The following is a 72,089-nucleotide window of genomic DNA, read 5'->3' as shown; positions in this document are numbered from 1 at the left end:
AATCTATGGGCAATGTTAGTCTATGGGCAATGTTAGTCTATGGGCAATGTTAGTCTATGGGTAATGTTAGACTATGGGTAATGTTAGACTATGGGCAATGTTAGCCAATGGCCAATGTTAGACTTTGAGCAATGTTAGACTATGGGCAATGTTAGACTATGGGCAATGTTAGACTATGGGCAATGTTAGACTATGGGCAATGTTAGACTATGGGCAATGTTAGACTTTGGGCAATGTTAGACTATGGGCAATGTTAGACTATTGGCAATGTTAGACTATGGGTAATGTTAGACTTTGGGCAATGTTAGACTATGGGCAATGTTAGACTATGGGCAATGTTAGACTATTGGCAATGTTAGACTATTGGCAATGTTATACTATGGGTAATGTTAGACTATGGGTAATGTTAGACTTTGGGCAATGTTAGACTATGGGCAATGTTAGACTATGGGCAATGTTAGACTATTGGCAATGTTAGACTATTGGCAATGTTATACTATGGGTAATGTTAGACTATGGGTAATGTTAGACTATGGGCAATGTTAGACTATGGGTAATGTTAGACTTTGTGCAATGTTAGACTATGGGCAATGTTAGACTAAGGGTAATGTTAGACTTTGGGCAATGTTAGACTTTGGGCAATGTTAGTCTATAGGTAATCTTAGACTATGGGCAATGTTAGACTTTGGGCAATGTTAGACTATGGGCAATGTTAGTCTTTGGGCAATGTTAGACTATTGGCAATGTTAGACTATGGGCAATGTTAGACTATTGGCAATGTTAGACTATGGGAAATGTTAGACTATGGGCAATGTTAGACTATAGGCAATGTTAGTCTTTGGGCAATGTTAGAATATTTGCAATGTTAGACTATGGGCAATGTTAGACTATGGGCAATGTTAGACTAAGGGCAATGTTAGACTATGGGCAGTGTTAGTCTTTGGGCAATGTTAGACTTTGGGCAATGTTAGACTATGGGCAATGTTAGACTATTGGCAATGTTAGACTATGGGTAATGTTGGACTTTGGGCAATGTTAGACTATGGGCAATGTTAGACTATGGGCAATGTTAGACTATTGGCAATGTTAGACTATTGGCATAGTTATACTATGGGTAATGTTAGACTATGGGTAATGTTAGACTTTGGGCAATGTTAGACTATGGGTAATGTTAGACTTTGGGCAATGTTAGACTATGGGCAATGTTAGACTATGGGTAATGTTAGACTATGGGCAATTTTAGACTTTGGGCAATGTTAGACTATGGGCAATGTTAGTCTTTGGGCAATGTTAGACTATGGGCAATGTTAGACTATGGGCAATGTTAGACTATTGGCAATGTTAGACTATTGGCAATGTTATACTATGGGTAATGTTAGACTATGGGTAATGTTAGACTATGGGCAATGTTAGACTATGGGTAATGTTAGACTTTGGGCAATGTTAGACTATGGGCAATGTTAGACTATGGGCAATGTTAATCTATGGGCAATTTCAGTATATGGGCAATGTTAGTCTATGAGCAATGTTAGTCTATGGGTAATGTTAGTCTATGGGTAATGTTAGTCTATGGGTAATGTTAGACTATGGGCAATGTTAGACTATGGGCAATGTTAGACTATGGGCAATGTTAGACTATAGGCAATGTTAGACTATGGGCAATGTTAATCTATGGGCAATGTTAGTCTATGGGCAATGTTAGTCTATGGGCAATGTAAGTCTATGGGTAATGTTAGATTATGGGTAATGTTAGTCTATGGGTAACGTTAGTCTACGAGCAATGTTAGACTATGGGTAATGTTAGTCTATGGGTAATGTTAGTCTATGGGCAATGTTAGTATATGAGTAATGTTAGTCTATGGGCAATGTTTGTCTATGGGTAATGTCAGTCTATGGGTAATTTTAGACTATGGGCAATGCTAGACTATGGGTAATGTTAATCTATGGGCAATTTCAGTATACGGGCAATGTTAGTCTATGAGCAATGTTAGTCTATTGGCAATGTTAGTATATGGGTAATCTTAGTCTATGGGTAATGTTAGACTATGGGCAATGTTAGACTATGGGTAATGTTAATCTATGGGCAATTTCAGTATATGGGCAATGTTAGTCTATGAGCAATGTTATTCTATGGGTAATGTTAGTCTATGAATAATGTTAGTCTATGGGTACTGTTAGTCTATGGGCAATGTTAGACTATGGGCAATGTTAGACTATGGGTAATGTTAGACTATGGGCAATTTTAGACTTTGGGCAATGTTAGACTATGGGCAATGTTAGTCTTTGGGCAATGTTAGACTATGGGCAATGTTAGACTATGGGCAATGTTAGACTATTGGCAATGTTAGACTATTGGCAATGTTATACTATGGGTAATGTTAGACTATGGGTAATGTTAGACTATGGGCAATGTTAGACTATGGGTAATGTTAGACTTTGGGCAATGTTAGACTATGGGCAATGTTAGACTATGGGCAATGTTAATCTATGGGCAATTTCAGTATATGGGCAATGTTAGTCTATGAGCAATGTTAGTCTATGGGTAATGTTAGTCTATGGGTAATGTTAGTCTATGGGTAATGTTAGTCTATGGGCAATGTTAGACTATGGGCAATGTTAGACTATGGGCAATGTTAGACTATGGGCAATGTTAGACTATAGGCAATGTTAGACTATGGGCAATGTTAATCTATGGGCAATGTTAGTCTATGGGCAATGTTAGTCTATGGGCAATGTAAGTCTATGGGTAATGTTAGATTATGGGTAATGTTAGTCTATGGGTAACGTTAGTCTACGAGCAATGTTAGACTATGGGTAATGTTAGTCTATGGGTAATGTTAGTCTATGGGCAATGTTAGTATATGAGTAATGTTAGTCTATGGGCAATGTTTGTCTATGGGTAATGTCAGTCTATGGGTAATGTTAGACTATGGGCAATGCTAGACTATGGGTAATGTGAATCTAAGGGCAATTTCAGTATATGGGCAATGTTAGTCTATGAGCAATGTTAGTCTATTGGCAATGTTAGTATATGGGTAATCTTAGTCTATGGGTAATGTTAGACTATGGGCAATGTTAGACTATGGGTAATGTTAATCTATGGGCAATTTCAGTATATGGGCAATGTTAGTCTATGAGCAATGTTATTCTATGGGTAATGTTAGTCTATGAATAATGTTAGTCTATGGGTACTGTTAGTCTATGGGCAATGTTAGACTATGGGCAATGTTAGACTATAGGCAATGTTAGACTATGGGCAATGTAAATCTATGGGCAATGTTGTCTATGGGCAATGTTAGTCTATGGGCAATGTTAGTCTATGGGCAATGTTAGACTATGGGTAATGTTAGACTATGGGCAATGTTAGACAATGGGCAATGTTAGACTTTGGGCAATGTTAGACTATGGGCAATGTTAGACTATGGGCAATGTTAGACTATGGGCAATGTTAGACTATGGGCAATGTTAGACTATGGGCAATGTTAGACTTTGGGCAATGTTAGACTATGGGCAATGTTAGACTATTGGCAATGTTAGACTATGGGTAATGTTAGACTTTGGGCAATGTTAGACTATGGGCAATGTTAGACTATGGACAATGTTAGACTATGGGCAATGTTAGACTATGGGCAATGTTAGACTATGGGCAATGTTAGACTTTGGGCAATGTTAGACTATGGGCAATGTTAGACTATTGGCAATGTTAGACTATGGGTAATGTTAGACTTTGGGCAATGTTAGACTATGGGCAATGTTAGACTATGGGCAATGTTAGACTATTGGCAATGTTAGACTATTGGCAATGTTATACTATGGGTAATGTTAGACTATGGGTAATGTTAGACTTTGGGCAATGTTAGACTATGGGCAATGTTAGACTATGGGCAATGTTAGACTATTGGCAATGTTAGACTATTGGCAATGTTATACTATGGGTAATGTTAGACTATGGGTAATGTTAGACTATGGGCAATGTTAGACTATGGGTAATGTTAGACTTTGTGCAATGTTAGACTATGGGCAATGTTAGACTAAGGGTAATGTTAGACTTTGGGCAATGTTAGACTTTGGGCAATGTTAGTCTATGGGTAATCTTAGACTATGGGCAATGTTAGACTTTGGGCAATGTTAGACTATGGGCAATGTTAGTCTTTGGGCAATGTTAGACTATTGGAAATGTTAGACTATGGGCAATGTTAGACTATTGGCAATGTTAGACTATGGGAAATGTTAGACTATGGGCAATGTTAGACTATAGGCAATGTTAGTCTTTGGGCAATGTTAGAATATTTGCAATGTTAGACTATGGGCAATGTTAGACTATGGGCAATGTTAGACTAAGGGCAATGTTAGACTATGGGCAGTGTTAGTCTTTGGGCAATGTTAGACTTTGGGCAATGTTAGACTATGGGCAATGTTAGACTATTGGCAATGTTAGACTATGGGTAATGTTGGACTTTGGGCAATGTTAGACTATGGGCAATGTTAGACTATGGGCAATGTTAGACTATTGGCAATGTTAGACTATTGGCATAGTTATACTATGGGTAATGTTAGACTATGGGTAATGTTAGACTTTGGGCAATGTTAGACTATGGGTAATGTTAGACTTTGGGCAATGTTAGACTATGGGCAATGTTAGACTATGGGTAATGTTAGACTATGGGCAATTTTAGACTTTGGGCAATGTTAGACTATGGGCAATGTTAGTCTTTGGGCAATGTTAGACTATGGGCAATGTTAGACTATGGGCAATGTTAGACTATTGGCAATGTTAGACTATTGGCAATGTTATACTATGGGTAATGTTAGACTATGGGTAATGTTAGACTATGGGCAATGTTAGACTATGGGTAATGTTAGACTTTGGGCAATGTTAGACTATGGGCAATGTTAGACTATGGGCAATGTTAATCTATGGGCAATTTCAGTATATGGGCAATGTTAGTCTATGAGCAATGTTAGTCTATGGGTAATGTTAGTCTATGGGTAATGTTAGTCTATGGGTAATGTTAGACTATGGGCAATGTTAGACTATGGGCAATGTTAGACTATGGGCAATGTTAGACTATAGGCAATGTTAGACTATGGGCAATGTTAATCTATGGGCAATGTTAGTCTATGGGCAATGTTAGTCTATGGGCAATGTAAGTCTATGGGTAATGTTAGATTATGGGTAATGTTAGTCTATGGGTAACGTTAGTCTACGAGCAATGTTAGACTATGGGTAATGTTAGTCTATGGGTAATGTTAGTCTATGGGCAATGTTAGTCTATGGGTAATTTTAGACTATGGGCAATGCTAGACTATGGGTAATGTTAATCTATGGGCAATTTCAGTATACGGGCAATGTTAGTCTATGAGCAATGTTAGTCTATTGGCAATGTTAGTATATGGGTAATCTTAGTCTATGGGTAATGTTAGACTATGGGCAATGTTAGACTATGGGTAATGTTAATCTATGGGCAATTTCAGTATATGGGCAATGTTAGTCTATGAGCAATGTTATTCTATGGGTAATGTTAGTCTATGAATAATGTTAGTCTATGGGTACTGTTAGTCTATGGGCAATGTTAGACTATGGGCAATGTTAGACTATGGGTAATGTTAGACTATGGGCAATTTTAGACTTTGGGCAATGTTAGACTATGGGCAATGTTAGTCTTTGGGCAATGTTAGACTATGGGCAATGTTAGACTATGGGCAATGTTAGACTATTGGCAATGTTAGACTATTGGCAATGTTATACTATGGGTAATGTTAGACTATGGGTAATGTTAGACTATGGGCAATGTTAGACTATGGGTAATGTTAGACTTTGGGCAATGTTAGACTATGGGCAATGTTAGACTATGGGCAATGTTAATCTATGGGCAATTTCAGTATATGGGCAATGTTAGTCTATGAGCAATGTTAGTCTATGGGTAATGTTAGTCTATGGGTAATGTTAGTCTATGGGTAATGTTAGTCTATGGGCAATGTTAGACTATGGGCAATGTTAGACTATGGGCAATGTTAGACTATGGGCAATGTTAGACTATAGGCAATGTTAGACTATGGGCAATGTTAATCTATGGGCAATGTTAGTCTATGGGCAATGTTAGTCTATGGGCAATGTAAGTCTATGGGTAATGTTAGATTATGGGTAATGTTAGTCTATGGGTAACGTTAGTCTACGAGCAATGTTAGACTATGGGTAATGTTAGTCTATGGGTAATGTTAGTCTATGGGCAATGTTAGTATATGAGTAATGTTAGTCTATGGGCAATGTTTGTCTATGGGTAATGTCAGTCTATGGGTAATGTTAGACTATGGGCAATGCTAGACTATGGGTAATGTTAATCTAAGGGCAATTTCAGTATATGGGCAATGTTAGTCTATGAGCAATGTTAGTCTATTGGCAATGTTAGTATATGGGTAATCTTAGTCTATGGGTAATGTTAGACTATGGGCAATGTTAGACTATGGGTAATGTTAATCTATGGGCAATTTCAGTATATGGGCAATGTTAGTCTATGAGCAATGTTATTCTATGGGTAATGTTAGTCTATGAATAATGTTAGTCTATGGGTACTGTTAGTCTATGGGCAATGTTAGACTATGGGCAATGTTAGACTATAGGCAATGTTAGACTATGGGCAATGTAAATCTATGGGCAATGTTGTCTATGGGCAATGTTAGTCTATGGGCAATGTTAGTCTATGGGTAATGTTAGACTATGGGTAATGTTAGACTATGGGCAATGTTAGACAATGGGCAATGTTAGACTTTGGGCAATGTTAGACTATGGGCAATGTTAGACTATGGGCAATGTTAGACTATGGGCAATGTTAGACTATGGGCAATGTTAGACTATGGGCAATGTTAGACTTTGGGCAATGTTAGACTATGGGCAATGTTAGACTATTGGCAATGTTAGACTATGGGTAATGTTAGACTTTGGGCAATGTTAGACTATGGGCAATGTTAGACTATGGACAATGTTAGACTATTGGCAATGTTAGACTATTGGCAATCTTATACTATGGGTAATGTTAGACTATGGGTAATGTTAGACTATGGGCAATGTTAGACTATGGGTAATGTTAGACTTTGGGCAATGTTAGACTATGGGCAATGTTAGACTAAGGGCAATGTTAGACTTTGGGCAATGTTAGACTTTGGGCAATGTTAGTCTATGGGTAATCTTAAACTATGGGCAATGTTAGACTTTGGGCAATGTTAGACTATGGGCAATGTTAGTCTTTGGGCAATGTTAGACTATTGGCAATGTTAGACTATGGGCAATGTTAGACTATTGGCAATGTTAGACTATGGGTAATGTTAGTCTATGGGCAATGATAGTATATGAGTAATGTTAGTCTATGGGCAATGTTTGTCTATGGGTAATGTCAGTCTATGGGTAATGTTAGACTATGGGCAATGCTAGACTATGGGTAATGTTAATCTATGGGCAATTTCAGTATATGGGCAATGTTAGTCTATGAGCAATGTTAGTCTATTGGCAATGTTAGTATATGGGTAATGTTAGTCTATGGGTAATGTTAGACTATGGGCAATGTTAGACTATGGGTAATGTTAATCTATGGGCAATTTCAGTATATGGGCAATGTTAGTCTATGAGCAATGTTATTCTATGGGTAATGTTAGTCTATGAATAATGTTAGTCTATGGGTACTGTTAGTCTATGGGCAATGTTAGACTATGGGCAATGTTAGACTATAGGCAATGTTAGACTATGGGCAATGTTAATCTATGGGCAATGTTGTCTATGGGCAATGTTAGTCTATGGGCAATGTTAGTCTATGGGTAATGTTAGACTATGGGTAATGTTAGACTATGGGCAATGTTAGACAATGGGCAATGTTAGACTTTGGGCAATGTTAGACTATGGGCAATGTTATACTATGGGCAATGTTAGACTATGGGCAATGTTAGACTATGGGCAATGTTAGACTATGGGCAATGTTAGACTTTGGGCAATGTTAGACTATGGGCAATGTTATACTATTGGCAATGTTAGACTATGGGTAATGTTAGACTTTGGGCAATGTTAGACTATGGGCAATGTTAGACTATGGACAATGTTAGACTATTGGCAATGTTAGACTATTGGCAATCTTATACTATGGGTAATGTTAGACTATGGGTAATGTTAGACTATGGGCAATGTTAGACTATGGGTAATGTTAGACTTTGGGCAATGTTAGACTATGGGCAATCTTAGACTAAGGGTAATGTTAGACTTTGGGCAATGTTAGACTTTGGGCAATGTTAGTCTATGGGTAATGTCAGTCTATGGGTAATGTTAGACTATGGGCAATGCTAGACTATGGGTGATGTTAATCTGTGGGCAATTTCAGTATATGGGCAATGTTAGTCTATGAGCAATGTTAGTCTATTTGTAATGTTAGTCTATGGGTAATGTTAGTCTATGGGCAATGTTAGTCTATGGGCAATGTTAGACTATGGGCAATGGTAGACTATGGGCAATGTTAGACTATGGGCAATGTTAGACTATAGGCAATGTTAGACTATGGGCAATGTTAATCTATGGGCAATGTTAGTCTATGGGCAATGTTAGTATATGGGCAATGTAAGTCTATGGGTAATGTTAGATTATGGGTAATGTTAGTCTATGGGTAACGTTAGTCTACGAGCAATGTTAGAATATGGGTAATGTTAGTCTATGGGTAATGTTAGTCTATGGGCAATGTTAGTATATGAGTAATGTTAGTCTATGGGCAATGTTTGTCTATGGGTAATGTCAGTCTATGGGTAATGTTAGACTATGGGCAATGCTAGACTATGGGTAATGTTAATCTATGGGCAATTTCAGTATATGGGCAATGTTAGTCTATGAGCAATGTTAGTCTATTGGCAATGTTAGTATATGGGTAATGTTAGTCTATGGGTAATGTTAGACTATGGGCAATGTTAGACTATGGGTAATGTTAATCTATGGGCAATTTCAGTATATGGGCAATGTTAGTCTATGAGCAATGTTATTCTATGGGTAATGTTAGTCTATGAATAATGTTAGTCTATGGGTACTGTTAGTCTATGGGCAATGTTAGACTATGGGCAATGTTAGACTATAGGCAATGTTAGACTATGGGCAATGTTAATCTATGGGCAATGTTAGTCTATGGGCAATGTTAGTCTACGGGCAATGTTAGTCTATGGGTAATGTTAGACTATGGGTAATGTTAGACTATGGGCAATGTTAGACAATGGGCAATGTTAGACTATTGGCAATGTTAGACTATGGGCAATGTTAGACTATTGGCAATGTTAGACTATGGGTAATGTTAGACTATGGGCAATGTTAGACTATGGGCAATGTTAATCTATGGGCAATTTCAGTATATGGGCAATGTTAGTCTATGAGCAATGTTAGTCTATGGGTAATGTTAGTCTATGGGTAATGTTAGTCTATGGGTAATGTTAGTCTATGGGCAATGTTAGTATATGAGTAATGTTAGTCTATGGGCAATGTTTGTCTATGGGTAATGTCAGTCTATGGGTAATGTTAGACTATGGGCAATGCTAGACTATGGGTAATGTTAATCTATGGGCAATTTCAGTATATGGGCAATGTTAGTCTATGAGCAATGTTAGTCTATTGGCAATGTTAGTATATGGGTAATCTTAGTCTATGGGTAATGTTAGACTATGGGCAATGTTAGACTATGGGTAATGTTAATCTATGGGCAATTTCAGTATATGGGCAATGTTAGTCTATGAGCAATGTTATTCTATGGGTAATGTTAGTCTATGAATAATGTTAGTCTATGGGTACTGTTAGTCTATGGGCAATGTTAGACTATGGGCAATGTTAGACTATAGGCAATGTTAGACTATGGGCAATGTTAATCTATGGGCAATGTTGTCTATGGGCAATGTTAGTCTATGGGCAATGTTAGTCTATGGGTAATGTTAGACTATGGGTAATGTTAGACTATGGGCAATGTTAGACAATGGGCAATGTTAGACTTTGGGCAATGCTAGACTATGGGCAATGTTAGACTATGGGCAATGTTAGACTATGGGCAATGTTAGACTATGGGCAATGTTAGACTATGGGCAATGTTAGACTTTGGGCAATGTTAGACTATGGGCAATGTTAGACTATTGGCAATGTTAGACTATGGGTAATATTAGACTTTGGGCAATGTTAGACTATGGGCAATGTTAGACTAAGGGCAATGTTAGACTTTGGGCAATGTTAGACTTTGGGCAATGTTAGTCTATGGGTAATCTTAGATTATGGGCAATGTTAGACTTTGGGCAATGTTAGACTATGGGCAATGTTAGTCTTTGGGCAATGTTAGACTATTGGCAATGTTAGACTATGGGCAATGTTAGACTATTGGCAATGTTAGACTATGGGTAATGTTAGTCTATGGGCAATGATAGTATATGAGTAATGTTAGTCTATGGGCAATGTTTGTCTATGGGTAATGTCAGTCTATGGGTAATGTTAGACTATGGGCAATGCTAGACTATGGGTAATGTTAATCTATGGGCAATTTCAGTATATGGGCAATGTTAGTCTATGAGCAATGTTAGTCTATTGGCAATGTTAGTATATGGGTAATGTTAGTCTATGGGTAATGTTAGACTATGGGCAATGTTAGACTATGGGTAATGTTAATCTATGGGCAATTTCAGTATATGGGCAATGTTAGTCTATGAGCAATGTTATTCTATGGGTAATGTTAGTCTATGGGCAATGTTAGTCTATGGGTAATGTTAGACTATGGGTAATGTTAGACTATGGGCAATGTTAGACAATGGGCAATGTTAGACTTTGGGCAATGTTAGACTATGGGCAATGTTATACTATGGGCAATGTTAGACTATGGGCAATGTTAGACTATGGGCAATGTTAGACTATGGGCAATGTTAGACTTTGGGCAATGTTAGACTATGGGCAATGTTATACTATTGGCAATGTTAGACTATGGGTAATGTTAGACTTTGGGCAATGTTAGACTATGGGCAATGTTAGACTATGGACAATGTTAGACTATTGGCAATGTTAGACTATTGGCAATCTTATACTATGGGTAATGTTAGACTATGGGTAATGTTAGACTATGGGCAATGTTAGACTATGGGTAATGTTAGACTTTGGGCAATGTTAGACTATGGGCAATGTTAGACTAAGGGTAATGTTAGACTTTGGGCAATGTTAGACTTTGGGCAATGTTAGTCTATGGGTAATGTCAGTCTATGGGTAATGTTAGACTATGGGCAATGCTAGACTATGGGTGATGTTAATCTGTGGGCAATTTCAGTATATGGGCAATGTTAGTCTATGAGCAATGTTAGTCTATTTGTAATGTTAGTCTATGGGTAATGTTAGTCTATGGGCAATGTTAGTCTATGGGCAATGTGAGTCTATGGGCAATGTTAGTCTATTGGCAATGTTAGTATATGGGTAATGTTAGTCTATGGGTAATGTTAGTCTATGGACAATGTTAGTCTATGGGTAATGTTAGTCTATGGGTAATGTTAGCCAATGGGCAATGTTAGACTTTGGGCAATGTTAGACTATGGGCAATGTTAGACTATGGGCAATGTTAGACTATGGGCAATGTTAGACTATGGGCAATGTTAGACTATGGGCAATGTTAGACTATGGGTAATGTTAATCTATGGGCAATTTCAGTATACGGGCAATGTTAGTCTGTGAGCAATGTTAGTCTATGGGTAATGTTAGACTATGGGTAATGTTAGACTATGGGCAATGTTAGCCAATGGGCAATGTTAGACTTTGGGCAATGTTAGACTATGGGCAATGTTAGACTATGGGCAATGTTAGACTATGGGCAATGTTAGACTATGGGCAATGTTAGACTATGGGCAATGTTAGACTTTGGGCAATGTTAGACTATGGGCAATGTTAGACTATTGGCAATGTTAGACTATGGGTAATGTTAGACTTTGGGCAATGTTAGACTATGGGCAATGTTAGACTATTGGCAATGTTAGACTATTGGCAATGTTATACTATGGGTAATGTTTGACTATGGGCAATGTTAGACTATAGGCAATGTTAGACTATGGGCAATGTTAATCTATGGGCAATGTTAGTCTATGGGCAATGTTAGTCTATGGGCAATGTAAGTCTATGGGTAATGTTAGATTATGGGTAATGTTAGTCTATGGGTAACGTTAGTCTACGAGCAATGTTAGACTATGGGTAATGTTAGTCTATGGGTAATGTTAGTCTATGGGCAATGTTAGTATATGAGTAATGTTAGTCTATGGGCAATGTTTGTCTATGGGTAATGTCAGTCTATGGGTAATGTTAGACTATGGGCAATGTTAGACTATGGGCAATGTTAGACTATGGGCAATGTTAGACTATGGGCAATGTTAGACTTTGGGCAATGTTAGACTATAGGCAATGTTAGACTATTGGCAATGTTAGACTATGGGTAATGTTAGACTTTGGGCAATGTTAGACTATGGGCAATGTTAGACTATTGGCAATGTTAGACTATTGGCAATGTTATACTATGGGTAATGTTAGACTATGGGTAATGTTAGACTATGGGCAATGTTAGACTATGGGTAATGTTAGACTTTGGGCAATGTTAGACTATGGGCAATGTTAGAATATGGGCAATGTTAATCTATGGGCAATTTCAGTATATGGGCAATGTTAGTCTATGAGCAATGTTAGTCTATGGGTAATGTTAGTCTATGGGTAATGTTAGTCTATGGGTAATGTTAGTCTATGGGCAATGTTAGACTATGGGCAATGTTAGACTATGGGCAATGTTAGACTATGGGCAATGTTAGACTATAGGCAATGTTAGACTATGGGCAATGTTAATCTATGGGCAATGTTAGTCTATGGGCAATGTTAGTCTATGGGCAATGTAAGTCTATGGGTAATGTTAGATTATGGGTAATGTTAGTCTATGGGTAACGTTAGTCTACGAGCAATGTTAGACTATGGGTAATGTTAGTCTATGGGTAATGTTAGTCTATGGGCAATGTTAGTATATGAGTAATGTTAGTCTATGGGCAATGTTTGTCTATGGGTAATGTCAGTCTATGGGTAATGTTAGACTATGGGCAATGCTAGACTATGGGTGATGTTAATCTATGGGCAATTTCAGTATATGGGCAATGTTAGTCTATGAGCAATGTTAGTCTATTTGTAATGTTAGTCTATGGGTAATGTTAGTCTATGGGCAATGTTAGTCTATGGGCAATGTGAGTCTATGGGCAATGTTAGTCTATTGGCAATGTTAGTATATGGGTAATGTTAGTCTATGGGTAATGTTAGTCTATGGACAATGTTAGTCTATGGGTAATGTTAGTCTATGGGTAATGTTAGACTATGGGCAATGTTAGACTATGGGTAATGTTAATCTATGGGCAATTCCAGTATATGGGCAATGTTAGTCTATGAGCAATGTTAGTCTATGGGTAATGTTAGTCTATGGGTAATGTTAGTCTATGGGTACTGTTAGTCTATGGGCAATGTTTGACTATGGGCAATGTTAGACTATAGGCAATGTTAGACTATGGGCAATGTTAATCTATGGGCAATGTTAGTCTATGGGCAATGTTAGTCTATGGGCAATGTTAGTCTATGGGTAATGTTAGACTATGGGTAATGTTAGACTATGGGCAATGTTAGCCAATGGCCAATGTTAGACTTTGAGCAATGTTAGACTATGGGCAATGTTAGACTATGGGCAATGTTAGACTATGGGCAATGTTAGACTATGGGCAATGTTAGACTATGGGCAATGTTAGACTTTGGGCAATGTTAGACTATGGGCAATGTTAGACTATTGGCAATGTTAGACTATGGGCAATGTTAGACTATGGGTAATGTTAATCTATGGGCAATTTCAGTATACGGGCAATGTTAGTCTGTGAGCAATGTTAGTCTATGGGTAATGTTAGACTATGGGTAATGTTAGACTATGGGCAATGTTAGCCAATGGGCAATGTTAGACTTTGGGCAATGTTAGACTATGGGCAATGTTAGACTATGGGCAATGTTAGACTATGGGCAATGTTAGACTATGGGCAATGTTAGACTATGGGCAATGTTAGAATTTGGGCAATGTTAGACTATGGGCAATGTTAGACTATTGGCAATGTTAGACTATGGGTAATGTTAGACTTTGGGCAATGTTAGACTATGGGCAATGTTAGACTATTGGCAATGTTAGACTATTGGCAATGTTATACTATGGGTAATGTTAGACTATGGGTAATGTTAGACTATGGGCAATGTTAGACTATGGGTAATGTTAGACTTTGGGCAATGTTAGACTATGGGCAATGTTAGAATATGGGCAATGTTAATCTATGGGCAATTTCAGTATATGGGCAATGTTAGTCTATGAGCAATGTTAGTCTATGGGTAATGTTAGTCTATGGGTAATGTTAGTCTATGGGTAATGTTAGTCTATGGGCAATGTTAGACTATGGGCAATGTTAGACTATGGGCAATGTTAGACTATGGGCAATGTTAGACTATAGGCAATGTTAGACTATGGGCAATGTTAATCTATGGGCAATGTTAGTCTATGGGCAATGTTAGTCTATGGGCAATGTAAGTCTATGGGTAATGTTAGATTATGGGTAATGTTAGTCTATGGGTAACGTTAGTCTACGAGCAATGTTAGACTATGGGTAATGTTAGTCTATGGGTAATGTTAGTCTATGGGCAATGTTAGTATATGAGTAATGTTAGTCTATGGGCAATGTTTGTCTATGGGTAATGTCAGTCTATGGGTAATGTTAGACTATGGGCAATGCTAGACTATGGGTGATGTTAATCTATGGGCAATTTCAGTATATGGGCAATGTTAGTCTATGAGCAATGTTAGTCTATTTGTAATGTTAGTCTATGGGTAAAGTTAGTCTATGGGCAATGTTAGTCTATGGGCAATGTGAGTCTATGGGCAATGTTAGTCTATTGGCAATGTTAGTATATGGGTAATGTTAGTCTATGGGTAATGTTAGTCTATGGACAATGTTAGTCTATGGGTAATGTTAGTCTATGGGTAATGTTAGACTATGGGCAATGTTAGACTATGGGTAATGTTAATCTATGGGCAATTCCAGTATATGGGCAATGTTAGTCTATGAGCAATGTTAGTCTATGGGTAATGTTAGTCTATGGGTAATGTTAGTCTATGGGTACTGTTAGTCTATGGGCAATGTTAGACTATGGGCAATGTTAGACTATAGGCAATGTTAGACTATGGGCAATGTTAATCTATGGGCAATGTTAGTCTATGGGCAATGTTAGTCTATGGGCAATGTTAGTCTATGGGTAATGTTAGACTATGGGTAATGTTAGACTATGGGCAATGTTAGCCAATGGCCAATGTTAGACTTTGAGCAATGTTAGACTATGGGCAATGTTAGACTATGGGCAATGTTAGACTATGGGCAATGTTAGACTATGGGCAATGTTAGACTATGGGCAATGTTAGACTTTGGGCAATGTTAGACTATGGGCAATGTTAGACTATTGGCAATGTTAGACTATGGGTAATGTTAGACTTTGGGCAATGTTAGACTATGGGCAATGTTAGACTATGGGCAATGTTAGACTATTGGCAATGTTAGACTATTGGCAATGTTATACTATGGGTAATGTTAGACTATGGGTAATGTTAGACTTTGGGCAATGTTAGACTATGGGCAATGTTAGACTATGGGCAATGTTAGACTATTGGCAATGTTAGACTATTGGCAATGTTATACTATGGGTAATGTTAGACTATGGGTAATGTTAGACTATGGGCAATGTTAGACTATGGGTAATGTTAGACTTTGTGCAATGTTAGACTATGGGCAATGTTAGACTAAGGGTAATGTTAGACTTTGGGCAATGTTAAACTTTGGGCAATGTTAGTCTATGGGTAATCTTAGACTATGGGCAATGTTAGACTTTGGGCAATGTTAGACTATGGGCAATGTTAGTCTTTGGGCAATGTTAGACTATTGGCAATGTTAGACTATGGGCAATGTTAGACTATTGGCAATGTTAGACTATGGGAAATGTTAGACTATGGGCAATGTTAGACTATAGGCAATGTTAGTCTTTGGGCAATGTTAGAATATTTGCAATGTTAGACTATGGGCAATGTTAGACTATGGGCAATGTTAGACTAAGGGCAATGTTAGACTATGGGCAGTGTTAGTCTTTGGGCAATGTTAGACTTTGGGCAATGTTAGACTATGGGCAATGTTAGACTATTGGCAATGTTAGACTATGGGTAATGTTGGACTTTGGGCAATGTTAGACTATGGGCAATGTTAGACTATGGGCAATGTTAGACTATTGGCAATGTTAGACTATTGGCATAGTTATACTATGGGTAATGTTAGACTATGGGTAATGTTAGACTTTGGGCAATGTTAGACTATGGGTAATGTTAGACTTTGGGCAATGTTAGACTATGGGCAATGTTAGACTATGGGTAATGTTAGACTATGGGCAATTTTAGACTTTGGGCAATGTTAGACTATGGGCAATGTTAGTCTTTGGGCAATGTTAGACTATGGGCAATGTTAGACTATGGGCAATGTTAGACTATTGGCAATGTTAGACTATTGGCAATGTTATACTATGGGTAATGTTAGACTATGGGTAATGTTAGACTATGGGCAATGTTAGACTATGGGTAATGTTAGACTTTGGGCAATGTTAGACTATGGGCAATGTTAGACTATGGGCAATGTTAATCTATGGGCAATTTCAGTATATGGGCAATGTTAGTCTATGAGCAATGTTAGTCTATGGGTAATGTTAGTCTATGGGTAATGTTAGTCTATGGGTAATGTTAGACTATGGGCAATGTTAGACTATGGGCAATGTTAGACTATGGGCAATGTTAGACTATAGGCAATGTTAGACTATGGGCAATGTTAATCTATGGGCAATGTTAGTCTATGGGCAATGTTAGTCTATGGGCAATATAAGTCTATGGGTAATGTTAGATTATGGGTAATGTTAGTCTATGGGTAACGTTAGTCTACGAGCAATGTTAGACTATGGGTAATGTTAGTCTATGGGTAATGTTAGTCTATGGGCAATGTTAGTATATGAGTAATGTTAGTCTATGGGCAATGTTTGTCTATGGGTAATGTCAGTCTATGGGTAATTTTAGACTATGGGCAATGCTAGACTATGGGTAATGTTAATCTATGGGCAATTTCAGTATACGGGCAATGTTAGTCTATGAGCAATGTTAGTCTATTGGCAATGTTAGTATATGGGTAATCTTAGTCTATGGGTAATGTTAGACTATGGGCAATGTTAGACTATGGGTAATGTTAATCTATGGGCAATTTCAGTATATGGGCAATGTTAGTCTATGAGCAATGTTATTCTATGGGTAATGTTAGTCTATGAATAATGTTAGTCTATGGGTACTGTTAGTCTATGGGCAATGTTAGACTATGGGCAATGTTAGACTATGGGTAATGTTAAACTATGGGCAATTTTAGACTTTGGGCAATGTTAGACTATGGGCAATGTTAGTCTTTGGGCAATGTTAGACTATGGGCAATGTTAGACTATGGGCAATGTTAGACTATTGGCAATGTTAGACTATTGGCAATGTTATACTATGGGTAATGTTAGACTATGGGTAATGTTAGACTATGGGCAATGTTAGACTATGGGTAATGTTAGACTTTGGGCAATGTTAGACTATGGGCAATGTTAGACTATGGGCAATGTTAATCTATGGGCAATTTCAGTATATGGGCAATGTTAGTCTATGAGCAATGTTAGTCTATGGGTAATGTTAGTCTATGGGTAATGTTAGTCTATGGGTAATGTTAGTCTATGAGCAATGTTAGACTATGGGCAATGTTAGACTATGGGCAATGTTAGACTATGGGCAATGTTAGACTATAGGCAATGTTAGACTATGGGCAATGTTAATCTATGGGCAATGTTAGTCTATGGGCAATGTTAGTCTATGGGCAATGTAAGTCTATGGGTAATGTTAGATTATGGGTAATGTTAGTCTATGGGTAACGTTAGTCTACGAGCAATGTTAGACTATGGGTAATGTTAGTCTATGGGTAATGTTAGTCTATGGGCAATGTTAGTATATGAGTAATGTTAGTCTATGGGCAATGTTTGTCTATGGGTAATGTCAGTCTATGGGTAATGTTAGACTATGGGCAATGCTAGACTATGGGTAATGTGAATCTAAGGGCAATTTCAGTATATGGGCAATGTTAGTCTATGAGCAATGTTAGTCTATTGGCAATGTTAGTATATGGGTAATCTTAGTCTATGGGTAATGTTAGACTATGGGCAATGTTAGACTATGGGTAATGTTAATCTATGGGCAATTTCAGTATATGGGCAATGTTAGTCTATGAGCAATGTTATTCTATGGGTAATGTTAGTCTATGAATAATGTTAGTCTATGGGTACTGTTAGTCTATGGGCAATGTTAGACTATGGGCAATGTTAGACTATAGGCAATGTTAGACTATGGGCAATGTAAATCTATGGGCAATGTTGTCTATGGGCAATGTTAGTCTATGGGCAATGTTAGTCTATGGGTAATGTTAGACTATGGGTAATGTTAGACTATGGGCAATGTTAGACAATGGGCAATGTTAGACTTTGGGCAATGTTAGACTATGGGCAATGTTAGACTATGGGCAATGTTAGACTATGGGCAATGTTAGACTATGGGCAATGTTAGACTATGGGCAATGTTAGACTTTGGGCAATGTTAGACTATGGGCAATGTTAGACTATTGGCAATGTTAGACTATGGGTAATGTTAGACTTTGGGCAATGTTAGACTATGGGCAATGTTAGACTATGGACAATGTTAGACTATGGGCAATGTTAGACTATGGGCAATGTTAGACTATGGGCAATGTTAGACTTTGGGCAATGTTAGACTATGGGCAATGTTAGACTATTGGCAATGTTAGACTATGGGTAATGTTAGACTTTGGGCAATGTTAGGCTATGGGCAATGTTAGACTATGGGCAATGTTAGACTATTGGCAATGTTAGACTATTGGCAATGTTATACTATGGGTAATGTTAGACTATGGGTAATGTTAGACTTTGGGCAATGTTAGACTATGGGCAATGTTAGACTATGGGCAATGTTAGACTATTGGCAATGTTAGACTATGGGCAATTTTAGACTTTGGGCAATGTTAGACTATGGGCAATGTTAGTCTTTGGGCAATGTTAGACTATGGGCAATGTTAGACTATGGGCAATGTTAGACTATTGGCAATGTTAGACTATTGGCAATGTTATACTATGGGTAATGTTAGACTATGGGTAATGTTAGACTATGGGCAATGTTAGACTATGGGTAATGTTAGACTTTGGGCAATGTTAGACTATGGGCAATGTTAGACTATGGGCAATGTTAATCTATGGGCAATTTCAGTATATGGGCAATGTTAGTCTATGAGCAATGTTAGTCTATGGGTAATGTTAGTCTATGGGTAATGTTAGTCTATGGGTAATGTTAGACTATGGGCAATGTTAGACTATGGGCAATGTTAGACTATGGGCAATGTTAGACTATAGGCAATGTTAGACTATGGGCAATGTTAATCTATGGGCAATGTTAGTCTATGGGCAATGTTAGTCTATGGGCAATATAAGTCTATGGGTAATGTTAGATTATGGGTAATGTTAGTCTATGGGTAACGTTAGTCTACGAGCAATGTTAGACTATGGGTAATGTTAGTCTATGGGTAATGTTAGTCTATGGGCAATGTTAGTATATGAGTAATGTTAGTCTATGGGCAATGTTTGTCTATGGGTAATGTCAGTCTATGGGTAATTTTAGACTATGGGCAATGCTAGACTATGGGTAATGTTAATCTATGGGCAATTTCAGTATACGGGCAATGTTAGTCTATGAGCAATGTTAGTCTATTGGCAATGTTAGTATATGGGTAATCTTAGTCTATGGGTAATGTTAGACTATGGGCAATGTTAGACTATGGGTAATGTTAATCTATGGGCAATTTCAGTATATGGGCAATGTTAGTCTATGAGCAATGTTATTCTATGGGTAATGTTAGTCTATGAATAATGTTAGTCTATGGGTACTGTTAGTCTATGGGCAATGTTAGACTATGGGCAATGTTAGACTATGGGTAATGTTAAACTATGGGCAATTTTAGACTTTGGGCAATGTTAGACTATGGGCAATGTTAGTCTTTGGGCAATGTTAGACTATGGGCAATGTTAGACTATGGGCAATGTTAGACTATTGGCAATGTTAGACTATTGGCAATGTTATACTATGGGTAATGTTAGACTATGGGTAATGTTAGACTATGGGCAATGTTAGACTATGGGTAATGTTAGACTTTGGGCAATGTTAGACTATGGGCAATGTTAGACTATGGGCAATGTTAATCTATGGGCAATTTCAGTATATGGGCAATGTTAGTCTATGAGCAATGTTAGTCTATGGGTAATGTTAGTCTATGGGTAATGTTAGTCTATGGGTAATGTTAGTCTATGAGCAATGTTAGACTATGGGCAATGTTAGACTATGGGCAATGTTAGACTATGGGCAATGTTAGACTATAGGCAATGTTAGACTATGGGCAATGTTAATCTATGGGCAATGTTAGTCTATGGGCAATGTTAGTCTATGGGCAATGTAAGTCTATGGGTAATGTTAGATTATGGGTAATGTTAGTCTATGGGTAACGTTAGTCTACGAGCAATGTTAGACTATGGGTAATGTTAGTCTATGGGTAATGTTAGTCTATGGGCAATGTTAGTATATGAGTAATGTTAGTCTATGGGCAATGTTTGTCTATGGGTAATGTCAGTCTATGGGTAATGTTAGACTATGGGCAATGCTAGACTATGGGTAATGTGAATCTAAGGGCAATTTCAGTATATGGGCAATGTTAGTCTATGAGCAATGTTAGTCTATTGGCAATGTTAGTATATGGGTAATCTTAGTCTATGGGTAATGTTAGACTATGGGCAATGTTAGACTATGGGTAATGTTAATCTATGGGCAATTTCAGTATATGGGCAATGTTAGTCTATGAGCAATGTTATTCTATGGGTAATGTTAGTCTATGAATAATGTTAGTCTATGGGTACTGTTAGTCTATGGGCAATGTTAGACTATGGGCAATGTTAGACTATAGGCAATGTTAGACTATGGGCAATGTAAATCTATGGGCAATGTTGTCTATGGGCAATGTTAGTCTATGGGCAATGTTAGTCTATGGGTAATGTTAGACTATGGGTAATGTTAGACTATGGGCAATGTTAGACAATGGGCAATGTTAGACTTTGGGCAATGTTAGACTATGGGCAATGTTAGACTATGGGCAATGTTAGACTATGGGCAATGTTAGACTATGGGCAATGTTAGACTATGGGCAATGTTAGACTTTGGGCAATGTTAGACTATGGGCAATGTTAGACTATTGGCAATGTTAGACTATGGGTAATGTTAGACTTTGGGCAATGTTAGACTATGGGCAATGTTAGACTATGGACAATGTTAGACTATGGGCAATGTTAGACTATGGGCAATGTTAGACTATGGGCAATGTTAGACTTTGGGCAATGTTAGACTATGGGCAATGTTAGACTATTGGCAATGTTAGACTATGGGTAATGTTAGACTTTGGGCAATGTTAGGCTATGGGCAATGTTAGACTATGGGCAATGTTAGACTATTGGCAATGTTAGACTATTGGCAATGTTATACTATGGGTAATGTTAGACTATGGGTAATGTTAGACTTTGGGCAATGTTAGACTATGGGCAATGTTAGACTATGGGCAATGTTAGACTATTGGCAATGTTAGACTATTGGCAATGTTATACTATGGGTAATGTTAGACTATGGGTAATGTTAGACTATGGGCAATGTTAGACTATGGGTAATGTTAGACTTTGTGCAATGTTAGACTATGGGCAATGTTAGACTAAGGGTAATGTTAGACTTTGGGCAATGTTAGACTTTGGGCAATGTTAGTCTATGGGTAATCTTAGACTATGGGCAATGTTAGACTTTGGGCAATGTTAGACTATGGGCAATGTTAGTCTTTGGGCAATGTTAGACTATTGGCAATGTTAGACTATGGGCAATGTTAGACTATTGGCAATGTTAGACTATGGGAAATGTTAGACTATGGGCAATGTTAGACTATAGGCAATGTTAGTCTTTGGGCAATGTTAGAATATTTGCAATGTTAGACTATGGGCAATGTTAGACTATGGGCAATGTTAGACTAAGGGCAATGTTAGACTATGGGCAGTGTTAGTCTTTGGGCAATGTTAGACTTTGGGCAATGTTAGACTATGGGCAATGTTAGACTATTGGCAATGTTAGACTATGGGTAATGTTGGACTTTGGGCAATGTTAGACTATGGGCAATGTTAGACTATGGGCAATGTTAGACTATTGGCAATGTTAGACTATTGGCATAGTTATACTATGGGTAATGTTAGACTATGGGTAATGTTAGACTTTGGGCAATGTTAGACTATGGGTAATGTTAGACTTTGGGCAATGTTAGACTATGGGCAATGTTAGACTATGGGTAATGTTAGACTATGGGCAATTTTAGACTTTGGGCAATGTTAGACTATGGGCAATGTTAGTCTTTGGGCAATGTTAGACTATGGGCAATGTTAGACTATGGGCAATGTTAGACTATTGGCAATGTTAGACTATTGGCAATGTTATACTATGGGTAATGTTAGACTATGGGTAATGTTAGACTATGGGCAATGTTAGACTATGGGTAATGTTAGACTTTGGGCAATGTTAGACTATGGGCAATGTTAGACTATGGGCAATGTTAATCTATGGGCAATTTCAGTATATGGGCAATGTTAGTCTATGAGCAATGTTAGTCTATGGGTAATGTTAGTCTATGGGTAATGTTAGTCTATGGGTAATGTTAGACTATGGGCAATGTTAGACTATGGGCAATGTTAGACTATGGGCAATGTTAGACTATAGGCAATGTTAGACTATGGGCAATGTTAATCTATGGGCAATGTTAGTCTATGGGCAATGTTAGTCTATGGGCAATGTAAGTCTATGGGTAATGTTAGATTATGGGTAATGTTAGTCTATGGGTAACGTTAGTCTACGAGCAATGTTAGACTATGGGTAATGTTAGTCTATGGGTAATGTTAGTCTATGGGCAATGTTAGTATATGAGTAATGTTAGTCTATGGGCAATGTTTGTCTATGGGTAATGTCAGTCTATGGGTAATTTTAGACTATGGGCAATGCTAGACTATGGGTAATGTTAATCTATGGGCAATTTCAGTATACGGGCAATGTTAGTCTATGAGCAATGTTAGTCTATTGGCAATGTTAGTATATGGGTAATCTTAGTCTATGGGTAATGTTAGACTATGGGCAATGTTAGACTATGGGTAATGTTAATCTATGGGCAATTTCAGTATATGGGCAATGTTAGTCTATGAGCAATGTTATTCCATGGGTAATGTTAGTCTATGAATAATGTTAGTCTATGGGTACTGTTAGTCTATGGGCAATGTAAGACTATGGGCAATGTTAGACTATGGGTAATGTTAGCCTATGGGCAATTTTAGACTTTGGGCAATGTTAGACTATGGGCAATGTTAGTCTTTGGGCAATGTTAGACTATGGGCAATGTTAGACTATGGGCAATGTTAGACTATTGGCAATGTTAGACTATTGGCAATGTTATACTATGGGTAATGTTAGACTATGGGTAATGTTAGACTATGGGCAATGTTAGACTATGGGTAATGTTAGACTTTGGGCAATGTTAGACTATGGGCAATGTTAGACTATGGGCAATGTTAATCTATGGGCAATTTCAGTATATGGGCAATGTTAGTCTATGAGCAATGTTAGTCTATGGGTAATGTTAGTCTATGGGTAATGTTAGTCTATGGGTAATGTTAGTCTATGGGCAATGTTAGACTATGGGCAATGTTAGACTATGGGCAATGTTAGACTATGGGCAATGTTAGACTATAGGCAATGTTAGACTATGGGCAATGTTAATCTATGGGCAATGTTAGTCTATGGGCAATGTTAGTCTATGGGCAATGTAAGTCTATGGGTAATGTTAGATTATGGGTAATGTTAGTCTATGGGTAACGTTAGTCTACGAGCAATGTTAGACTATGGGTAATGTTAGTCTATGGGTAATGTTAGTCTATGGGCAATGTTAGTATATGAGTAATGTTAGTCTATGGGCAATGTTTGTCTATGGGTAATGTCAGTCTATGGGTAATGTTAGACTATGGGCAATGCTAGACTATGGGTAATGTTAATCTAAGGGCAATTTCAGTATATGGGCAATGTTAGTCTATGAGCAATGTTAGTCTATTGGCAATGTTAGTATATGGGTAATCTTAGTCTATGGGTAATGTTAGACTATGGGCAATGTTAGACTATGGGTAATGTTAATCTATGGGCAATTTCAGTATATGGGCAATGTTAGTCTATGAGCAATGTTATTCTATGGGTAATGTTAGTCTATGAATAATGTTAGTCTATGGGTACTGTTAGTCTATGGGCAATGTTAGACTATGGGCAATGTTAGACTATAGGCAATGTTAGACTATGGGCAATGTAAATCTATGGGCAATGTTGTCTATGGGCAATGTTAGTCTATGGGCAATGTTAGTCTATGGGTAATGTTAGACTATGGGTAATGTTAGACTATGGGCAATGTTAGACAATGGGCAATGTTAGACTTTGGGCAATGTTAGACTATGGGCAATGTTAGACTATGGGCAATGTTAGACTATGGGCAATGTTAGACTATGGGCAATGTTAGACTATGGGCAATGTTAGACTTTGGGCAATGTTAGACTATGGGCAATGTTAGACTATTGGCAATGTTAGACTATGGGTAATGTTAGACTTTGGGCAATGTTAGACTATGGGCAATGTTAGACTATGGGCAATGTTAATCTATGGGCAATGTTAGTCTATGGGCAATGTTAGTCTATGGGCAATGTAAGTCTATGGGTAATGTTAGATTATGGGTAATGTTAGTCTATGGGTAACGTTAGTCTACGAGCAATGTTAGACTATGGGTAATGTTAGTCTATGGGTAATGTTAGTCTATGGGCAATGTTAGTATATGAGTAATGTTAGTCTATGGGCAATGTTTGTCTATGGGTAATGTCAGTCTATGGGTAATGTTAGACTATGGGCAATGCTAGACTATGGGTGATGTTAATCTATGGGCAATTTCAGTATATGGGCAATGTTAGTCTATGAGCAATGTTAGTCTATTTGTAATGTTAGTCTATGGGTAATGTTAGTCTATGGGCAATGTTAGTCTATGGGCAATGTGAGTCTATGGGCAATGTTAGTCTATTGGCAATGTTAGTATATGGGTAATGTTAGTCTATGGGTAATGTTAGTCTATGGACAATGTTAGTCTATGGGTAATGTTAGTCTATGGGTAATGTTAGACTATGGGCAATGTTAGACTATGGGTAATGTTAATCTATGGGCAATTCCAGTATATGGGCAATGTTAGTCTATGAGCAATGTTAGTCTATGGGTAATGTTAGTCTATGGGTAATGTTAGTCTATGGGTACTGTTAGTCTATGGGCAATGTTAGACTATGGGCAATGTTAGACTATAGGCAATGTTAGACTATGGGCAATGTTAATCTATGGGCAATGTTAGTCTATGGGCAATGTTAGTCTATGGGCAATGTTAGTCTATGGGTAATGTTAGACTATGGGTAATGTTAGACTATGGGCAATGTTAGCCAATGGCCAATGTTAGACTTTGAGCAATGTTAGACTATGGGCAATGTTAGACTATGGGCAATGTTAGACTATGGGCAATGTTAGACTATGGGCAATGTTAGACTATGGGCAATGTTAGACTTTGGGCAATGTTAGACTATGGGCAATGTTAGACTATTGGCAATGTTAGACTATGGGTAATGTTAGACTTTGGGCAATGTTAGACTATGGGCAATGTTAGACTATGGGCAATGTTAGACTATTGGCAATGTTAGACTATTGGCAATGTTATACTATGGGTAATGTTAGACTATGGGTAATGTTAGACTTTGGGCAATGTTAGACTATGGGCAATGTTAGACTATGGGCAATGTTAGACTATTGGCAATGTTAGACTATTGGCAATGTTATACTATGGGTAATGTTAGACTATGGGTAATGTTAGACTATGGGCAATGTTAGACTATGGGTAATGTTAGACTTTGTGCAATGTTAGACTATGGGCAATGTTAGACTAAGGGTAATGTTAGACTTTGGGCAATGTTAGACTTTGGGCAATGTTAGTCTATGGGTAATCTTAGACTATGGGCAATGTTAGACTTTGGGCAATGTTAGACTATGGGCAATGTTAGTCTTTGGGCAATGTTAGACTATTGGAAATGTTAGACTATGGGCAATGTTAGACTATTGGCAATGTTAGACTATGGGAAATGTTAGACTATGGGCAATGTTAGACTATAGGCAATGTTAGTCTTTGGGCAATGTTAGAATATTTGCAATGTTAGACTATGGGCAATGTTAGACTATGGGCAATGTTAGACTAAGGGCAATGTTAGACTATGGGCAGTGTTAGTCTTTGGGCAATGTTAGACTTTGGGCAATGTTAGACTATGGGCAATGTTAGACTATTGGCAATGTTAGACTATGGGTAATGTTGGACTTTGGGCAATGTTAGACTATGGGCAATGTTAGACTATGGGCAATGTTAGACTATTGGCAATGTTAGACTATTGGCATAGTTATACTATGGGTAATGTTAGACTATGGGTAATGTTAGACTTTGGGCAATGTTAGACTATGGGTAATGTTAGACTTTGGGCAATGTTAGACTATGGGCAATGTTAGACTATGGGTAATGTTAGACTATGGGCAATTTTAGACTTTGGGCAATGTTAGACTATGGGCAATGTTAGTCTTTGGGCAATGTTAGACTATGGGCAATGTTAGACTATGGGCAATGTTAGACTATTGGCAATGTTAGACTATTGGCAATGTTATACTATGGGTAATGTTAGACTATGGGTAATGTTAGACTATGGGCAATGTTAGACTATGGGTAATGTTAGACTTTGGGCAATGTTAGACTATGGGCAATGTTAGACTATGGGCAATGTTAATCTATGGGCAATTTCAGTATATGGGCAATGTTAGTCTATGAGCAATGTTAGTCTATGGGTAATGTTAGTCTATGGGTAATGTTAGTCTATGGGTAATGTTAGACTATGGGCAATGTTAGACTATGGGCAATGTTAGACTATGGGCAATGTTAGACTATAGGCAATGTTAGACTATGGGCAATGTTAATCTATGGGCAATGTTAGTCTATGGGCAATGTTAGTCTATGGGCAATGTAAGTCTATGGGTAATGTTAGATTATGGGTAATGTTAGTCTATGGGTAACGTTAGTCTACGAGCAATGTTAGGCTATGGGTAATGTTAGTCTATGGGTAATGTTAGTCTATGGGCAATGTTAGTATATGAGTAATGTTAGTCTATGGGCAATGTTTGTCTATGGGTAATGTCAGTCTATGGGTAATTTTAGACTATGGGCAATGCTAGACTATGGGTAATGTTAATCTATGGGCAATTTCAGTATACGGGCAATGTTAGTCTATGAGCAATGTTAGTCTATTGGCAATGTTAGTATATGGGTAATCTTAGTCTATGGGTAATGTTAGACTATGGGCAATGTTAGACTATGGGTAATGTTAATCTATGGGCAATTTCAGTATATGGGCAATGTTAGTCTATGAGCAATGTTATTCTATGGGTAATGTTAGTCTATGAATAATGTTAGTCTATGGGTACTGTTAGTCTATGGGCAATGTTAGACTATGGGCAATGTTAGACTATGGGTAATGTTAGACTATGGGCAATTTTAGACTTTGGGCAATGTTAGACTATGGGCAATGTTAGTCTTTGGGCAATGTTAGACTATGGGCAATGTTAGACTATGGGCAATGTTAGACTATTGGCAATGTTAGACTATTGGCAATGTTATACTATGGGTAATGTTAGACTATGGGTAATGTTAGACTATGGGCAATGTTAGACTATGGGTAATGTTAGACTTTGGGCAATGTTAGACTATGGGCAATGTTAGACTATGGGCAATGTTAATCTATGGGCAATTTCAGTATATGGGCAATGTTAGTCTATGAGCAATGTTATTCTATGGGTAATGTTAGTCTATGAATAATGTTAGTCTATGGGTACTGTTAGTCTATGGGCAATGTTAGACTATGGGCAATGTTAGACTATGGGTAATGTTAGACTATGGGCAATTTTAGACTTTGGGCAATGTTAGACTATGGGCAATGTTAGTCTTTGGGCAATGTTAGACTATGGGCAATGTTAGACTATGGGCAATGTTAGACTATTGGCAATGTTAGACTATTGGCAATGTTATACTATGGGTAATGTTAGACTATGGGTAATGTTAGACTATGGGCAATGTTAGACTATGGGTAATGTTAGACTTTGGGCAATGTTAGACTATGGGCAATGTTAGACTATGGGCAATGTTAATCTATGGGCAATTTCAGTATATGGGCAATGTTAGTCTATGAGCAATGTTAGTCTATGGGTAATGTTAGTCTATGGGTAATGTTAGTCTATGGGTAATGTTAGTCTATGGGCAATGTTAGACTATGGGCAATGTTAGACTATGGGCAATGTTAGACTATGGGCAATGTTAGACTATAGGCAATGTTAGACTATGGGCAATGTTAATCTATGGGCAATGTTAGTCTATGGGCAATGTTAGTCTATGGGCAATGTAAGTCTATGGGTAATGTTAGATTATGGGTAATGTTAGTCTATGGGTAACGTTAGTCTACGAGCAATGTTAGACTATGGGTAATGTTAGTCTATGGGTAATGTTAGTCTATGGGCAATGTTAGTATATGAGTAATGTTAGTCTATGGGCAATGTTTGTCTATGGGTAATGTCAGTCTATGGGTAATGTTAGACTATGGGCAATGCTAGACTATGGGTAATGTTAATCTAAGGGCAATTTCAGTATATGGGCAATGTTAGTCTATGAGCAATGTTAGTCTATTGGCAATGTTAGTATATGGGTAATCTTAGTCTATGGGTAATGTTAGACTATGGGCAATGTTAGACTATGGGTAATGTTAATCTATGGGCAATTTCAGTATATGGGCAATGTTAGTCTATGAGCAATGTTATTCTATGGGTAATGTTAGTCTATGAATAATGTTAGTCTATGGGTACTGTTAGTCTATGGGCAATGTTAGACTATGGGCAATGTTAGACTATAGGCAATGTTAGACTATGGGCAATGTAAATCTATGGGCAATGTTGTCTATGGGCAATGTTAGTCTATGGGCAATGTTAGTCTATGGGTAATGTTAGACTATGGGTAATGTTAGACTATGGGCAATGTTAGACAATGGGCAATGTTAGACTTTGGGCAATGTTAGACTATGGGCAATGTTAGACTATGGGCAATGTTAGACTATTGGCAATGTTAGACTATTGGCAATGTTATACTATGGGTAATGTTAGACTATGGGTAATGTTAGACTATGGGCAATGTTAGACTATGGGTAATGTTAGACTTTGGGCAATGTTAGACTATGGGCAATGTTAGACTATGGGCAATGTTAATCTATGGGCAATTTCAGTATATGGGCAATGTTAGTCTATGAGCAATGTTAGTCTATGGGTAATGTTAGTCTATGGGTAATGTTAGTCTATGGGTAATGTTAGACTATGGGCAATGTTAGACTATGGGCAATGTTAGACTATGGGCAATGTTAGACTATAGGCAATGTTAGACTATGGGCAATGTTAATCTATGGGCAATGTTAGTCTATGGGCAATGTTAGTCTATGGGCAATGTAAGTCTATGGGTAATGTTAGATTATGGGTAATGTTAGTCTATGGGTAACGTTAGTCTACGAGCAATGTTAGACTATGGGTAATGTTAGTCTATGGGTAATGTTAGTCTATGGGCAATGTTAGTCTATGGGTAATTTTAGACTATGGGCAATGCTAGACTATGGGTAATGTTAATCTATGGGCAATTTCAGTATACGGGCAATGTTAGTCTATGAGCAATGTTAGTCTATTGGCAATGTTAGTATATGGGTAATCTTAGTCTATGGGTAATGTTAGACTATGGGCAATGTTAGACTATGGGTAATGTTAATCTATGGGCAATTTCAGTATATGGGCAATGTTAGTCTATGAGCAATGTTATTCTATGGGTAATGTTAGTCTATGAATAATGTTAGTCTATGGGTACTGTTAGTCTATGGGCAATGTTAGACTATGGGCAATGTTAGACTATGGGTAATGTTAGACTATGGGCAATTTTAGACTTTGGGCAATGTTAGACTATGGGCAATGTTAGTCTTTGGGCAATGTTAGACTATGGGCAATGTTAGACTATGGGCAATGTTAGACTATTGGCAATGTTAGACTATTGGCAATGTTATACTATGGGTAATGTTAGACTATGGGTAATGTTAGACTATGGGCAATGTTAGACTATGGGTAATGTTAGACTTTGGGCAATGTTAGACTATGGGCAATGTTAGACTATGGGCAATGTTAATCTATGGGCAATTTCAGTATATGGGCAATGTTAGTCTATGAGCAATGTTAGTCTATGGGTAATGTTAGTCTATGGGTAATGTTAGTCTATGGGTAATGTTAGTCTATGGGCAATGTTAGACTATGGGCAATGTTAGACTATGGGCAATGTTAGACTATGGGCAATGTTAGACTATAGGCAATGTTAGACTATGGGCAATGTTAATCTATGGGCAATGTTAGTCTATGGGCAATGTTAGTCTATGGGCAATGTAAGTCTATGGGTAATGTTAGATTATGGGTAATGTTAGTCTATGGGTAACGTTAGTCTACGAGCAATGTTAGACTATGGGTAATGTTAGTCTATGGGTAATGTTAGTCTATGGGCAATGTTAGTATATGAGTAATGTTAGTCTATGGGCAATGTTTGTCTATGGGTAATGTCAGTCTATGGGTAATGTTAGACTATGGGCAATGCTAGACTATGGGTAATGTTAATCTAAGGGCAATTTCAGTATATGGGCAATGTTAGTCTATGAGCAATGTTAGTCTATTGGCAATGTTAGTATATGGGTAATCTTAGTCTATGGGTAATGTTAGACTATGGGCAATGTTAGACTATGGGTAATGTTAATCTATGGGCAATTTCAGTATATGGGCAATGTTAGTCTATGAGCAATGTTATTCTATGGGTAATGTTAGTCTATGAATAATGTTAGTCTATGGGTACTGTTAGTCTATGGGCAATGTTAGACTATGGGCAATGTTAGACTATAGGCAATGTTAGACTATGGGCAATGTAAATCTATGGGCAATGTTGTCTATGGGCAATGTTAGTCTATGGGCAATGTTAGTCTATGGGTAATGTTAGACTATGGGTAATGTTAGACTATGGGCAATGTTAGACAATGGGCAATGTTAGACTTTGGGCAATGTTAGACTATGGGCAATGTTAGACTATGGGCAATGTTAGACTATGGGCAATGTTAGACTATGGGCAATGTTAGACTATGGGCAATGTTAGACTTTGGGCAATGTTAGACTATGGGCAATGTTAGACTATTGGCAATGTTAGACTATGGGTAATGTTAGACTTTGGGCAATGTTAGACTATGGGCAATGTTAGACTATGGACAATGTTAGACTATTGGCAATGTTAGACTATTGGCAATCTTATACTATGGGTAATGTTAGACTATGGGTAATGTTAGACTATGGGCAATGTTAGACTATGGGTAATGTTAGACTTTGGGCAATGTTAGACTATGGGCAATGTTAGACTAAGGGCAATGTTAGACTTTGGGCAATGTTAGACTTTGGGCAATGTTAGTCTATGGGTAATCTTAAACTATGGGCAATGTTAGACTTTGGGCAATGTTAGACTATGGGCAATGTTAGTCTTTGGGCAATGTTAGACTATTGGCAATGTTAGACTATGGGCAATGTTAGACTATTGGCAATGTTAGACTATGGGTAATGTTAGTCTATGGGCAATGATAGTATATGAGTAATGTTAGTCTATGGGCAATGTTTGTCTATGGGTAATGTCAGTCTATGGGTAATGTTAGACTATGGGCAATGCTAGACTATGGGTAATGTTAATCTATGGGCAATTTCAGTATATGGGCAATGTTAGTCTATGAGCAATGTTAGTCTATTGGCAATGTTAGTATATGGGTAATGTTAGTCTATGGGTAATGTTAGACTATGGGCAATGTTAGACTATGGGTAATGTTAATCTATGGGCAATTTCAGTATATGGGCAATGTTAGTCTATGAGCAATGTTATTCTATGGGTAATGTTAGTCTATGAATAATGTTAGTCTATGGGTACTGTTAGTCTATGGGCAATGTTAGACTATGGGCAATGTTAGACTATAGGCAATGTTAGACTATGGGCAATGTTAATCTATGGGCAATGTTGTCTATGGGCAATGTTAGTCTATGGGCAATGTTAGTCTATGGGTAATGTTAGACTATGGGTAATGTTAGACTATGGGCAATGTTAGACAATGGGCAATGTTAGACTTTGGGCAATGTTAGACTATGGGCAATGTTATACTATGGGCAATGTTAGACTATGGGCAATGTTAGACTATGGGCAATGTTAGACTATGGGCAATGTTAGACTTTGGGCAATGTTAGACTATGGGCAATGTTATACTATTGGCAATGTTAGACTATGGGTAATGTTAGACTTTGGGCAATGTTAGACTATGGGCAATGTTAGACTATGGACAATGTTAGACTATTGGCAATGTTAGACTATTGGCAATCTTATACTATGGGTAATGTTAGACTAAGGGTAATGTTAGACTATGGGCAATGTTAGACTATGGGTAATGTTAGACTTTGGGCAATGTTAGACTATGGGCAATGTTAGACTAAGGGTAATGTTAGACTTTGGGCAATGTTAGACTTTGGGCAATGTTAGTCTATGGGTAATGTCAGTCTATGGGTAATGTTAGACTATGGGCAATGCTAGACTATGGGTGATGTTAATCTGTGGGCAATTTCAGTATATGGGCAATGTTAGTCTATGAGCAATCTTAGTCTATTTGTAATGTTAGTCTATGGGTAATGTTAGTCTATGGGCAATGTTAGTCTATGGGCAATGTGAGTCTATGGGCAATGTTAGTCTATTGGCAATGTTAGTATATGGGTAATGTTAGTCTATGGGTAATGTTAGTCTATGGACAATGTTAGTCTATGGGTAATGTTAGTCTATGGGTAATGTTAGACTATGGGCAATGTTAGACTATGGGTAATGTTAATCTATGGGTAATTTCAGTATACGGGCAATGTTAGTCTGTGAGCAATGTTAGTCTATGGGTAATGTTAGACTATGGGTAATGTTAGACTATGGGCAATGTTACCCAATGGGCAATGTTAGACTTTGGGCAATGTTAGACTATGGGCAATGTTAGACTATGGGTAATGTTAGACTATGGGCAATGTTAGACTATGGGCAATGTTAGACTATGGGCAATGTTAGACTTTGGGCAATGTTAGACTATGGGCAATGTTAGACTATTGGCAATGTTAGACTATGGGTAATGTTAGATTTTGGGCAATGTTAGACTATGGGCAATGTTAGACTATGGGCAATGTTAGACTATTGGCAATGTTAGACTATTGGCAATGTTATACTATGGGTAATGTTAGACTATGGGTAAAGTTAGACTATGGGCAATGTTAGACTATGGGTAATGTTAGACTTTGGGCAATGTTAGACTATGGGCAATGTTAGAATATGGGCAATGTTAATCTATGGGCAATTTCAGTATATGGGCAATGTTAGTCTATGAGCAATGTTAGTCTATGGGTAATGTTAGTCTATGGGTAATGTTAGTCTATGGGTAATGTTAGTCTATGGGCAATGTTAGACTATGGGCAATGTTAGACTATGGGCAATGTTAGACTATGGGCAATGTTAGACTATAGGCAATGTTAGACTATGGGCAATGTTAATCTATGGGTAATGTAAGTCTATGGGTAATGTTAGATTATGGGTAATGTTAGTCTATGGGTAACGTTAGTCTACGAGCAATGTTAGAGTATGGGTAATGTTAGTCTATGGGTAATGTTAGTCTATGGGCAATGTTAGTATATGAGTAATGTTAGTCTATGGGCAATGTTTGTCTATGGGTAATGTCAGTCTATGGGTAATGTTAGACTATGGGCAATGCTAGACTATGGGTGATGTTAATCTATGGGCAATTTCAGTATATGGGCAATGTTAGTCTATGAGCAATGTTAGTCTATTTGTAATGTTAGTCTATGGGTAATGTTAGTCTATGGGCAATGTTAGTCTATGGGCAATGTGAGTCTATGGGCAATGTTAGTCTATTGGCAATGTTAGTATATGGGTAATGTTAGTCTATGGGTAATGTTAGTCTATGAACAATGTTAGTCTATGGGTAATGTTAGTCTATGGGTAATGTTAGACTATGGGCAATGTTAGACTATGGGTAATGTTAGTCTATGGGTAATGTTAGTCTATGGGTAATGTTAGTCTATGGGTAATGTTAGTCTATGGGCAATGTTAGTCTATGGGCAATGTAAGTCTATGGGTAATGTTAGATTATGGGTAATGTTAGTCTATGGGTAACGTTAGTCTACGAGCAATGTTAGAGTATGGGTAATGTTAGTCTATGGGTAATGTTAGTCTATGGGCAATGTTAGTATATGAGTAATGTTAGTCTATGGGCAATGTTTGTCTATGGGTAATGTCAGTCTATGGGTAATGTTAGACTATGGGCAATGCTAGACTATGGGTGATGTTAATCTATGGGCAATTTCAGTATATGGGCAATGTTAGTCTATGAGCAATGTTAGTCTATTTGTAATGTTAGTCTATGGGTAATGTTAGTCTATGGGCAATGTTAGTCTATGGGCAATGTGAGTCTATGGGCAATGTTAGTCTATTGGCAATGTTAGTATATGGGTAATGTTAGTCTATGGGTAATGTTAGTCTATGGACAATGTTAGTCTATGGGTAATGTTAGTCTATGGGTAATGTTAGACTATGGGCAATGTTAGACTATGGGTAATGTTAATCTATGGGCAATTCCAGTATATGGGCAATGTTAGTCTATGAGCAATGTTAGTCTATGGGTAATGTTAGTCTATGGGTAATGTTAGTCTATGGGTACTGTTAGTCTATGGGCAATGTTAGACTATGGGCAATGTTAGACTATAGGCAATGTTAGACTATGGGCAATGTTAATCTATGGGCAATGTTAGTCTATGGGCAATGTTAGTCTATGGGCAATGTTAGTCTATGGGTAATGTTAGACTATGGGTAATGTTAGACTATGGGCAATGTTAGCCAATGGCCAATGTTAGACTTTGAGCAATGTTAGACTATGGGCAATGTTAGACTATGGGCAATGTTAGACTATGGGCAATGTTAGACTATGGGCAATGTTAGACTATGGGTAATGTTAGACTTTGGGCAATGTTAGACTATGGGCAATGTTAGAATATGGGCAATGTTAATCTATGGGCAATTTCAGTATATGGGCAATGTTAGTCTATGAGCAATGTTAGTCTATGGGTAATGTTAGTCTATGGGTAATGTTAGTCAATGGGTAATGTTAGTCTATGGGCAATGTTAGACTATGGGCAATGTTAGAGTATGGGCAATGTTAGACTATGGGCAATGTTAGACTATAGGCAATGTTAGACTATGGGCAATGTTAGTCTATGGGCAATGTTAGTCTATGGGCAATGTTAGTCTATGGGCAATGTAAGTCTATGGGTAATGTTAGATTATGGGTAATGTTAGTCTATGGGTAACGTTAGTCTACGAGCAATGTTAGAGTATGGGTAATGTTAGTCTATGGGTAATGTTAGTCTATGGGCAATGTTAGTATATGAGTAATGTTAGTCTATGGGCAATGCTAGACTATGGGTGATGTTAATCTATGGGCAATTTCAGTATATGGGCAATGTTAGTCTATGAGCAATGTTAGTCTATTTGTAATGTTAGTCTATGGGTAATGTTAGTCTATGGGCAATGTTAGTCTATGGGCAATGTGAGTCTATGGGCAATGTTAGTCTATTGGCAATGTTAGTATATGGGTAATGTTAGTCTATGGGTAATGTTAGTCTATGGACAATGTTAGTCTATGGGTAATGTTAGTCTATGGGTAATGTTAGACTATGGGCAATGTTAGACTATGGGTAATGTTAATCTATGGGCAATTCCAGTATATGGGCAATGTTAGTCTATGAGCAATGTTAGTCTATGGGTAATGTTAGTCTATGGGTAATGTTAGTCTATGGGTACTGTTAGTCTATGGGCAATGTTAGACTATGGGCAATGTTAGACTATAGGCAATGTTAGACTATGGGCAATGTTAATCTATGGGCAATGTTAGTCTATGGGCAATGTTAGTCTATGGGCAATGTTAGTCTATGGGTAATGTTAGACTATGGGTAATGTTAGACTATGGGCAATGTTAGCCAATGGCCAATGTTAGACTTTGAGCAATGTTAGACTATGGGCAATGTTAGACTATGGGCAATGTTAGACTATGGGCAATGTTAGACTATGGGCAATGTTAGACTATGGGCAATGTTAGACTTTGGGCAATGTTAGACTATGGGCAATGTTAGACTATTGGCAATGTTAGACTATGGGTAATGTTAGACTTTGGGCAATGTTAGACTATGGGCAATGTTAGACTATGGGCAATGTTAGACTATTGGCAATGTTAGACTATTGGCAATGTTATACTATGGGTAATGTTAGACTATGGGTAATGTTAGACTTTGGGCAATGTTAGACTATGGGCAATGTTAGACTATGGGCAATGTTAGACTATTGGCAATGTTAGACTATTGGCAATGTTATACTATGGGTAATGTTAGACTATGGGTAATGTTAGACTATGGGCAATGTTAGACTATGGGTAATGTTAGACTTTGGGCAATGTTAGACTATGGGCAATGTTAGACTAAGGGTAATGTTAGACTTTGGACAATGTTAGACTTTGGGCAATGTTAGTCTATGGGTAATCTTAGACTATGGGCAATGTTAGACTTTGGGCAATGTTAGACTATGGGCAATGTTAGTCTTTGGGCAATGTTAGACTATTGGCAATGTTAGTCTATGGGCAATGTTAGTATATGAGTAATGTTAGTCTATGGGCAATGTTTGTCTATGGGTAATGTCAGTCTATGGGTAATGTTAGACTATGGGCAATGCTAGACTATGGGTGATGTTAATCTATGGGCAATTTCAGTATATGGGCAATGTTAGTCTATGAGCAATGTTAGTCTATTTGTAATGTTAGTCTATGGGTAATGTTAGTCTATGGGCAATGTTAGTCTATGGGCAATGTGAGTCTATGGGCAATGTTAGTCTATTGGCAATGTTAGTATATGGGTAATGTTAGTCTATGGGTAATGTTAGTCTATGGACAATGTTAGTCTATGGGTAATGTTAGTCTATGGGTAATGTTAGACTATGGGCAATGTTAGACTATGGGTAATGTTAATCTATGGGCAATTCCAGTATATGGGCAATGTTAGTCTATGAGCAATGTTAGTCTATGGGTAATGTTAGTCTATGGGTAATGTTAGTCTATGGGTACTGTTAGTCTATGGGCAATGTTAGACTATGGGCAATGTTAGACTATAGGCAATGTTAGACTATGGGCAATGTTAATCTATGGGCAATGTTAGTCTATGGGCAATGTTAGTCTATGGGCAATGTTAGTCTATGGGTAATGTTAGACTATGGGTAATGTTAGACTATGGGCAATGTTAGCCAATGGCCAATGTTAGACTTTGAGCAATGTTAGACTATGGGCAATGTTAGACTATGGGCAATGTTAGACTATGGGCAATGTTAGACTATGGGCAATGTTAGACTATGGGCAATGTTAGACTTTGGGCAATGTTAGACTATGGGTAATGTTAGACTTTGGGCAATGTTAGACTATGGGCAATGTTAGACTATGGGCAATGTTAGACTATTGGCAATGTTAGACTATTGGCAATGTTATACTATGGGTAATGTTAGACTATGGGTAATGTTAGACTTTGGGCAATGTTAGACTATGGGCAATGTTAGACTATGGGCAATGTTAGACTATTGGCAATGTTAGACTATTGGCAATGTTATACTATGGGTAATGTTAGACTATGGGTAATGTTAGACTATGGGCAATGTTAGACTATGGGTAATGTTAGACTTTGGGCAATGTTAGACTATGGGCAATGTTAGACTAAGGGTAATGTTAGACTTTGGGCAATGTTAGACTTTGGGCAATGTTAGTCTATGGGTAATCTTAGACTATGGGCAATGTTAGACTTTGGGCAATGTTAGACTATGGGCAATGTTAGTCTTTGGGCAATGTTAGACTATTGGCAATGTTAGACTATGGGCAATGTTAGACTATTGGCAATGTTAGACTATGGGAAATGTTAGACTATGGCCAATGTTAGACTATAGGCAATGTTAGTCTTTGGGCAATGTTAGACTATTTGCAATGTTAGACTATGGGCAATGTTAGACTATGGGCAATGTTAGACTATGGGTAATGTTAGACTTTGGGCAATGTTAGACTATGGGCAATGTTAGACTATGGGTAATGTTAGACTATGGGCAATTTTAGACTTTGGGCAATGTTAGACTATGGGCAATGTTAGTCTTTGGGCAATGTTAGACTATGGGCAATGTTAGACTATGGGCAATGTTAGACTATTGGCAATGTTAGACTATTGGCAATGTTATACTATGGGTAATGTTAGACTATGGGTAATGTTAGACTATGGGCAATGTTAGACTATGGGTAATGTTAGACTTTGGGCAATGTTAGACTATGGGCAATGTTAGACTAAGGGTAATGTTAGACTTTGGGCAATGTTAGACTTTGGGCAATGTTAGTCTATGGGTAATCTTAGACTATGGGCAATGTTAGACTTTGGGCAATGTTAGACTATGGGCAATGTTAGTCTTTGGGCAATGTTAGACTATTGGCAATGTTAGACTATGGGAAATGTTAGACTATGGGCAATGTTAGACTATGGGCAATGTTAGTCTTTGGGCAATGTTAGACTATTTGCAATGTTAGACTATGGGCAATGTTAGACTATGGGCAATGTTAGACTATGGGCAATGTTAGACTATGGGCAATGTTAGTCTTTAGGCAATGTTAGACTTTGGGCAATGTTGGACTATGGGCAATGTTAGACTATTGGCAATGTTAGACTATGGGCAATGTTAGACTATGGGCAATGTTAGACTATTGGCAATGTTAGACTATTGGCATAGTTATACTATGGGTAATGTTAGACTATGGGTAATGTTAGACTTTGGGCAATGTTAGACTATGGGTAATGTTAGACTTTGGGCAATGTTAGACTATGGGCAATGTTAGACTATGGGTAATGTTAGACTTTGGGCAATGTTAGACTTTGGGCAATGTTAGTCTATGGGTAATGTTAGACTATGGGCAATGTTAGACTTTGGGCAATGTTAGACTATGGGCAATGTTAGTCTTTGGGCAATGTTAGACTTTTGGCAATGTTAGACTATGGGCAATGTTAGACTATTGGCAATGTTAGACTATGGGTAATGTTAGACTATGGGCAATGTTAGACTATGGGCAATGTTAATCTATGGGCAATTTCAGTATATGGGCAATGTTAGTCTATGAGCAATGTTAGTCTATGGGTAATGTTAGTCTATGGGTAATGTTAGTCTATGGGTAATGTTAGTCTATGGGCAATGTTAGACTATGGGCAATGTTAGACTATGGGCAATGTTAGACTATGGGCAATGTTAGACTATAGGCAATGTTAGACTATGGGCAATGTTAATCTATGGGCAATGTTAGTCTATGGGCAATGTTAGTCTATGGGCAATGTAAGTCTATGGGTAATGTTAGATTATGGGTAATGTTAGTCTATGGGTAACGTTAGTCTACGAGCAATGTTAGACTATGGGTAATGTTAGTCTATGGGTAATGTTAGTCTATGGGCAATGTTAGTATATGAGTAATGTTAGTCTATGGGCAATGTTTGTCTATGGGTAATGTCAGTCTATGGGTAATGTTAGACTATGGGCAATGCTAGACTATGGGTAATGTTAATCTATGGGAAATTTCAGTATATGGGCAATGTTAGTCTATGAGCAATGTTAGTCTATTGGCAATGTTAGTATATGGGTAATGTTAGTCTATGGGTAATGTTAGACTATGGGCAATGTTAGACTATGTGTAATGTTAATCTATGGGCAATTTCAGTATATGGGCAATGTTAGTCTATGAGCAATGTTATTCTATGGGTAATGTTAGTCTATGGGTAATGTTAGTCTATGGGTACTGTTAGTCTATGGGCAATGTTAGACTATGGGCAATGTTAGACTATAGGCAATGTTAGACTTTGGGCAATGTTAATCTATGGGCAATGTTAGTCTATGGGCAATGTTAGTCTATGGGCAATGTTAGTCTATGGGTAATGTTAGACTATGGGTAATGTTAGACTATGGGCAATGTTAGACAATGGGCAATGTTAGACTTTGGGCAATGTTAGACTATGGGCAATGTTAGACTATGGGCAATGTTAGACTATGGGCAATGTTAGACTATGGGCAATGTTAGACTTTGGGCAATGTTAGTCTATGGGTAATGTTAGACTATGGGCAATGTTAGACTTTGGGCAATGTTAGACTATGGGCAATGTTAGTCTTTGGGCAATGTTAGACTATTGGCAATGTTAGACTATTGGCAATGTTAGACTATTGGCAATGTTAGACTATGGGTAATGTTAGACTATGGGCAATGTTAGACTATGGGCAATGTTAATCTATGGGCAATTTCAGTATATGGGCAATGTTAGTCTATGAGCAATGTTAGTCTATGGGTAATGTTAGTCTATGGGTAATGTTAGTCTATGGGTAATGTTAGTCTATGGGCAATGTTAGACTATGGGCAATGTTAGACTATGGGCAATGTTAGACTATGGGCAATGTTAGACTATAGGCAATGTTAGACTATGGGCAATGTTAATCTATGGGCAATGTTAGTCTATGGGCAATGTTAGTCTATGGGCAATGTAAGTCTATGGGTAATGTAAGATTATGGGTAATGTTAGTCTCTGGGTAACGTTAGTCTACGAGCAATGTTAGACTATGGGTAATGTTAGTCTATGGGTAATGTTAGTCTATGGGCAATGTTAGTATATGAGTAATGTTAGTCTATGGGCAATGTTTGTCTATGGGTAATGTCAGTCTATGGGTAATGTTAGACTATGGGCAATGCTAGACTATGGGTAATGTTAATCTATGGGCAATTTCAGTATATGGGCAATGTTAGTCTATGAGCAATGTTAGTCTATTGGCAATGTTAGTATATGGGTAATGTTAGTCTATGGGTAATGTTAGACTATGGGCAATGTTAGACTATGGGTAATGTTAATCTATGGGCAATTTCAGTATATGGGCAATGTTAGTCTATGAGCAATGTTATTCTATGGGTAATGTTAGTCTATGAATAATGTTAGTCTATGGGTACTGTTAGTCTATGGGCAATGTTAGACTATGGGCAATGTTAGACTATAGGCAATGTTAGACTATGGGCAATGTTAATCTATGGGCAATGTTAGTCTATGGGCAATGTTAGTCTATGGGCAATGTTAGTCTATGGGTAATGTTAGACTATGGGTAATGTTAGACTATGGGCAATGTTAGACAATGGGCAATGTTAGACTATTGGCAATGTTAGACTATGGGCAATGTTAGACTATTGGCAATGTTAGACTATGGGTAATGTTAGACTATGGGCAATGTTAGACTATGGGCAATGTTAATCTATGGGCAAATTCAGTATATGGGCAATGTTAGTCTATGAGCAATGTTAGTCTATGGGTAATGTTAGTCTATGGGTAATGTTAGTCTATGGGTAATGTTAGTCTATGGGCAATGTTAGACTATGGGCAATGTTAGACTATGGGCAATGTTAGACTATGGGCAATGTTAGACTATAGGCAATGTTAGACTATGGGCAATGTTAGACAATGGGCAATGTTAGACTTTGGGCAATGTTAGACTATGGGCAATGTTAGACTATGGGCAATGTTAGACTATGGGCAATGTTAGACTATGGGCAATGTTAGACTATGGGCAATGTTAGACTTTGGGCAATGTTAGACTATGGGCAATGTTAGACTATTGGCAATGTTAGACTATGGGTAATGTTAGACTTTGGGCAATGTTAGACTATGGGCAATGTTAGACTATGGACAATGTTAGACTATTGGCAATGTTAGACTATTGGCAATCTTATACTATGGGTAATGTTAGACTATGGGTAATGTTAGACTATGGGCAATGTTAGACTATGGGTAATGTTATACTTTGGGCAATGTTAGACTATGGGCAATGTTAGACTAAGGGTAATGTTAGACTTTGGGCAATGTTAGACTTTGGGCAATGTTAGTCTATGGGTAATCTTAGACTATGGGCAATGTTAGACTTTGGGCAATGTTAGACTATGGGCAATGTTAGTCTTTGGGCAATGTTAGACTATTGGCAATGTTAGACTATGGGCAATGTTAGACTATTGGCAATGTTAGACTATGGGAAATGTTAGACTATGGGCAATGTTAGACTATGGGCAATGTTATTCTTTGGCAATGTTAGACGATTTGCAATGTTAGACTATGGGCAATGTTAGACTATGGGCAATGTTAGACTAAGGGCAATGTTAGACTATGGGCAGTGTTAGTCTTTGGGCAATGTTAGACTTTGGGCAATGTTAGACTATGGGCAATGTTAGACTATTGGCAATGTTAGACTATGGGAAATGTTGGACTTTGGGCAATGTTCGACTATGGGCAATGTTAGACTATGGGCAATGTTAGACTATTGGCAATGTTAGACTATTGGCATAGTTATACTATGGGTAATGTTAGACTATGGGTAATGTTAGACTTTGGGCAATGTTAGACTATGGGTAATGTTAGACTTTGGGCAATGTTAGACTATGGGCAATGTTAGACTATGGGTAATGTTAGACTATGGGCAATGTTAGACCTTGGGCAATGTTAGACTATGGGCAATGTTAGACTATGGGTAATGTTAGACTATGGGCAATGTTAGACCTTGGGCAATGTTAGACTATGGGCAATGTTAGTCTTTGGGCAATGTTAGACTATGAACAATGTTAGACTATGGGCAATGTTATACTATTGGCAACGTTAGACTATTGGCAATGTTATACTATGGGTAATGTTAGACTATGGGTAATGTTAGACTATGGGCAATGTTAGACTATGGGTAATGTTAGACTTTGGGCAATGTTAGACTATGGGCAATGTTAGACTAAGGGTAATGTTAGACTTTGGGCAATGTTAGACTTTGGGCAATGTTAGTCTATGGGTAATCTTAGACTATGGGCAATGTTAGACTATGGGAAATGTTAGACTATGGGCAATGTTAGACTATGGGCAATGTTAGTCTTTGGGCAATGTTAGACTATTTGCAATGTTAGACTATGGGCAATGTTAGACTATGGGCAATGTTAGTCTTTGGGCAATGTTAGACTATTTGCAATGTTAGACTATGGGCTATGTTAGACTATGGGCAATGTTAGACTATGGGCAATGTTAGACTATGGGCAATGTTAGTCTTTGGGTAATCTTAGACTATGGGCAATGTTAGACTTTGGGCAATGTTAGACTATGGGCAATGTTAGTCTTTGGGCAATGTTAGACTATTGGCAATGTTAGACTATGGGCAATGTTAGACTATTGGCAATGTTAGACTATGGGAAATGTTAGACTATGGGCAATGTTAGACTATGGGCAATGTTAGTCTTTGGCAATGTTAGACTATTTGCAATGTTAGACTATGGGCAATGTTAGACTATGGGCAATGTTAGACTATGGGCAATGTTAGACTATGGGCAATGTTAGTCTTTGGGCAATGTTAGACTTTGGGCAATGTTAGACTATGGGCAATGTTAGACTATTGGCAATGTTAGACTATGGGAAATGTTGGACTTTGGGCAATGTTCGACTATGGGCAATGTTAGACTATGGGCAATGTTAGACTATTGGCAATGTTAGACTATTGGCATAGTTATACTATGGGTAATGTTAGACTATGGGTAATGTTAGACTTTGGGCAATGTTAGACTATGGGTAATGTTAGACTTTGGGCAATGTTAGACTATGGGCAATGTTAGACTATGGGTAATGTTAGACTATGGGCAATGTTAGACCTTGGGCAATGTTAGACTATGGGCAATGTTAGACTATGGGTAATGTTAGACTATGGGCAATGTTAGACCTTGGGCAATGTTAGACTATGGGCAATGTTAGTCTTTGGGCAATGTTAGACTATGAACAATGTTAGACTATGGGCAATGTTATACTATTGGCAACGTTAGACTATTGGCAATGTTATACTATGGGTAATGTTAGACTATGGGTAATGTTAGACTATGGGCAATGTTAGACTATGGGTAATGTTAGACTTTGGGCAATGTTAGACTATGGGCAATGTTATACTAAGGGTAATGTTAGACTTTGGGCAATGTTAGACTTTGGGCAATGTTAGTCTATGGGTAATCTTAGACTATGGGCAATGTTAGACTATGGGAAATGTTAGACTATGGGCAATGTTAGACTATGGGCAATGTTAGTCTTTGGGCAATGTTAGACTATTTGCAATGTTAGACTATGGGCAATGTTAGACTATGGGCAATGTTAGTCTTTGGGCAATGTTAGACTATTTGCAATGTTAGACTATGGGCTATGTTAGACTATGGGCAATGTTAGACTATGGGCAATGTTAGACTATGGGCAATGTTAGTCTTTGGGCAATGTTAGACTTTGGGCAATGTTAGACTATGGGCAATGTTAGACTATTGGCAATGTTAGACTATGGGTAATGTTAGACTTTGGGCAATGTTAGACTATGGGCAATGTTAGACTATGGGCAATGTTAGACTATTGGCAATGTTAGACTATTGGCATAGTTAAACTATGGGTAATGTTAGACTATGGGTAATGTTAGACTTTGGGCAATGTTAGACTATGGGTAATGTTAGACTTTGGGCAATGTTAGACTATGGGCAATGTTAGACTATGGGTAATGTTAGACTTTGGGCAATGTTAGACTTTGGGCAATGTTAGTCTATGGGTAATGTTAGACTATGGGCAATGTTAGACTTTGGGCAATGTTAGACTATGGGCAATGTTAGTCTTTGGGCAATGTTAGACTATTGGCAATGTTAAACTATGGGCAATGTTAGACTATTGGCAATGTTAGACAATGGGCAATGTTAGACTTTGGGCAATGTTAGACTATGGGCAATGTTAGACTATGGGCAATGTTAGACTATGGGCAATGTTAGACTATGGGCAATGTTAGACTATGGGCAATGTTAGACTTTGGGCAATGTTAGACTATGGGCAATGTTATACTATTGGCAATGTTAGACTATGGGTAATGTTAGACTTTGGGCAATGTTAGACTATGGGCAATGTTAGACTATGGACAATGTTAGACTATTGGCAATGTTAGACTATTGGCAATCTTATACTATGGGTAATGTTAGACTATGGGTAATGTTAGACTATGGGCAATGTTAGACAATGGGCAATGTTAGACTTTGGGCAATGTTAGACTATGGGCAATGTTAGACTATGGGCAATGTTAGACTATGGGCAATGTTAGACTATGGGCAATGTTAGACTATGGGCAATGTTAGACTTTGGGCAATGTTAGACTATGGGCAATGTTATACTATTGGCAATGTTAGACTATGGGTAATGTTAGACTTTGGGCAATGTTAGACTATGGGCAATGTTAGACTATGGACAATGTTAGACTATTGGCAATGTTAGACTATTGGCACTCTTATACTATGGGTAATGTTAGACTATGGGTAATGTTAGACTATGGGCAATGTTAGACTATGGGTAATGTTAGACTTTGGGCAATGTTAGACTATGGGCAATGTTAGACTAAGGGTAATGTTAGACTTTGGGCAATGTTAGACTTTGGGCAATGTTAGTCTATGGGTAATCTTAGACTATGGGCAATGTTAGACTTTGGGCAATGTTAGACTATGGGCAATGTTAGTCTTTGGGCAATGTTAGACTATTGGCAATGTTAGACTATGGGCAATGTTAGACTATTGGCAATGTTAGACTATGGGAAATGTTAGACTATGGGCAATGTTAGACTATGGGCAATGTTAGTCTTTGGCAATGTTAGACAATTTGCAATGTTAGACTATGGGCAATGTTAGACTATGGGCAATGTTAGACTAAGGGCAATGTTAGACTTTGGGCAGTGTTAGTCTTTGGGCAATGTTAGACTTTGGGCAATGTTAGACTATGGGCAATGTTAGACTATTGGCAATGTTAGACTATGGGAAATGTTGGACTTTGGACAATGTTATACTATGGGCAATGTTAGACTATGGGCAATGTTAGACTATTGGCAATGTTAGACTATTGGTATAGTTATACTATGGGTAATGTTATACTATGGGTAATGTTAGACTTTGGGCAATGTTAGACTATGGGTAATGTTAGACTTTGGGCAATGTTAGACTATGGGCAATGTTAGACTATGGGTAATGTTAGACTATGGGCAATGTTAGACCTTGGGCAATGTTAGACTATGGGCAATGTTAGTCTTTGGGCAATGTTAGACTATGAACAATGTTAGACTATGGGCAATGTTAGACTATTGGCAACGTTAGACTATTGGCAATGTTATACTATGGGTAATGTTAGACTATGGGTAATGTTAGACTATGGGCAATGTTAGACTATGGGTAATGTTAGACTTTGGGCAATGTTAGACTATGGGCAATGTTAGACTAAGGGTAATGTTAGACTTTGGGCAATGTTAGACTTTGGGCAATGTTACTCTATGGGTAATCTTAGACTATGGGCAATGTTAGACTTTGGGCAATGTTAGACTATGGGCAATGTTAGTCTTTGGTCAATGTTAGACTATTGGCAATGTTAGACTATTGGCATAGTTATACTATGGGTAATGTTAGACTATGGGTAATGTTAGACTTTGGGCAATGTTAGACTATGGGTAATGTTAGACTTTGGGCAATGTTAGACTATGGGCAATGTTAGACTATGGGTAATGTTAGACTATGGGCAATGTTAGACCTTGGGCAATGTTAGACTATGGGCAATGTTAGTCTTTGGGCAATGTTAGACTATGAACAATGTTAGACTATGGGCAATGTTAGACTATTGGCAACGTTAGACTATTGGCAATGTTATACTATGGGTAATGTTAGACTATGGGTAATGTTAGACTATGGGCAATGTTAGACTATGGGTAATGTTAGACTTTGGGCAATGTTAGACTATGGGCAATGTTAGACTAAGGGTAATGTTAGACTTTGGGCAATGTTAGACTTTGGGCAATGTTACTCTATGGGTAATCTTAGACTATGGGCAATGTTAGACTTTGAGCAATGTTAGACTTTGGGCAATGTTAGACTATGGGCAATGTTAGACTATGGGCAATGTTAGACTATGGGCAATGTTAGACTATGGGCAATGTTAGACTATGGGCAATGTTAGACTTTGGGCAATGTTAGACTATGGGCAATGTTATACTATTGGCAATGTTAGACTATGGGTAATGTTAGACTTTGGGCAATGTTAGACTATGGGCAATGTTAGACTATGGGCAATGTTAGACTATTGGCAATGTTAGACTATTGGCAATCTTATACTATGGGTAATGTTAGACTATGGGTAATGTTAGACTATGGGCAATGTTAGACTATGGGTAATGTTAGACTTTGGGCAATGTTAGACTATGGGCAATGTTAGACTAAGGGTAATGTTAGACTTTGGGCAATGTTAGACTTTGGGCAATGTTAGTCTATGGGTAATCTTAGACTATGGGCAATGTTAGACTTTGGGCAATGTTAGACTATGGGCAATGTTAGTCTTTGGGCAATGTTAGACTATTGGCAATGTTAGACTATGGGCAATGTTAGACTATTGGCAATGTTAGACTATGGGAAATGTTAGACTATGGGCAATGTTAGACTATGGGCAATGTTAGTCTTTGTCAATGTTAGACTATTTGCAATGTTAGACTATGGGCAATGTTAGACTATGGGCAATGTTAGACTAAGGGCAATGTTAGACTTTGGGCAGTGTTAGTCTTTGGGCAATGTTAGACTTTGGGCAATGTTAGACTATGGGCAATGTTAGACTATTGGCAATGTTAGACTATGGGAAATGTTGGACTTTGGACAATGTTATACTATGGGCAATGTTAGACTATGGGCAATGTTAGACTATTGGCAATGTTAGACTATTGGCATAGTTATACTATGGGTAATGTTAGACTATGGGTAATGTTAGACTTTGGGCAATGTTAGACTATGGGTAATGTTAGACTTTGGGCAATGTTAGACTATGGGCAATGTTAGACTATGGGTAATGTTAGACTATGGGCAATGTTAGACCTTGGGCAATGTTAGACTATGGGCAATGTTAGTCTTTGGGCAATGTTAGACTATGAACAATGTTAGACTATGGGCAATGTTAGACTATTGGCAACGTTAGACTATTGGCAATGTTATACAATGGGTAATGTTAGACTATGGGTAATGTTAGACTATGGGCAATGTTAGACTATGGGTAATGTTAGACTTTGGGCAATGTTAGACTATGGACAATGTTAGACTAAGGGTAATGTTAGACTTTGGGCAATGTTAGACTTTGGGCAATGTTACTCTATGGGTAATCTTAGACTATGGGCAATGTTAGACTTTGGGCAATGTTAGACTATGGGCAATGTTAGTCTTTGGTCAATGTTAGACTATTGGCAATGTTAGACTATGGGAAATGTTAGACTATGGGCAATGTTAGACTATGGGCAATGTTAGTCTTTGGGCAATGTTAGACTATTTGCAATGTTAGACTATGGGCAATGTTAGACTATGGGCAATGTTAGACTATGGGCAATGTTAGACTATGGGCAATGTTAGTCTTTGGGCAATGTTAGACTTTGGGCAATGTTAGACTATGGGCAATGTTAGACTATTGGCAATGTTAGACTATGGGTAATGTTAGACTTTGGGCAATGTTAGACTATGGGCAATGTTAGACTATGGGCAATGTTAGACTATTGGCAATGTTAGACTATTGGCATAGTTATACTATGGGTAATGTTAGACTATGGGTAATGTTAGACTTTGGGCAATGTTAGACTATGGGTAATGTTAGACTTTGGGCAATGTTAGACTATGGGCAATGTTAGACTATGGGTAATGTTAGACTTTGGGCAATGTTAGACTTTGGGCAATGTTAGTCTATGGGTAATGTTAGACTATGGGCAATGTTAGACTTTGGGCAATGTTAGACTATGGGCAATGTTAGTCTTTGGGCAATGTTAGACTATTGGCAATGTTAAACTATGGGCAATGTTAGACTATTGGCAATGTTAGACTATGGGTAATGTTAGACTATTGGCAATGTTAGACTATGGGCAATGTTAATCTATGGGCAATTTCAGTATATGGGCAATGTTAGTCTATGAGCAATGTTAGTCTATGGGTAATGTTAGTCTATGGGTAATGTTAGTCTATGGGCAATGTTAGACTATGGGCAATGTTAGACTATGGGCAATGTTAGACTATGGGCAATGTTAGACTATAGGCAATGTTAGACTATGGGCAATGTTAATCTATGAGCAATGTTAGTCTATGGGCAATGTTAGTCTATGGGCAATGTAAGTCTATGGGTAATGTTGGATTATGGATAATGTTAGTCTATGGGCAATGTTAGACTATGGGTAATGTTAGTCTATGGGTAATGTTAGTCTATGGGTAATGTTAGTCTATGGGCAATGTTATTCTATGGGTAATGTTAGTCTATGGGCAATGTGAGTGTATGGGTAATGTTAGTCTATGGGTAATGTTAGTCTATGGGCAATGTTAGTATATGAGTTATGTTAGACTATGGGCAATGTTTGTCTTTGGGTAATGTCATTCTATGGGTAATGTTAGACTATGGGCAATGCTAGACTATGGGTAATGTTAATCTATGGGCAATTTCAGTATATGGGCAATGTTAGTCTATGAGCAATGTTAGTCTATTTGTAATGTTAGTCTATGGGTAATGTTAGTCTATGGGCAATGTTAGTCTATGGGCAATGTGAGTCTATGGGCAATGTTAGTCTATGGGTAATGTTAGTCTATGGGCAATGTTAGTCTATGGGTAATGTTAGTCTATGGGTAATGTTAGACTATGGGCAATGTTAGACTATGGGTAATGTTAATCTATGGGCAATTTCAGTATATGGGCAATGTTAGTCTATGAACAATGTTAGTCTATGGGTAATGTTAGTCTATGGGTAATGTTAGTCTATGGGCAATGTTAATCTATCGGCAATGCTAGTCTATGGGCAATGTTAGTCTATGGGCAATGTTAGTCTATGGGTAATGTTAGACTATGGGTAATGTTAGACTATGGTCAATGTTAGACAATGGGCAATGTTAGTCTTTGGGCAATGTTAGACTTTGGGCAATGTTAGACTATGGGCAATGTTAGACTATTGGCAATGTTAGACTATGGGTAATGTTGGACTTTGGGCAATGTTAGACTATGGGCAATGTTAGACTATGGGCAATATTAGACTATTGGCAATGTTAGACTATTGGCAATGTTAGACTATTGGCAATGTTATACTATGGGTAATGTTAGACTATGGGTAATGTTAGACTATGGGCAATGTTAGACTATGGGTAATGTTAGACTTTGGGCAATGTTAGACTATGGGCAATGTTAGACTAAGGGTAATGTTAGACTTTGGGCAATGTTAGACTTTGCGCAATGTTAGTCTATGGGTAATCTTAGACTATGGGCAATGTTAGACTTTGGGCAATGTTAGACTATGGGTAATGTTAGTCTTTGGGCAATGTTAGACTATTGGCAATGTTAGACTATGGGAAATGTTAGACTATGGGCAATGTTAGACTATGGGCAATGTTAGTCTTTGGGCAATGTTAGACTATTTGCAATGTTAGACTATGGGCAATGTTAGACTATGGGCAATGTTAGACTATGGGCAATGTTAGACTATGGGCAATGTTAGTCTTTGGGCAATGTTAGACTTTGGGCAATGTTAGACTATGGGCAATGTTAGACTATTGGCAATGTTAGACTATGGGTAATGTTAGACTTTGGGCAATGTTAGACTATGGGCAATGTTAGACTATGGGCAATGTTAGACTATTGGCAATGTTAGACTATTGGCATAGTTATACTATGGGTAATGTTAGACTATGGGTAATGTTAGACTTTGGGCAATGTTAGACTATGGGTAATGTTAGACTTTGGGCAATGTTAGACTATGGGCAATGTTAGACTATGGGTAATGTTAGACTTTGGGCAATGTTAGACTTTGGGCAATGTTAGTCTATGGGTAATGTTAGACTATGGGCAATGTTAGACTTTGGGCAATGTTAGACTATGGGCAATGTTAGACTATTGGCAATGTTAGACTATTGGCATAGTTATACTATGGGTAATGTTAGACTATGGGTAATGTTAGACTTTGGGCAATGTTAGACTATGGGTAATGTTAGACTTTGGGCAATGTTAGACTATGGGCAATGTTAGACTATGGGTAATGTTAGACTTTGGGCAATGTTAGACTTTGGGCAATGTTAGTCTATGGGTAATGTTAGACTATGGGCAATGTTAGACTTTGGGCAATGTTAGACTATGGGCAATGTTAGTCTTAGGGCAATGTTAGACTATTGGCAATGTTAGACTATGGGCAATGTTAGACTATTGGCAATGTTAGACTATGGGTAATGTTAGACTATGGGCAATGTTAGACTATGGGCAATGTTAATCTATGGGCAATTTCAGTATATGGACAATGTTAGTCTATGAGCAATGTTAGTCTATGGGTAATGTTAGTCTATGGGTAATGTTAGTCTATGGGTAATGTTAGTCTATGGGCAATGTTAGACTATGGGTAATGTTAGTCTATGGGTAATGTTAGTCTATGGGTAATGTTAGTCTATGGGCAATGTTAGTCTATGGGCAATGTTAGTCTATGGGTAATGTTAGACTATGGGTAATGTTAGACTATGGTCAATGTTAGACAATGGGCAATGTTAGTCTTTGGGCAATGTTAGACTTTGGGCAATGTTAAACTATGGGCAATGTTAGACTATTGGCAATGTTAGACTATGGGTAATGTTGGACTTTGGGCAATGTTAGACTATGGGCAATGTTAGACTATGGGCAATGTTAGACTATTGGCAATGTTAGACTATTGGCATAGTTATACTATGGGTAATGTTAGACTATGGGTAATGTTAGACTTTGGGCAATGTTAGACTATGGGTAATGTTAGACTTTGGGCAATGTTAGAATATGGGCAATGTTAGACTATGGGTAATGATAGACTATGGGCAATGTTAGACTTTGGGCAATGTTAGACTATGGGCAATGTTAGTCTTTGGGCAATGTTAGACTATGGGCAATGTTAGACTATGGGCAATGTTAGACTATTGGCAATGTTAGACTATTGGCAATGTTATACTATGGGTAATGTTAGACTATGGGTAATGTTAGACTATGGGCAATGTTAGACTATGGGTAATGTTAGACTTTGGGCAATGTTAGACTATGGGCAATGTTAGACTAAGGGTAATGTTAGACTTTGGGCAATGTTAGACTTTGGGCAATGTTAGTCTATGGGTAATCTTAGACTATGGGCAATGTTAGACTTTGGGCAATGTTAGACTATGGGCAATGTTAGTCTTTGGGCAATGTTAGACTATTGGCAATGTTAGACTATGGGTAATGTTAGTCTTTGGGCAATGTTAGACTATTTGCAATGTTAGACTATGGGAAATGTTAGACTATGGGCAATGTTAGACTATGGGCAATGTTAGTCTTTGGGCAATGTTAGACTATTTGCAATGTTAGACTATGGGCAATGTTAGACTATTGGCAATGTTAGACTATGGGCAATGTTAGACTATTGGCAATGTTAGACTATTGGCATAGTTATACTATGGGTAATGTTAGACTATGGGTAATGTTAGACTTTGGGCAATGTTAGACTATGGGTAATGTTAGACTTTGGGCAATGTTAGACTATGGGCAATGTTAGACTATGGGTAATGTTAGACTTTGGGCAATGTTAGACTTTGGGCAATGTTAGTCTATGGGTAATGTTAGACTATGGGCAATGTTAGACTTTGGGCAATGTTAGACTATGGGCAATGTTAGTCTTTGGGCAATGTTAGACTATTGGCAATGTTAGACTATGGGCAATGTTAGACTATTGGCAATGTTAGACTATGGGTAATGTTAGACTATGGGCAATGTTAGACTATGGGCAATGTTAATCTATGGGCAATTTCAGTATATGGGCAATGTTAGTCTATGAGCAATGTTAGTCTATGGGTAATGTTAGTCTATGGGTAATGTTAGTCTATGGGTAATGTTAGTCTATTGGCAATGTTAGACTATGGGCAATGTTAGACTATGGGCAATGTTAGACTATGGGTAATGTTAGACTTTGGGCAATGTTAGACTATGGGCAATGTTAGACTATGGGCAATGTTAGACTATTGGCAAAGTTAGACTATTGGCATAGTTATACTATGGGTAATGTTAGACTATGGGTAATGTTAGACTATGGGCAATGTTAGACTTTGGGCAATGTTAGTCTATGGGTAATGTTAGACTATGGGCAATGTTAGACTTTGGGCAATGTTAGACTATGGGCAATGTTAGTCTTTGGGCAATGTTAGACTATTGGCAATGTTAGACTTTGGGCAATGTTAGACTATGGGCAATGTTAGACTATTGGCAAAGTTAGACTATTGGCATAGTTATACTATGGGTAATGTTAGACTATGGGTAATGTTAGACTTTGGGCAATGTTAGACTATGGGTAATGTTAGACTTTGGGCAATGTTAGACTATGGGCAATGTTAGACTATGGGTAATGTTAGACTTTGGGCAATGTTAGACTTTGGGCAATGTTAGTCTATGGGTAATGTTAGACTATGGGCAATGTTAGACTTTGGGCAATGTTAGACTATGGGCAATGTTAGTCTTTGGGCAATGTTAGACTATTGGCAATGTTAGACTATGGGCAATGTTAGACTATTGGCAATGTTAGACTATGGGGGTAATGTTAGACTATGGGCAATGTTAGACTATGGGCAATGTTAATATATGGGCAATTTCAGTATATGGGCAATGTTAGTCTATGAGCAATGTTAGTCTATGGGTAATGTTAGTCTATGGGTAATGTTAGTCTATGGGTAATGTTAGTCTATTGGCAATGTTAGACTATGGGCAATGTTAGACTATGGGCAATGTTAGACTATGGGTAATGTTAGACTTTGGGCAATGTTAGACTATGGGCAATGTTGGACTATGGGCAATGTTAGACTATTGGCAATGTTAGACTATTGGCATAGTTATACTATGGGTAATGTTAGACTATGGGTAATGTTAGACTTTGGGCAATGTTAGACTATGGGTAATGTTAGACTTTGGGCAATGTTAGACTATGGGCAATGTTAGACTATGGGTAATGTTAGACTTTGGGCAATGTTAGACTTTGGGCAATGTTAGTCTATGGGTAATGTTAGACTATGGGCAATGTTAGACTATGGGCAATGTTAGTCTTTGGGCAATGTTAGACTATTGGCAATGTTAGACTATGGGCAATGTTAGACTATTGGCAATGTTAGACTATGGGGGTAATGTTAGACTATGGGCAATGTTAGACTATGGGCAATGTTAATATATGGGCAATTTCAGTATATGGGCAATGTTAATCTATGAGCAATGTTAGTCTATGGGTAATGTTAGTCTATGGGTAATGTTAGTCTATGGGTAATGTTAGTCTATTGGCAATGTTAGACTATGGGCAATGTTAGACTATGGGCAATGTTAGACTATGGGTAATGTTAGACTTTGGGCAATGTTAGACTATGGGCAATGTTAGACTATGGGCAATGTTAGACTATTGGCAATGTTAGACTATTGGCATAGTTATACTATGGGTAATGTTAGACTATGGGTAATGTTAGACTTTGGGCAATGTTAGACTATGGGTAATGTTAGACTTTGGGCAATGTTAGACTATGGGCAATGTTAGACTATGGGTAATGTTAGACTTTGGGCAATGTTAGACTTTGGGCAATGTTAGTCTATGGGTAATGTTAGACTATGGGCAATGTTAGACTTTGGGCAATGTTAGACTATGGGCAATGTTAGACTATTGGCAATGTTAGACTATTGGCATAGTTATACTATGGGTAATGTTAGACTATGGGTAATGTTAGACTTTGGGCAATGTTAGACTATGGGTAATGTTAGACTTTGGGCAATGTTAGACTATGGGCAATGTTAGACTATGGGTAATGTTAGACTATGGGTAATGTTAGACTATGGGCAATGTTAGACTATGGGCAATGTTAGACTATGGGCAATGTTAGACTATGGGCAATGTTAGACTTTGGGCAATGTTAGACTATGGGCAATGTTATACTATTGGCAATGTTAGACTATGGGTAATGTTAGACTTTGGGCAATGTTAGACTATGGGCAATGTTAGACTATGGACAATGTTAGACTATTGGCAATGTTAGACTATTGGCAATCTTATACTATGGGTAATGTTAGACTATGGGTAATGTTAGACTATGGGCAATGTTAGACTATGGGTAATGTTAGACTTTGGGCAATGTTAGACTATGGGCAATGTTAGACTAAGGGTAATGTTAGACTTTGGGCAATGTTAGACTTTGGGCAATGTTAGTCTATGGGTAATCTTAGACTATGGGCAATGTTAGACTTTGGGCAATGTTAGACTATGGGCAATGTTAGTCTTTGGGCAATGTTAGACTATTGGCAATGTTAGACTATGGGCAATGTTAGACTATTGGCAATGTTAGACTATGGGAAATGTTAGACTATGGGCAATGTTAGACTATGGGCAATGTTAGTCTTTGGTAATGTTAGACTATTTGCAATGTTAGACTATGGGCAATGTTAGACTATGGGCAATGTTAGACTAAGGGCAATGTTAGACTATGGGCAGTGTTAGTCTTTGGGCAATGTTAGACTTTGGGCAATGTTAGACTATGGGCAATGTTAGACTATTGGCAATGTTAGACTATGGGAAATGTTGGACTTTGGGCAATGTTAGACTATGGGCAATGTTAGACTATGGGCAATGTTAGATTATTGTCAATGTTAGACTATTGGCATAGTTATACTATGGGTAATGTTAGACTATGGGTAATGTTAGACTTTGGGCAATGTTAGACTATGGGTAATGTTAGACTTTGGGCAATGTTAGACTATGGGCAATGTTAGACTATGGGTAATGTTAGACTATGGGCAATGTTAGACCTTGGGCAATGTTAGACTATGGGCAATGTTAGTCTTTGGGCAATGTTAGACTATGAACAATGTTAGACTATGGGCAATGTTAGACTATTGGCAACGTTAGACTATTGGCAATGTTATACTTTGGGTAATGTTAGACTATGGGTAATGTTAGACTATGGGCAATGTTAGACTATGGGTAATGTTAGACTTTGGGCAATGTTAGACTATGGGCAATGTTAGACTAAGGGTAATGTTAGACTTTGGGCAATGTTAGACTTTGGGCAATGTTACTCTATGGGTAATCTTAGACTATGGGCAATGTTAGACTTTGGGCAATGTTAGACTATGGGCAATGTTAGTCTTTGGTCAATGTAAGACTATTGGCAATGTTAGACTATGGGAAATGTTAGACTATGGGCAATGTTAGACTATGGGCAATGTTAGTCTTTGGGCAATGTTAGACTATTTGCAATGTTAGACTATGGGCAATGTTAGACTATGGGCAATGTTAGATTATGGGCAATGTTAGACTATGGGCAATGTTAGTCTTTGGGCAATGTTAGACTTTGGGCAATGTTAGACTATGGGCAATGTTAGACTATTGGCAATGTTAGACTATGGGTAATGTTAGACTTTGGGCAATGTTAGACTATGGGCAATGTTAGACTATGGGCAATGTTAGACTATTGGCAATGTTAGACTATTGGCATAGTTATACTATGGGTAATGTTAGACTATGGGTAATGTTAGACTTTGGGCAATGTTAGACTATGGGTAATGTTAGACTTTGGGCAATGTTAGACTATGGGCAATGTTAGACTATGGGTAATGTTAGACTTTGGGCAATGTTAGACTTTGGGCAATGTTAGTCTATGGGTAATGTTAGAATATGGGCAATGTTAGACTTTGGGCAATGTTAGACTATGGGCAATGTTAGTCTTTGGGCAATGTTAGACTATTGGCAATGTTAAACTATGGGCAAGGTTAGACTATTGGCAATGTTAGACTATGGGTAATGTTAGACTATTGGCAATGTTAGACTATGGGCAATGTTAATCTATGGGCAATTTCAGTATATGGGCAATGTTAGTCTATGAGCAATGTTAGTCTATGGGTAATGTTAGTCTATGGGTAATGTTAGTCTATGGGTAATGTTAGTCTATGGGCAATGTTAGACTATGGGCAATGTTAGACTATGGGCAATGTTAGACTATGGGCAATGTTAGACTATAGGCAATGTTAGACTATGGGCAATGTTAATCTATGAGCAATGTTAGTCTATGGGCAATGTTAGTCTATGGGCAATGTAAGTCTATGGGTAATGTTGGATTATGGGTAATGTTAGTCTATGGGCAATGTTAGACTATGGGTAATGTTAGTCTACGGGTAATGTTAGTCTATGGGTAATGTTAGTCTATGGGCAATGTTATTCTATGGGTAATGTTAGACTATGGGCAATGTTTGTCTATGGGTAATGTCAGTCTATGGGTAATGTTAGACTATGGGCAATGCTAGACTATGGGTAATGTTAATCTATGGGCAATTTCAGTATATGGGCAATGTTAGTCTATGAGCAATGTTAGTCTATTTGTAATGTTAGTCTATGGGTAATGTTAGTCTATGGGCAATGTTAGTCTATGGGCAATGTGAGTCTATGGGCAATGTTAGTCTATGGGTAATGTTAGTCTATGGGCAATGTTAGTCTATGGGTAATGTTAGTCTATGGGTAATGTTAGACTATGGGCAATGTTAGACTATGGGTAATGTTAATCTATGGGCAATTTCAGTATATGGGCAATGTTAGTCTATGAACAATGTTAGTCTATGGGTAATGTTAGTCTATGGGTAATGTTAGTCTATGGGCAATGTTAGTATATGAGTTATGTTAGACTATGGGCAATGTTTGTCTATGGGTAATGTCAGTCTATGGGTAATGTTAGACTATGGGCAATGCTAGACTATGGGTAATGTTAATCTATGGGCAATTTCAGTATATGGGCAATGTTAGTCTATGAGCAATGTTAGTCTATTTGTAATGTTAGTCTATGGGTAATGTTAGTCTATGGGCAATGTTAGTCTATGGGCAATGTGAGTCTATGGGCAATGTTAGTCTATGGGTAATGTTAGTCTATGGGCAATGTTAGTCTATGGGTAATGTTAGTCTATGGGTAATGTTAGACTATGGGCAATGTTAGACTATGGGTAATGTTAATCTATGGGCAATTTCAGTATATGGGCAATGTTAGTCTATGAGCAATGTTAGTCTATGGGTAATGTTAGTCTATGGGCAATGTTAGACTATGGGCAATGTTAGACTATGGGCAATGTTAGACTATGGGCAATGTTAAACTATAGGCAATGTTAGACTATGGGCAATGTTAATCTATGGGCAATGTTAGTCTATGGGCAATGTTAGTCTATGGGCAATGTTAGTCTATGGGTAATGTTAGACTATGGGTAATGTTAGACTATGGTCAATGTTAGACAATGGGCAATGTTAGTCTTTGGGCAATGTTAGACTTTGGGCAATGTTAGACTATGGGCAATGTTAGACTATTGGCAATGTTAGACTATGGGTAATGTTGGACTTTGGGCAATGTTAGACTATGGGCAATGTTAGACTATGGGCAATGTTAGACTATTGGCAATGTTAGACTATTGGCAATGTTAGACTATTGGCAATGTTATACTATGGGTAATGTTAGACTATGGGTAAAGTTAGACTATGGTCAATGTTAGACTATGGGTAATGTTAGACTTTGGGCAATGTTAGACTATGGGCAATGTTAGACTAAGGGTAATGTTAGACTTTGGGCAATGTTAGACTTTGCGCAATGTTAGTCTATGGGTAATCTTAGACTATGGGCAATGTTAGACTTTGGGCAATGTTAGACTATGGGCAATGTTAGTCTTTGGGCAATGTTAGACTATTGGCAATGTTAGACTATGGGAAATGTTAGACTATGGGCAATGTTAGACTATGGGCAATGTTAGTCTTTGGGCAATGTTAGACTATTTGCAATGTTAGACTATGGGCAATGTTAGACTATGGGCAATGTTAGACTATGGGCAATGTTAGACTATGGGCAATGTTAGTCTTTGGGCAATGTTAGACTTTGGGCAATGTTAGACTATGGGCAATGTTAGACTATTGGCAATGTTAGACTATGGGTAATGTTAGACTTTGGGCAATGTTAGACTATGGGCAATGTTAGACTATGGGCAATGTTAGACTATTGGCAATGTTAGACTATTGGCATAGTTATACTATGGGTAATGTTAGACTATGGGTAATGTTAGACTTTGGGCAATGTTAGACTATGGGCAATGTTAGACTATGGGTAATGTTAGACTTTGGGCAATGTTAGACTTTGGGCAATGTTAGTCTATGGGTAATGTTAGACTATGGGCAATGTTAGACTTTGGGCAATGTTAGACTATGGGCAATGTTAGACTATTGGCAATGTTAGACTATTGGCATAGTTATACTATGGGTAATGTTAGACTATGGGTAATGTTAGACTTTGGGCAATGTTAGACTATGGGTAATGTTAGACTTTGGGCAATGTTAGACTATGGGCAATGTTAGACTATGGGTAATGTTAGACTTTGGGCAATGTTAGACTTTGGGCAATGTTAGTCTATGGGTAATGTTAGACTATGGGCAATGTTAGACTTTGGGCAATGTTAGACTATGGGCAATGTTAGTCTTAGGGCAATGTTAGACTATTGGCAATGTTAGACTATGGGCAATGTTAGACTATTGGCAATGTTAGACTATGGGTAATGTTAGACTATGGGCAATGTTAGACTATGGGCAATGTTAATCTATGGGCAATTTCAGTATATGGACAATGTTAGTCTATGAGCAATGTTAGTCTATGGGTAATGTTAGTCTATGGGTAATGTTAGTCTATGGGTAATGTTAGTCTATGGGCAATGTTAGACTATGGGTAATGTTAGTCTATGGGTAATGTTAGTCTATGGGTAATGTTAGTCTATGGGCAATGTTAGACTATGGGCAATGTTAGACTATGGGCAATGTTAGACTATGGGCAATGTTAGACTATAGGCAATGTTAGACTATGGGCAATGTTAATCTATGGGCAATGTTAGTCTATGGGCAATGTTAGTCTATGGGCAATGTTAGTCTATGGGTAATGTTAGACTATGGGTAATGTTAGACTATGGTCAATGTTAGACAATGGGCAATGTTAGTCTTTGGGCAATGTTAGACTTTGGGCAATGTTAGACTATGGGCAATGTTAGACTATTGGCAATGTTAGACTATGGGTAATGTTGGACTTTGGGCAATGTTAGACTATGGGCAATGTTAGACTATGGGCAATGTTAGACTATTGGCAATGTTAGACTATTGGCATAGTTATACTATGGGTAATGTTAGACTATGGGTAATGTTAGACTTTGGGCAATGTTAGACTATGGGTAATGTTAGACTTTGGGCAATGTTAGAATATGGGCAATGTTAGACTATGGGTAATGTTAGACTATGGGCAATGTTAGACTTTGGGCAATGTTAGACTATGGGCAATGTTAGTCTTTGGGCAATGTTAGACTATAGGCAATGTTAGACTATGGGCAATGTTAGACTATTGGCAATGTTAGACTATTGGCAATGTTATACTATGGGTAATGTTAGACTATGGGTAATGTTAGACTATGGGCAATGTTAGACTATGGGTAATGTTAGACTTTGGGCAATGTTAGACTATGGGCAATGTTAGACTAAGGGTAATCTTAGACTTTGGGCAATGTTAGACTTTGGGCAATGTTAGTCTATGGGTAATCTTAGACTATGGGCAATGTTAGACTTTGGGCAATGTTAGACTATGGGCAATGTTAGTCTTTGGGCAATGTTAGACTATTGGCAATGTTAGACTATGGGAAATGTTAGACTTTGGGCATGTTAGACTATGGGCAATGTTAGACTATGGGTAATGTTAGACTATGGGCAATGCTAGACTATGGGTAATGTTAATCTATGGGCAATTTCAGTATATGGGCAATGTTAGTCTATGAGCAATGTTAGTCTATTTGTAATGTTAGTCTATGGGTAATGTTAGTCTATGGGCAATGTTAGTCTATGGGCAATGTGAGTCTATGGGCAATGTTAGTCTATGGGTAATGTTAGTCTATGGGCAATGTTAGTCTATGGGTAATGTTAGTCTATGGGTAATGTTAGACTATGGGCAATGTTAGACTATGGGTAATGTTAATCTATGGGCAATTTCAGTATATGGGCAATGTTAGTCTATGAGCAATGTTAGTCTATGGGTAATGTTAGTCTATGGGCAATGTTAGACTATGGGCAATGTTAGACTATGGGCAATGTTAGACTATGGGCAATGTTATACTATAGGCAATGTTAGACTATGGGCAATGTTAATCTATGGGCAATGTTAGTCTATGGGCAATGTTAGTCTATGGGCAATGTTAGTCTATGGGTAATGTTAGACTATGGGTAATGTTAGACTATGGTCAATGTTAGACAATGGGCAATGTTAGTCTTTGGGCAATGTTAGACTTTGGGCAATGTTAGACTATGGGCAATGTTAGACTATTGGCAATGTTAGACTATGGGTAATGTTGGACTTTGGGCAATGTTAGACTATGGGCAATGTTAGACTATGGGCAATGTTAGACTATTGGCAATGTTAGACTATTGGCAATGTTAGACTATTGGCAATGTTATACTATGGGTAATGTTAGATTATGGGTAATGTTAGACTATGGGCAATGTTAGACTATGGGTAATGTTAGACTTTGGGCAATGTTAGACTATGGGCAATGTTAGACTAAGGGTAATGTTAGACTTTGGGCAATGTTAGACTTTGCGCAATGTTAGTCTATGGGTAATCTTAGACTATGGGCAATGTTAGACTATGGGCAATGTTAATCTATGGGCAATTTCAGTATATGGACAATGTTAGTCTATGAGCAATGTTAGTCTATGGGTAATGTTAGTCTATGGGTAATGTTAGTCTATGGGTAATGTTAGTCTATGGGCAATGTTAGACTATGGGTAATGTTAGTCTATGGGTAATGTTAGTCTATGGGTAATGTTAGTCTATGGGCAATGTTAGACTATGGGCAATGTTAGACTATGGGCAATGTTAGACTATGGGCAATGTTAGACTATAGGCAATGTTAGACTATGGGCAATGTTAATCTATGGGCAATGTTAGTCTATGGGCAATGTTAGTCTATGGGCAATGTTAGTCTATGGGTAATGTTAGACTATGGGTAATGTTAGACTATGGTCAATGTTAGACAATGGGCAATGTTAGTCTTTGGGCAATGTTAGACTTTGGGCAATGTTAGACTATGGGCAATGTTAGACTATTGGCAATGTTAGACTATGGGTAATGTTGGACTTTGGGCAATGTTAGACTATGGGCAATGTTAGACTATGGGCAATGTTAGACTATTGGCAATGTTAGACTATTGGCATAGTTATACTATGGGTAATGTTAGACTATGGGTAATGTTAGACTTTGGGCAATGTTAGACTATGGGTAATGTTAGACTTTGGGCAATGTTAGAATATGGGCAATGTTAGACTATGGGTAATGTTAGACTATGGGCAATGTTAGACTTTGGGCAATGTTAGACTATGGGCAATGTTAGTCTTTGGGCAATGTTAGACTATGGGCAATGTTAGACTATGGGCAATGTTAGACTATTGGCAATGTTAGACTATTGGCAATGTTATACTATGGGTAATGTTAGACTATGGGTAATGTTAGACTATGGGCAATGTTAGACTATGGGTAATGTTAGACTTTGGGCAATGTTAGACTATGGGCAATGTTAGACTAAGGGTAATGTTAGACTTTGGGCAATGTTAGACTTTGGGCAATGTTAGTCTATGGGTAATCTTAGACTATGGGCAATGTTAGACTTTGGGCAATGTTAGACTATGGGCAATGTTAGTCTTTGGGCAATGTTAGACTATTGGCAATGTTAGACTATGGGAAATGTTAGACTTTGGGCATGTTAGACTATGGGCAATGTTAGACTATGGGTAATGTTAGACTATGGGCAATGCTAGACTATGGGTAATGTTAATCTATGGGCAATTTCAGTATATGGGCAATGTTAGTCTATGAGCAATGTTAGTCTATTTGTAATGTTAGTCTATGGGTAATGTTAGTCTATGGGCAATGTTAGTCTATGGGCAATGTGAGTCTATGGGCAATGTTAGTCTATGGGTAATGTTAGTCTATGGGCAATGTTAGTCTATGGGTAATGTTAGTCTATGGGTAATGTTAGACTATGGGCAATGTTAGACTATGGGTAATGTTAATCTATGGGCAATTTCAGTATATGGGCAATGTTAGTCTATGAGCAATGTTAGTCTATGGGTAATGTTAGTCTATGGGCAATGTTAGACTATGGGCAATGTTAGACTATGGGCAATGTTAGACTATGGGCAATGTTATACTATAGGCAATGTTAGACTATGGGCAATGTTAATCTATGGGCAATGTTAGTCTATGGGCAATGTTAGTCTATGGGCAATGTTAGTCTATGGGTAATGTTAGACTATGGGTAATGTTAGACTATGGTCAATGTTAGACAATGGGCAATGTTAGTCTTTGGGCAATGTTAGACTTTGGGCAATGTTAGACTATGGGCAATGTTAGACTATTGGCAATGTTAGACTATGGGTAATGTTGGACTTTGGGCAATGTTAGACTATGGGCAATGTTAGACTATGGGCAATGTTAGACTATTGGCAATGTTAGACTATTGGCAATGTTAGACTATTGGCAATGTTATACTATGGGTAATGTTAGATTATGGGTAATGTTAGACTATGGGCAATGTTAGACTATGGGTAATGTTAGACTTTGGGCAATGTTAGACTATGGGCAATGTTAGACTAAGGGTAATGTTAGACTTTGGGCAATGTTATACTATGGGTAATGTTAGATTATGGGTAATGTTAGACTATGGGCAATGTTAGTCTATGGGTAATCTTAGACTATGGGCAATGTTAGACTATGGGCAATGTTAATCTATGGGCAATTTCAGTATATGGACAATGTTAGTCTATGAGCAATGTTAGTCTATGGGTAATGTTAGTCTATGGGTAATGTTAGTCTATGGGTAATGTTAGTCTATGGGCAATGTTAGACTATGGGTAATGTTAGTCTATGGGTAATGTTAGTCTATGGGTAATGTTAGTCTATGGGCAATGTTAGACTATGGGCAATGTTAGACTATGGGCAATGTTAGACTATGGGCAATGTTAGACTATAGGCAATGTTAGACTATGGGCAATGTTAATCTATGGGCAATGTTAGTCTATGGGCAATGTTAGTCTATGGGCAATGTTAGTCTATGGGTAATGTTAGACTATGGGTAATGTTAGACTATGGTCAATGTTAGACAATGGGCAATGTTAGTCTTTGGGCAATGTTAGACTTTGGGCAATGTTAGACTATGGGCAATGTTAGACTATTGGCAATGTTAGACTATGGGTAATGTTGGACTTTGGGCAATGTTAGACTATGGGCAATGTTAGACTATGGGCAATGTTAGACTATTGGCAATGTTAGACTATTGGCATAGTTATACTATGGGTAATGTTAGACTATGGGTAATGTTAGACTTTGGGCAATGTTAGAATATGGGTAATGTTAGACTTTGGGCAATGTTAGAATATGGGCAATGTTAGACTATGGGTAATGTTAGACTATGGGCAATGTTAGACTTTGGGCAATGTTAGACTATGGGCAATGTTAGTCTTTGGGCAATGTTAGACTATGGGCAATGTTAGACTATGGGCAATGTTAGACTATTGGCAATGTTAGACTATTGGCAATGTTATACTATGGGTAATGTTAGACTATGGGTAATGTTAGACTATGGGCAATGTTAGACTATGGGTAATGTTAGACTTTGGGCAATGTTAGACTATGGGCAATGTTAGACTAAGGGTAATGTTAGACTTTGGGCAATGTTAGACTTTGGGCAATGTTAGTCTATGGGTAATCTTAGACTATGGGCAATGTTAGACTTTGGGCAATGTTAGACTATGGGCAATGTTAGTCTTTGGGCAATGTTAGACTATTGGCAATGTTAGACTATGGGAAATGTTAGACTTTGGGCATGTTAGACTATGGGCAATGTTAGACTATGGGTAATGTTAGACTATGGGCAATGCTAGACTATGGGTAATGTTAATCTATGGGCAATTTCAGTATATGGGCAATGTTAGTCTATGAGCAATGTTAGTCTATTTGTAATGTTAGTCTATGGGTAATGTTAGTCTATGGGCAATGTTAGTCTATGAGCAATGTGAGTCTATGGGCAATGTTAGTCTATGGGTAATGTTAGTCTATTGGCAATGTTAGTCTATGGGTAATGTTAGTCTATGGGTAATGTTAGACTATGGGCAATGTTAGACTATGGGTAATGTTAATCTATGGGCAATTTCAGTATATGGGCAATGTTAGTCTATGAGCAATGTTAGTCTATGGGTAATGTTAGTCTATGGGCAATGTTAGACTATGGGCAATGTTAGACTATGGGCAATGTTAGACTATGGGCAATGTTATACTATAGGCAATGTTAGACTATGGGCAATGTTAATCTATGGGCAATGTTAGTCTATGGGCAATGTTAGTCTATGGGCAATGTTAGTCTATGGGTAATGTTAGACTATGGGTAATGTTAGACTATGGTCAATGTTAGACAATGGGCAATGTTAGTCTTTGGGCAATGTTAGACTTTGGGCAATGTTAGACTATGGGCAATGTTAGACTATTGGCAATGTTAGACTATGGGTAATGTTGGACTTTGGGCAATGTTAGACTATGGGCAATGTTAGACTATGGGCAATGTTAGACTATTGGCAATGTTAGACTATTGGCAATGTTAGACTATTGGCAATGTTATACTATGGGTAATGTTAGATTATGGGTAATGTTAGACTATGGGCAATGTTAGACTATGGGTAATGTTAGACTTTGGGCAATGTTAGACTATGGGCAATGTTAGACTAAGGGTAATGTTAGACTTTGGGCAATGTTAGACTTTGCGCAATGTTAGTCTATGGGTAATCTTAGACTATGGGCAATGTTAGACTTTGGGCAATGTTAGACTATGGGCAATGTTAGTCTTTGGGCAATGTTAGACTATTAGCAATGTTAGACTATGGGAAATGTTAGACTATGGGCAATGTTAGACTATGGGCAATGTTAGTCTTTGGGCAATGTTAGACTATTTGCAATGTTAGACTATGGGCAATGTTAGACTATGGGCAATGTTAGACTATGGGCAATGTTAGACTATGGGCAATGTTAGTCTTTGGGCAATGTTAGACTTTGGGCAATGTTAGACTATGGGCAATGTTAGACTATTGGCAATGTTAGACTATGGGTAATGTTAGACTTTGGGCAATGTTAGACTATGGGCAATGTTAGACTATGGGCAATGTTAGACTATTGGCAATGTTAGACTATTGGCATAGTTATACTATGGGTAATGTTAGACTATGGGTAATGTTAGACTTTGGGCAATGTTAGACTATGGGTAATGTTAGACTTTGGGCAATGTTAGACTATGGGCAATGTTAGACTATGGGTAATGTTAGACTTTGGGCAATGTTAGACTTTGGGCAATGTTAGTCTATGGGTAATGTTAGACTATGGGCAATGTTAGACTTTGGGCAATGTTAGACTATGGTCAATGTTAGACTATTGGCAATGTTAGACTATTGGCATAGTTATACTATGGGTAATGTTAGACTATGGGTAATGTTAGACTTTGGGCAATGTTAGACTATGGGTAATGTTAGACTTTGGGCAATGTTAGACTATGGGCAATGTTAGACTATGGGTAATGTTAGACTTTGGGCAATGTTAGACTTTGGGCAATGTTAGTCTATGGGTAATGTTAGACTATGGGCAATGTTAGACTTTGGGCAATGTTAGACTATGGGCACTGTTAGTCTTACGGCAATGTTAGACTATTGGCAATGTTAGACTATGGGCAATGTTAGACTATTGGCAATGTTAGACTATGGGTAATGTTAGACTATGGGCAATGTTAGACTATGGGCAATGTTAATCTATGGGCAATTTCAGTATATGGACAATGTTAGTCTATGAGCAATGTTAGTCTATGGGTAATGTTAGTCTATGGGTAATGTTAGTCTATGGGTAATGTTAGTCTATGGGCAATGTTAGACTATGGGTAATGTTAGTCTATGGGTAATGTTAGTCTATGGGTAATGTTAGTCTATGGGCAATGTTAGACTATGGGCAATGTTAGACTATGGGCAATGTTAGACTATGGGCAATGTTAGACTATAGGCAATGTTAGACTATGGGCAATGTTAATCTATGGGCAATGTTAGTCTATGGGCAATGTTAGTCTATGGGCAATGTTAGTCTATGGGTAATGTTAGACTATGGGTAATGTTAGACTATGGTCAATGTTAGACAATGGGCAATGTTAGTCTTTGGGCAATGTTAGACTTTGGGCAATGTTAGACTATGGGCAATGTTAGACTATTGGCAATGTTAGACTATGAGTAATGTTGGACTTTGGGCAATGTTAGACTATGGGCAATGTTAGACTATGGGCGATGTTAGACTATTGGCAATGTTAGACTATTGGCATAGTTATACTATGGGTAATGTTAGACTATGGGTAATGTTAGACTTTGGGCAATGTTAGACTATGGGTAATGTTAGACTTTGGGCAATGTTAGAATATGGGCAATGTTAGACTATGGGTAATGTTAGACTATGGGCAATGTTAGACTTTGGGCAATGTTAGACTATGGGCAATGTTAGTCTTTGGGCAATGTTAGACTATGGGCAATGTTAGACTTTGGGCAATGTTAGACTATGGGCAATGTTAGTCTTTGGGCAATGTTAGACTATTGGCAATGTTAGACTATGGGAAATGTTAGACTTTGGGCATGTTAGACTATGAGCAATGTTAGACTATGGGCAATGTTAGACTATTGGCAATGTTAGACTATTGGCATAGTTATACTATGGGTAATGTTAGACTATGGGTAATGTTAGACTTTGGGCAATGTTAGACTATGGGTAATGTTAGACTTTGGGCAATGTTAGACTATGGGCAATGTTAGACTAAGGGTAATGTTAGACTTTGGGCAATGTTAGACTTTGGGCAATGTTAGTCTATGGGTAATCTTAGACTATGGGCAATGTTAGACTTTGGGCAATGTTAGACTATGGGCAATGTTAGTCTTTGGGCAATGTTAGACTATTGGCAATGTTAGACTATGGGAAATGTTAGACTTTGGGCATGTTAGACTATGAGCAATGTTAGACTATGGGCAATGTTAGACTATTGGCAATGTTAGACTATTGGCATAGTTATACTATGGGTAATGTTAGACTATGGGTAATGTTAGACTTTGGGCAATGTTAGACTATGGGTAATGTTAGACTTTGGGCAATGTTAGACTATGGGCAATGTTAGACTATGGGCAATGTTAGTCTTTGGGCAATGTTAGACTATTTGCAATGTTAGACTATGGGAAATGTTAGACTATGGGCAATGTTAGACTATGGGCAATGTTAGTCTTTGGGCAATGTTAGACTATTTGCAATGTTAGACTATGGGCAATGTTAGACTATGGGCAATGTTAGACTATGGGCAATGTTAGACTATGGGCAATGTTAGTCTTTGGGCAATGTTAGACTTTGGGCAATGTTAGACTATGGGCAATGTTAGACTATTGGCAATGTTAGACTATGGGTAATGTTAGACCTTGGGCATGTTAGACTATGGGCAATGTTAGACTATGGGCAATGTTAGACTATTGGCAATGTTAGACTATTGGCATAGTTATACTATGGGTAATGTTAGACTATGGGTAATGTTAGACTTTGGGCAATGTTAGACTATGGGTAATGTTAGACTTTGGGCAATGTTAGACTATGGGCAATGTTAGACTATGGGTAATGTTAGACTTTGGGCAATGTTAGACTTTGGGCAATGTTAGTCTATGGGTAATGTTAGACTATGGGCAATGTTAGACTTTGGGCAATGTTAGACTATGGGCAATGTTAGTCTTTGGGCAATGTTAGACTATTGGCAATGTTAGACTATGGGCAATGTTAGACTATTGGCAATATTAGACTATGGGTAATGTTAGACTATGGGCAATGTTAGACTATGGGCAATGTTAATCTATGGGCAATTTCAGTATATGGGCAATGTTAGTCTATGAGCAATGTTAGTCTATGGGTAATGTTAGTCTATGGGTAATGTTAGTCTATGGGTAATGTTAGTCTATTGGCAATGTTAGACTATGGACAATGTTAGACTATGGGCAATGTTAGACTATGGGTAATGTTAGACTTTGGGCAATGTTAGACTATGGGCAATGTTAGACTATGGGCAATGTTAGACTATTGGCAATGTTAGACTATTGGCATAGTTATACTATGGGTAATGTTAGACTATGGGTAATGTTAGACTTTGGGCAATGTTAGACTATGGGTAATGTTAGACTTTGGGCAATGTTAGACTATGGGCAATGTTAGACTATGGGTAATGTTAGACTTTGGGCAATGTTAGACTTTGGGCAATGTTAGTCTATGGGTAATGTTAGACTATGGGCAATGTTAGACTTTGGGCAATGTTAGACTATGGGCAATGTTAGACTATTGGCAAAGTTAGACTATTGGCATAGTTATACTATGGGTAATGTTAGACTATGGGTAATGTTAGACTTTGGGCAATGTTAGACTATGGGTAATGTTAGACTTTGGGCAATGTTAGACTATGGGCAATGTTAGACTATGGGTAATGTTAGACTTTGGGCAATGTTAGACTTTGGGCAATGTTAGTCTATGGGTAATGTTAGACTATGGGCAATGTTAGACTTTGGGCAATGTTAGACTATGGGCAATGTTAGTCTTTGGGCAATGTTAGACTATTGGCAATGTTAGACTATGGGCAATGTTAGACTATTGGCAATGTTAGACTATGGGGGTAATGTTAGACTATGGGCAATGTTAGACTATGGGCAATGTTAATATATGGGCAATTTCAGTATATGGGCAATGTTAGTCTATGAGCAATGTTAGTCTATGGGTAATGTTAGTCTATGGGTAATGTTAGTCTATGGGTAATGTTAGTCTATTGGCAATGTTAGACTATGGGCAATGTTAGACTATGGGCAATGTTAGACTATGGGTAATGTTAGACTTTGGGCAATGTTAGACTATGGGCAATGTTAGACTATGGGCAATGTTAGACTATTGGCAATGTTAGACTATTGGCATAGTTATACTATGGGTAATGTTAGACTATGGGTAATGTTAGACTTTGGGCAATGTTAGACTATGGGTAATGTTAGACTTTGGGCAATGTTAGACTATGGGCAATGTTAGACTATGGGTAATGTTAGACTTTGGGCAATGTTAGACTTTGGGCAATGTTAGTCTATGGGTAATGTTAGACTATGGGCAATGTTAGACTTTGGGCAATGTTAGACTATGGGCAATGTTAGACTATGGGTAATGTTAGACTTTGGGCAATGTTAGACTTTGGGCAATGTTAGTCTATGGGTAATGTTAGACTATGGGCAATGTTAGACTTTGGGCAATGTTAGACTATGGGCAAGGTTAGACTATTGGCAATGTTAGACTATTGGCATAGTTATACTATGGGTAATGTTAGACTATGGGTAATGTTAGACTTTGGGCAATGTTAGACTATGGGTAATGTTAGACTTTGGGCAATGTTAGACTATGGGCAATGTTAGACTATGGGTAATGTTAGACTTTGGGCAATGTTAGACTTTGGGCAATGTTAGTCTATGGGTAATGTTAGACTATGGGCAATGTTAGACTTTGGGCAATGTTAGACTATGGGCAATGTTAGTCTTTGGGCAATGTTAGACTATTGGCAATGTTAGACTATGGGCAATGTTAGACTATTGGCAATGTTAGACTATGGGGGTAATGTTAGACTATGGGCAATGTTAGACTATGGGCAATGTTAATATATGGGCAATTTCAGTATATGGGCAATGTTAGTCTATGAGCAATGTTAGTCTATGGGTAATGTTAGTCTATGGGTAATGTTAGTCTATGGGTAATGTTAGTCTATTGGCAATGTTAGACTATGGGCAATGTTAGACTATGGGCAATGTTAGACTATGGGTAATGTTAGACTTTGGGCAATGTTAGACTATGGGCAATGTTAGACTATGGGCAATGTTAGACTATTGGCAATGTTAGACTATTGGCATAGTTATACTATGGGTAATGTTAGACTATGGGTAATGTTAGACTTTGGGCAATGTTAGACTATGGGTAATGTTAGACTTTGGGCAATGTTAGACTATGGGCAATGTTAGACTATGGGTAATGTTAGACTTTGGGCAATGTTAGACTTTGGGCAATGTTAGTCTATGGGTAATGTTAGACTATGGGCAATGTTAGACTTTGGGCAATGTTAGACTATGGGCAATGTTAGACTATTGGCAATGTTAGACTATTGGCATAGTTATACTATGGGTAATGTTAGACT

Source organism: Petromyzon marinus, chromosome 42 (assembly GCF_048934315.1).
Source record: "Petromyzon marinus isolate PM22_M1 ecotype Great Lakes invasive population chromosome 42, UKy_Petmar_22M1.pri1.0, whole genome shotgun sequence".
Taxonomy (NCBI): domain Eukaryota; kingdom Metazoa; phylum Chordata; class Hyperoartia; order Petromyzontiformes; family Petromyzontidae; genus Petromyzon; species Petromyzon marinus.
Note: the sequence above shows the minus strand (reverse complement) of the source record.